This window comes from Aythya marila (genome assembly GCF_965140915.1).
Source record: "Aythya marila genome assembly, chromosome: 2".
Lineage (NCBI taxonomy): Eukaryota > Metazoa > Chordata > Aves > Anseriformes > Anatidae > Aythya > Aythya marila.
In genome coordinates this window covers 2,838,701-2,909,718 of record NC_139043.1, presented here as the reverse complement: position 1 = coordinate 2,909,718, position 71,018 = coordinate 2,838,701, and the positions used below count along the sequence as shown (strand labels likewise).

Below are 71,018 nucleotides of genomic sequence, written 5' to 3'. Positions count from 1 at the left end.
TTTCATGTGAATCAGTGTCTGTTCATACACACATTGCTGCATGTGCAAAAACATGTTTTTGTATGGACACACCTATGTATTCATGTGCTATTGCTCCAGATGTTTCCACTAAGCTGGAATCAGAGCCCCACAGCCCCACATTTCTCCTCTCTCCCATTCTCCCAGTGTTGAATACTTTCCCTGCTCACAGCTGGGAAGTTGGCCTGTCGCATGCGCTGGAGGCAAGGAGCACTATCTGCGCGGGTTTACTCGTTGAACAATGTGAGTAGATGATTAACCATTAAAGCAACAGAGTTTGCTGACCCATTAACCACATAGGAAGGCCCTCTGATTTGCCAAACAATGGGTCCCATACAGAAAGCACCCCGACTTGCCCATCTTGCCAGCACCACTGCTGACAGAGCCATGAGGATATTGCCATGTAATGGCTCGTTTTGGGCTCCCACGCAACAAATCATGTGCCACAGGCTGGTGCTCCCCACGTTTTCATGGGCACTATGTTGACCTTGGAAATTAATCCTGCCAGAATCCATGCTCTGTATGTAAGCCCCAGGAGGCTTAGTAGCTGCCGTTTGTTTTGCACCTTCACTTCTGTTGCTTTGCTGGGGATGCAGAAATGCTGTGGCTGAGGTCAGCAGCATTGTAGCACAAGGTTTACTCATCAGGTTCATCACAGGTGAAACACAATCAGTTCTTGCATGGGGCAGAATTAATCACTCCTTTCTAACTTATCATTAATAATTAATCCCCGCATTGTGTGCCATCATTGCCATATTTTTAGATGCATCTCCAGTCCAACTGTCCCATCTGTATTTTTGCTCTATGAATGCTCAGTTATCCAGTACTAATTACCTGTCATTCTTCTTGGTGTGTGCTGCTGGAAATTCAGGGAATTGAATTTTCCACCTCTCTAATTTCTAATGAGAAGGAAAATTTGTGATGTAATAATATGATGGGAGAATCTGTTTGATCAGGATGTTATCAAAGTCATGATGAGACAAAACACCTGATACTGTCACAGAAAGATACCTTTTTCTCTTCAGGCTTGTACATGAATGTAGACTGGGTGTTCTGCAAGCTGTAAGTCTGTTATATGGGATACTGGGTTCCTGGGAATAGTGAAAGAGGAAGTTCCCCAAATACAGAACTAAGTCTGGGATCATCAAAAGTGTCTGAGAGCTGGATTGCTAAGGTTGTTTAGTATAATAAAGGAGAAAACAAAAGACAGAAGACAAAAGATCTGTTTTAAGACAAGGAAGAAAGAGAAAAAACATGGAAGTCCAACATTTGAACAGAAATTTCAAAATAAAACAGATATTTGAAACAAATAAGGGGAAACACTTCAACCTATTGAGCTTAAATTCTACTTCCTTTTTCCCCAAAATGGCTTTATAAATAAAACAAAACCTTCGTTTCCAGAAACCCCTAGAAACCTTGCCCAGCTGTTTCAAACTGATGCACCTATACTTTTCAAAGGCATGGACAGTTAGAGTTAAGCACATCTTCAGCTCAGCTCAGGCAGCAGATGCTCTGCATGCACACAATATTACATCTTTGGATGCTAAAGGAACATTTTGCAAGATACTTTAAATCCCCAGTGTGCTCAATATGCCAGTGTCAGGCAGGGTGTGGGTTATTTTGCTTTCTCATGTGCTCCTGGGTCTACTTGCCAATACTCTGCCTGGGTTGCTCAGTAAGAGACTCAGTGTATTTTGGCTCTCGAGCCCTAGTCTTCAGGGCTATGGCTCTGGAGATGTTGTCTCAGTCAGTCTTGCGTGGACTACAACTGCTGATCCAGGAGGGCCTGAGTCATATCTGCCAGCTACATGCTGGTGTCTTGGATATCCTAGGTTCTCTCACATGGCCTAAGATGCTTGTATTAAGACAACTGATTGCCACGAATGGATTGTACTGACTAGAATGAGGCCTTAGGTGCTTAAAGGGAGAAGAATTACCATCTAGGTCCCATGACACATATTATGTAGATCTCCAATAGCTATAGTGGAAGCCTGCCGTGGGTGTCTAACTCAGATGGAGTCATCTACATGCAACTCAGTGAACCTCATGTAAGGATTGGGTGGAAGTTGGATTACCCAGACATATACCGACTGCTGGATTTTGGGATAGATCTGGAGAGACCCAGCTGGTACCTCCAGGATGAGGATTCTACCCTATAGACTGCACTCAGATGGCAATGAGCTGTGGAGAGGGAAGACAACATAAGGAAACAGTGAGATGAGATTGCTCAGCAAGCACTGGATCAAGCAGTATGTGCTATTATCATCCTTGTTCATTGCGATGGTCTCCCACCATCAGTGATATCCGAGTGCCTAAATATGAAGGCATCACTCTCAATTCAGCCCTGAGTCATTGCAATGGCTGTATTTGGAGACCACCCCAGCTGCACCAGCTAGCTCAGCAGTGATATTCAGATTTTCCCCAGAAATGAGTTCCCTATTGAGATCTGCATTTTTATTCTGCCTCTTAGGTGGAAAGAAGTGGTAAAGGATTTCAGTGGTGGGCTGGGATAAGGTTTGCAAGAGCCTGAGCAGCAGCTGGCACATTGCAAAATGATTATTTCATCACCCTGGCTGTGCAGGGAGGAATTAAACACTGAACAAGCAGGCAGAGAACAGGACTAGCAGCTGACAGGTAGCATAGCACACATGATCCTGTACTCTCTGCTCAGGCAGTCATAACCCTAAAAACATTTAAGTCTTTACAAGCAACCTGGGTGTCCAAGCTCCATTTACAGCCAATGGAGACACTAAGTGTAGCCAATGAGGTGGGATTCAAGGGTCCAGACATGGTCATCTGGTATTGTTTGAGATGCCCCAGAGTGTCTTGGTGTCCTTCAGCTGCTGCTGCAGGAGACAGATGGATCTGGGTCCCACTGATGGTTCTGTGTTTTGCCCAATATCCATCCAAGAGTATCACTGCTGACCAACCCAATGACTGTGATGCTGACTTCTGAGCTTGAGGGCTTTATTTTATTTTATTTTATTTTATTTTATTTTATTTTATTTTATTTTATTTTATTTTATTTTATTTTATTTTATTTTATTTTATTTTATTTTATTTTATTTTATTTTATTATTTTATTTTATTTTATTTTATTTTATTTTATTTTATTTTATTTTATTTCATATCATTTCATATCATTTCATTTCATTTCATTTTATTTTATTTTATTTTATTTTATTTTATTTTATTTTATTTTATTTTATTTTATTTTATTTTATTTTATTTTATTTTATTTTCAAAAAGCTCACTTTGCTCATGGGAGTTGAGACTCTCTCATGGGAAACTTCTGCCCTCTGGGAGCTCATGAGCCAAGATCTGTCAGCCTACTCACACCTTAACACAGGTAAAAACACCCAACTCCTAGACTCTCTGGCCAAAGACCAGAGAGAGGGCAACCTTTAAGACAATGACATTGGAGTTGCAGCCATAAATCCTAAACCTGCTTTACTAGACTTTAAAAAGAAAACTAAACACCATGAAATAAAACCCTTTTATTTGCAAGAAATTCCCCCCCCCAAAAAAAAAAAAAAAAAAAAAAAAAAAAAAAAAAACATGACCAAAAGCACCCTTAGTCTAAAAATAAAAGCTAAGAGAGAGAGTTTCAGTGGTGCTGGAAAATACCTGATGCACGGTCAATGGGTGGGCTTGATATTGTGACTACAAAAATATTTTCCCTCAGCTTGTTTCTGGCTGTTTTGCAGCTGATGGTTTGCCAGATCTCTTGGCTGGATCCAGTCTGCTTCAGCATTCAATAAGATGGGTTTGCTAGCTAACCTGCCTGGCGTGAACAGACAGTGGCGTGGCAGGACTTGGGAAATGACTCCCTGGTATATATCCTAGAAATATTGCCCCGTTCTGAGCCCCCACAACTGCCAACAGTTTGAGAGAAACTGCCCAGAGCTGCTTGAAAGACAACCCATGGCTTCTTGGTCCTGCTTCAATATTGCAAACGGGGCATAGCAGGACTAAGGAGCAACAGGTTTTTCCCTTGGTTTAAGTGTGCCTGCTTGCAGGATGGAGCAAGGCAGGAGAAGTCTCTGGGAACACGCCTGCCATCCATGCACCGGTAGTGAAAAGGTTTGGATCCTGTTTTTGCCTCATCTCTGCAAAACTCTAGCAGCCCCAGCATAGGTGAAGAGAGCTGGTTCTGAGTGAGAGCCAAAGGGAGGCTGAGCCCCAAATGGGGCTGGAAAGTGGGGACAGAAACAAACACAGCTAGATTGGAAAGACCAGAGGTGTTTTATATTTTATTTTTTCTCCCCAGGTTTTTCAGAAAGAAAAGTGAAATTGGAGAACAACAAAAGTCCTTTTGGCTCAGTTCGTAACTGTGCTTTTGAGCTCAGTTACTGATTTTGTTTCTTTCTGAGGGCATTTTGCTCCTTCCTTTGCTGCCTTTGGTTTGCATATAGGGATTTTTTTATTTTATATTTTATTTTATTTTATTATTATTTTTTAAGACAGTGTATCATTTAAAAAAAAAGGTCACATTTGGAAATATCCCAGGAAATCTGTTGGCATTTTGGACCTGCCTTGAGACCATGGCAAGGAATTTTTTTTTTCCCCAGAAAATTTCTTCCACCTTTTCTCCAGCCCAAACCATTTCAACAGGAATTTGTATCTTCTGTCACTTCCAAATGTCCATTTCCAGAAAACTCACTATCCAAATAGAATACACTATCCAAATCTGCTCCTCATCCCCTGTTATTATGTCTTGTTCTTTGCCATGTTCAGAGTTGACCAAACATCCCATATCCTTTTACAGTGAAACCAGTGGAAGGAACTGGATCCAAGATGAGCTTCTCCAGCCCCATGCACCCACACTTTTTCCTTCCTTCCTTCCCCTGACCACTCATTGACATTCAACACACACCAGCCCATCTCAGCCTCATCTGGCCTCATGCTGCAAACCACGTGCACAAAGACACTTTGGGAAAAGCTGATGCCATGACTTGTCCATTACCAGCAAGGAGAAACCTGAAATTGATAGTGGCAAGAAACTAGGAGTCAGTAAAAGGATGGTGATGGTTTTTATTTTTAAATGAGAGCAGCAGTTCTTCAGAGGAACTTAAAAAAACTTGTGCATGGCCACATCTGGAGACAGGGATGGCTAGAAAATCACAATCAACTTAAGATTTATTTCCATGAATTTGATGGGATTTCTTCTTGGGAGGGCTTGCACATTTCTGTGCACTTCCCTCTGAGGGGACAGCAGCGATCACAGCCAGGGCACACAAACAGAGTCCTGCTGGGCTGCAGAAATCAGCCTCTTCTACCTGCTCTCTATCTCTCTCTCTCTCTGTCTGCTCCTTTCCCCTTTTTCCCACATTATCGTATCTCCCCTTTTCCCTCCCTGGGCCCTTGCACGGTTAATATATGTTCAAGGTCAAAGACCCTTGACTTGGGCATATTCCTGGTCATTGCCATCCATCCCTAAGATACAGAGGCAAGGTGTGTGACCTTAAAGATAGAGGAATAGGTTACCCCAGGGCACCTGTCACCCTAAGGATGAGGTAAACAAGAGGTTTTATGAGAACAGAGCTAATGAGGTCTCCTATGGATCTGCAGGCAGTGTCCTGATATCTGTCCGTGCAGTAACCCTGACTTTCAGCTCCCCTAAAGCCTCCCACACACATGTACTACTTCAGTTTCCCGATTTCCCCATCTCTGCTTGTTTCCCTACCACCTGCAGCATCCCCCAGCAGCACAGCCAGGGGCTGGCACCACACTCGTGGCATTATCAGCAAGCTAAAAAGAGCTTCTGAGCTCACCCAGGGCCTCACAGTGCACAGATCCAGGTCTCTCTCTTCTATCTGGCTGCTGATTTTCCCAAGGAAGCAAACTATCAGTAAACACCCTCAAATACTGGCTGGTCAATCACTGCATTTTACAGCACAGGCTCAGGCAGATTGTGAAAAGAGTCCAAGCTTGCTTGGCACTATTCCTTCAGACCTAAAAAACACCTCCTGCAGCTCTGTCTAACAAAAACATATTCATTCCTAACATGCCTGATTGTCATAAAGACAATAAGGACCTTATTTTGTACTGGGACTAGTTACATTAAAAAAGTCACTTTGGTCCATGCTATGAAGTCCCTGATTCTCCATGAAATCATGAGAGGTGTCCATGCTAAGGACAACCTGTCTAGGTTTACTTGAAGGGGCTATTTTGATGGTACTTAAGCAGAAAAACCTTTGAAAGTGCGGAGCACAACTCAGGAATGATACAAGTGGAAGCAGGAAGAAAAAAAAATCCCATTTTTAGGTTGTTTTAAAGTCATTTTGCCAGCTCTTAGGAAGATCAGCAAACAGAGATGCTCTTTGTTGCCAGAGAGGAATGCCTGGACCTTCAGAAAAACATAAAAACATCAAAAACATTTGCTGGGCTTTCCAAGAAGATGAGATAATTTATGGTTCTTTTTTTTTTTTTTTTTTTTTTTTTTTTTTTTTTTTTTTAAATGATGAAGAAAAAATTAAAAGTAAAACAATTGAAAACAGCTTGGTTAACACACATACATATAATATTAGCAAGCCCTGAGACTTGGGGCACCCCTGTGGGGGTGCTTTTCTGTGGCTCAGGTCCATCAAAGCTATTTGGGGAATACCCACCAAGTCATCCTATTTTCTCCATATCACTGAAAGTCCCTGTTGCCCACATGAATGAATCTCATCAATGGATAAAGAGTCCTGCCAAAGCATCATTCTTCACCCCCATGGGGACCTTGAAGCCTAGCTGATACTTTTTTTTTTTAAAGAAAATAAATAAAGGAGCTGCTCCTGCTGGGGAGCAGGGCCTGGACCAGATGACCTCCTGAGGCCCCTTGTAAACATATTTTATGAGATTGCCTGATTATACCAAGAGCTGGCAATGCTGAGAAAGGATCTGCATGAGCCTGTTACCGCAGGCCAGGAGTAAGGTGCTTGCTAAAGCTTAATAAGATTTAGCTGCTGCTGTGTAACAGATGCCTATTGGGACCTGTTGGGTAAGTCTCTTTCAAAGTATTTTAATATGGGTCCTGTAATTAGTTAAGAGAGGGGACTTCTGATGTCAGGGAGGGTTAGAGAAACCCACTGCTTGTAGGGATTTGGTGCGAGGGGCCCTGCCAGGGGGCTGGCCCAAGGCAGCCCTGTGCCCTGGCCTGGTTCTGATTGTTTTCATCAGATCAACTCATTCTGGAGTAGAATCACAGAGGAAAAAACAAAAACTTAGTAGGCATAGCCCTATGGGCTATGGTTCAGTCTGGTAATCCTCTATCTTCTGTAATTGGGGTGGGCACCCAACACGCCCATGTCCCTGCATCTCTGTCCTTGATGGAAGGGGAAATGTGGTGGATATCTACACACAGACCATCGTGACATGACAGGCTCTCCTTTTTGCCTTGAATAGCCCCAAATAACAGACTGGTGAAGGTTTTGGGGCCTCTTCTTCATTTGGAGAGGTGGGAACACACGGGATGGGGGCAATCAGGGCCAGGATGCTCCTCGCTTGCAGTGATTTGCCCTCCCCAGAGCCTTGGGAAAAGGGGGATGCTCTCAGGCTGGTTTCCAGCAGCCCAGCTGGAAGCAATGGACATATTTTGGGCACATCTTTGCCCCCAGAAATGTTGGTCCTGGAGGGCTGGGCACCAGCAGGTCCAACACAACACAACTCAACACAACACAACTCAATACAACATAACACCACGGTCCTGAATTTCAGAGCTGTCCCCAGGGTGACTCTGGCTGCCTGCTGGAAAAGAAGCACGAAGCTGGCTCTGAGCCCATGTGTGATCACTGGGAGGGAGGGAACACCCTGGAAGTCCCCGTGACGGCAAAAAAAGAGTAACTGGAAACGAAGGCGGTGGCGGCTGGTGGAACTTGCACGGTGTGGTCCCTGAGATGGTGGAATAACCAACCACCCGTGGGCAGGCAGCGCTCCTGGGTCTTGTCTGTTATTTCAGACCGTATCCGGAGGGCAGATAAATGCCAGGCCCACTTCTAATTAAGGAAACTGAGGAAAGGAAATGTGAATGGCTCGTCTCGGAGGTGATCCGCCGGGAGGAAACGCAGCTGGAGGCTTCTCACCGAGGTCCCCACCTCTCGCTGCCTTGCCGGAGTTACTCCCATCTGGGGAGCAAGTGCCAAGGATCTGGTGGGGAGCCCATGCAGAACTGGCAGCCAGGGATGAGCCAGATGACTTCATGGGTATTTTCCTTCCCTCTTGCACTCCCGTGACTCAGCTGCCCCGTTGAGCTGGCGAGCTTTGGGTCGTGCAGCGAGACCTGGGTGAGCTTGGAGGGCAGATGGCTCTGCGGGGAAAAAGAAGCAGAACAGAGGCATAACGAGGGAAGGGGAGCCCCAAGGGAAAATAAAAATAAAAAATCCAAGCTTCCTTCTAAAATCCTAGCAAGGATGGTGGCAAAGTCTCCTCTGGGGCAGGGAAGCCTCTGGAGCACTGGGCACAGGCTGAGCACTGGGAACCACTTGAGAGCCAAGTCACAGAACAGGAAAACTTGAAGCCACCTTCCAGATTACCCTGTGCCCTAACGTGCCCGGGGAGGCTGGTGGGGTGGCCACGGTTGGATTTACTGCCTGAGGATGTCCTGGTGGCTGTCAGGGGTCAGAGTCACCCCTAGGGCAAGGCAGGCAGTGGGTGCGAGATGCTGGGGCCCTTTGCAGGACCCCAGGTTTGCTGCTGCTCCCCAAGCTCCCCAACCTCCTGGATCCTCATTCGCATTGTGACCTGATGTCTTGCTTCTGTCCTGAAGAAGACCTTGCCATGCTGGCAGCAACACTGTTTTCTGATGTGACATTGCCACTGAAAACCCTAAATTTGGTTGTTTCCCTTCATCCTGTAAATAAAACGCCTGCTTAAAGCGCCGAGCGCTTCCACGCCTGTGCCGATGTGCCACTGCCCTCTGCTGTCGGTGGTTCCAGGGACACCGGCCAAGGCCACCTTGCTGAGCAGAAACACCCGGCTTCTGTGTCACCCCAGCAACTGCTGAAGGACCTGGAAAGCCTCAAAGCTGCCTGGGGAGGATGCTACATCCAGGACCGGTGCACAGTCCCCCAGCACCACAAGCAGCATCAACGGTGAAGTCAGCATCTGCTTAGGCTTCCCCTTCCCCCTGACCAAAAGCAGAAGCGCTGACTATTTTCAGTGCTGTCTCACTTTGGAAAGAGTCACGCACACCCCAGCACATCTCCCTATCTGTGGCACCCTGCTGCAGGCAGAGGAAATGAGTAAGGGTGAGGGCTGTGCTGCCTTCCCAGGAACCAGCCTCACACCTCTGCACAGGGATGCTTGGAGCAAGCCGGGTTTCCTTCTACTCTCCTCTTGCTAAGCACACCGGCTTCTTGGAGATGTGCACGAAGGATGATTCTTGCATTTTTCCGGCAGGGAAACATGCAGACAAAGCCTCCTGTTGAGATATATTTACCTCTGCTTGTCCTCCCCTTCATTCGCAGTCCGGTGTTGTTTTTATTTAAGCTGGAGGAGCTCAGGTGGGAGCATGAGGACACCCAACGTGACCCCAGAGCCGGTCCCTGCCTCCCAAAGTCTCCTCGGTGAAAGGCCTCTAGATGGGGCTTTAATGCAACGTTGCTGCCGGCTGCCCGCGGAGCCCAGGAGCCGGTCACCTTCCAGCACCCCACGAAGACGCTGGGATGGAGCTGTGTTGCTTTGACCTGACCATCAAAATAAAGGGACTGAAATACTGCAGGGCCCTGGGGGGTCATGTCTGTCTGATTAATTTATTTATCTCATTGAAATTGATCCACTGACCCCCCCCCATGTTTTGCACCCACTGATGCTGAGTGTCCTTGGGACCACCCCGTGCACGGATGCTCAAAGTTTGGCAGGGTGCAAACCAGGGTGCCATTCTATGGGGCCACTTGGCAAAGGTTGGGGCCAGGAATGGCTGAGATGTTTTATGGGATCCTGGAAATTTAAACAGCCTTCCCTCTCCCTCTCTTTTCCCCCTCCCCATAATTTTATTCTGAAAATAAGCAAAACCCAAATAGTTTGCGCAGTGTCAGTAAGGCTGGAAATGGCACAGTGCATGGTGAGCAGAGAGAATAAATTCTTGATGCTGTTCCAGAGCCTGTTCTGAGGGTTATCTGAGGGTCCTGCTGCCTCATCCTGCACCCCTTGGGCACAGCTCTGCAGAGATGAGAGTTTTAAAGCTCTGGGGATGCTGGCTGACAGTTGAGGGGCCGGTGCCAAGTACCCACGCCCCCTCCTGTGCCAGTCCCCGTGGGACATGCGGCCATTGCCACAGCGTGACACATGCACACACGCCCGGGAGGAAAACCTTTTTGTTCTCGGCCCATGGCAGGTGCAGAAGTTGCTTTGAGCGTGACGGCGAGAGTGACGTGGGGAGCAACGCTGCCACCAAGCGCGGATCCAAAGGCTGACATTTAGGGCATTAACTGCTTCCCAGCCACGTCCTGGTCCTCCTGCCCGTGCACCGGGTGCTCTGCGCTCCCCTCTGCTGCACACCACCTTGCACACTGGATCAGCCCCCGTCCCTCTTGCCTTTACAGGGCTGAATAGGCTGTACATAACTTAGTTCTTGTACGAGGGACCAGCGCTTGCCTGGTGTGCCTTGCCCAGCCTTTGCACACCAGAGCTTGTGTGCAGCCATGGGCACCCGCACGCCTGGTCTGTGCACGGCTGGCCAGCCCTCGCACAGCTCCTCACCCTTGGCATGCCCCTTAACCCTGGTGCGTGGACAATCCTCGCAGGGTTGCCTAGCCCTTGTATTTATAGCTCCTGCATGCCTTGCCCGTGTAAGCCTGCTTAGCCCTTACACAAGTGTCCAGAGCTTGCAAGAGCATCTGGCCTTTGCACGGCTGGCCAGCCTTGCACGCTTACCCCTTGCACAGCCTTTTGGTGTTTGCATGACAACCTAGCCCTTGCACAGCTGGTCAGCCCTTGCACGTCTAGCCTTTGTGACACTGCTGCTCCTCGTGATGCTCTCTGATCGCAGCACATTCTGTGCTTGCACACCAATGCACTCCTTGCACCACCGTCTGGCTGTGGCATGTCCAAACCTTGCCCTGCCACATCCAGCCTTCAAACACCTAACCCTTGCACAAATGCCCAGCCCTTGCACACCTGTCCAGCCCTGATGTATTTGATTCTTGCACAGCCAGCTCTGGCCTGCCTGCCTGTGTCCCAGCTCTGAGTGACCCGTCCTTGTCCATCTCCCTGTCACATCCCTGACCTGTCCCCATTCCCATCCTGTGCCCATCTTGTCCCTGTCTCCTTTCTGTCCCCAGCCCTGTCTCATCCATGTCCCCATCCCTGCCCTGTCCCCATCCCTGTCCCCATCCTGTCTCCATCCCATCCCTGTCACTTTCCCTGTCCTGTCCTGGTCCCCGTTCCCACCCCCATCCCTGTCCTCATCCCCATTCCATCCCCGTCCCTTTCCCATCCCTGTACCTGTCCTATCCCCATCCATGTCCCGTCCATATCTCCGTCCCATCCCTGTCCCCGTTCCATCCCCATCCCTTTCCCTGTCCCTTTCCCATATCATCCCATCCCTGCCCCTGTCCCCATCCCGCCCCTGTCCCCATCCCCATCCCCGTCCTGTCCTTATCCCCTTCCCCGTCCTATCCCTGTCCCCATCCAGTCCCTGCCCCTGTCCAGTCCCAGTTCCTGTCCCTGTCTCTATCCTTATCCCTGTCCCCGTTCCTGTCTCTGTCCTGTCCCTGTCCGGTCCCCATCCCTGTGCCCATCCCATCCTTGTCCCCGTCCCGACCTTGTCCCCTTCCCTGTCCCCTTCCCCGTCCCCATCTCCATCCCCGTCCCGTCCCCGTCCCTGTCCTGTTCCCATTCTTGTCCTTGTCCCTATCCCGTCCCCATCCCGTCCCCGTCCCCGTCCCGTCCCGTCCCGTCCCTCCCCGCCCTTCCCCTCTCCGCCCGCCTCCCGGAGGAGGGGGAGGACGGACCTCAGGGCGTGCCCACCCCTCCCCTTCCCCTCCCCTCCCTTTCACCCCTCCCCTCCCCTCCTCGTAACCCCTCCCCCGGCCCCGTGGCCCCTCCCCGGGCCGGCCGGGCGCTATAAGAGGCGGCGCGGGGCGGTCGGGGCGCAGCGGGCGCGGCGGGGGAACGAGATGAGCAGCGCCGGCGCCGCTGCAAGATGCTGGATGGACACGTCCTGCTGGGATGGCTCTCCTCCTGCGCGCTCCTAGGGCTGCTCGCCTGCGCCCCGCGGCCCTCCGCCGCCTACTTTGGGTAGGTGCCGGCTCCTCCGCTTTTTCCCTTTTCTTTTTTTTTTTTTTTTTTTTTTTTAATTTTTTTATATTTTTTATTTTTTGGGGAAAAATGAGGTTTTGCGCCTCGCTCGCCCCGAGGAAGGGATGCTGTGCATGCCTGCTGTCTCCTCTTGCTGGAAGGTGCTGGGCATCCCCTGCTGACAGCCGGCACTCGCTCTGTGCTGTCCCGGAGCCGGATCCCCCTATCCTACCCTCGGCTTGCAGGGAAGGGTTTGGGTCCGTCCTGCCCCGACAGGACGGGTGGCTCTGCCCTGCACAGAAGGAACCGGGGCATTTTTTAGGGGTGCTGCCAGCACGGGGCACCCCAAACCCTCTCCTTCCCCCTACTTTACGCACAGGTGCTGTCAGCATCCCCACAGCGGGATTATTTCCCATAGCAGGGAGTGCATCCCACTGTCCCCAGCCTGAGCAGGGCTTGCACCCCAAAAAGCCGAGGGTCTCCCTGTCCCCTCCCGGGGCTGCCCCGCATCCCGGTGCCCCCGGTGCTCACCTGAGCGCTGCGCAGCGGCCGGCAGGGGGCGGCACCGGCCCGCGCCCGCTCCGCACCCCGCAGGTGGATCCGAGCCCCCTGCCCATGTCCCGGCGGAGAGCAGAGCCCCACGAACCCACCCGACCCTCTTAAACCCACCCCATAACCGCAGCCCCTTTGCAAAACCCTTTCCCGCACGGAGAGTCCGCTGATTTTTCTTCGCTTGCTGTCCCTGCTTTGATTTTTTGGGGGCTCGCGTTTTGTTGTCGGGAAGACCCTACCCAAATAATAGGGTCGGGAGTGGGGTGTGAGCACCTGGCTCAGCTGGAGGAGCGGTAGTTCTCGCTTAGCTTTGGGCTGGTGTGCTCTGGCCGCTGGTAGGAGCCACTGGACCGGCCCCGAGGAAGCCGGAGCGGAGTTGAGGTTTCCCCCCCCTCTTTCCAGTAAAACAAATCCCGGTGTCGAGGCTTGTCCATTGCCTGTGGTCTGGCAAAGCTCTCCGAGCAGCGCTACTTACATCTTCTCTTTCCAACTCGAGAGCTGTTTAACTTCCTGCTGCTGGGGCTGCTTTAGCGAGGAAACCGCCTGTCCTGTGCGTGCAGGTTTGGGGGAAAAAAAATCCTTTTTCTCCTGCCGCAGCTGCACTGAGCCCAGGAGCTCGTGTATCCGCTGAAGACCACCGGCACTGAGCAGTTGTAGTGTGCCTGGGGGACTGATGGGGCTTGTAAGGAGCTTGGCTGTAATTTTGCTGTTAATCCATGTGGTGCTGGTATCTGCAGCAGAGCAGCAGGTAACTCCTTCTCCTCTCTGGCTTCTGGGATTTTGCTTCTGGCCTCATGGGGCTGGTGTAGGCTTAAATTCAGGGTGAAGGTGTTGAGCTGAGGGCAGTGTGCTGATGGTCTGGTGTCCTGACCGTCCTGGGTGCCTCGGGACAGCTGCTGCTTCTGATTTGAGGCTCCCTCCCTGGCAAGGAGAGGGGAGAGGAGATGCTGCCAGATGTGTGCCCGCTCCGATGTGCTCTCCAGCGCTCTGAGGCTGCTGCGGTACGCAGGGAAGTTTGCTTATGCAAAGCATCCTGCTCGCCCCTTAGCAGCATCTGCTGCTAATCTCCTCTTTGTTCTTCCCAGGGGCCTGCAGCGGAGCCTGCACTTGCTGGGCTGCTGGGGACTGGGGGAATAGTCAGTATGGAGGTCCTTGGTCTCCACTGATCCCACTGATGTGTGATCCCACGAGGGTGTGGGAGAGGTGAGCCCTGCTCACTGCTGGCTTCCTTACCCCTGATAAAGGAGCTTGCTCTTCCTGGAGGTCTCACCTGGAAAAACCTGTGTTCCTGTAGGGCTCTTGATGCTTCAGGTACCCTGTGATGGCTGGTGTTGATCCTTCTTGCTATGCTGCTGCTTATAAAGGTAGCTGTGTGCCTGGGGGATCTGCCCCAAGTATTATTTGAATGTGAATCCATCCCCCCAAAAATGTGATTCTTTACCCCCTGCTTTGGGACAGAGCTGAAATGCCAAAGTGGGCTCAGCTAATGTGACACCTTGTCTAGGCAGGGGAAGGGATGCTCCTTCCTGCTCCAAGGTGCCATCAGAGCCACCGTGACACCTTCGGTGGCCTGCTAGCACCTCTGCTCCAGGTGCTGACATCCCTGCTGGAGTGGGTGCACAAAGCAGATGTCGTGCTGCAGCTTTGCTGCTCCCTTCTGCAGGCTGCTGGGGGATAGGGACAGCTGTGGGTGATCCCTTCCCTCCCCCCCATCCCCAAAGTCTTATTTCAGGGAAAGAATTTGGTGTCTCCAAATGTGTGGCCTGCCAGGGAATTAGTGCGGGGGGGTACAGAAATGGGGCATGGTTACACGATAACGAGATTGTGTCAGCATGTAGTTATGTCTGTGCCTGCCCCGTGGGGCGGGGGTGATGCTGGGCTAAGGAGGCCACAGCTGGAGGCTGCTGCCTTCTCCATCCCCGGGCTGCCTGGTTAGGATATGGGCTGAAAGTGACAGGGAGGGGTTTTGTCCTTTGCTTGGGGTTACGCTGGCAGCCTCAGCGCTGCTCGCTGGGTGTTGCTGACCTCCTCCCTGGTGCAGGAGGGGAGAAGCTGCCAGCTTGACCTGGCCCAGCAAAGGCAGGGGCTGCAGGGATGCTGGTGCTTTCCCTAGTGAGCAGGGCTGTGTCCCTGTAGACCTATAGGGTCAGAAGGGGCTTGTTGGTCCTAGTCACAGATAGCAGCTGGTGGAGGCTGGCCTTGGGGATGCGGTGATGGAGCATCTCCCCAGCCCTGTCTGATGGGATTTCCTGATATTATGGAGGGGACAGCGTGCTTGTGACACTGCCCAGGAGCTGGTGGCTTATGGCAGGTTCAACGTCACCCGTTGGGATGCCTGCTGGTGAGGGTGCATGTTAGGATAGGGGTATGTTTGGGAGATGTGACCACAGAAGGGGACGCATTGCCCTGCAATAAGCCTGGTGAGATGCATGGGCTGTGCCCCAAGCCAGCCTGCTTTTAAGTTCAGCCCTCTCCTTTGCAACTGGGCTGTCTTAAAACTAATTTTCACTGTATTAGAGCTGGCTGATGGGGGATTGCTTGGAGCAGCCCCAGGCTGCTGGGATCCCTGAGAAGGCATTGCGTTTCACTTGCCTCCCCTTCCTGCTTCTCTTGTGCTTTTCAGCCTTGGGTGTGGGCACCTCCCCTCCCTCCCTTTCCTCCCACAAAATTAGGGGTGGTGGAAATGCCGCAGCAGCATCTGGGAGCTGTGTTGGGCCCTGCACGGCTGGGCTTTGGAGGTGGCAGATGACAAGATCAGCTGTGCTGGGGTGATTAACTCCAGCCCTGCAGTGCCCTAGGATGGGGAGCTGGCCCACAGGAGCTTGCTCCTTTCCTGAGCTGCCTGCTCTGAGCTCGCATCATGTCAGGGCCATAAATCAAAACCCCTCTGTTTCTTTCTGGGTGCTCTGATTTATGGCCTGACTCTGTTTTGATACACCCCTAACTTTTTGCCGAGGGAAGTGTTCCTCTCTGTGGCTCAGCGTTTGCTCTGCTCTCCTCCCTCTGCAGAAGGAGCTGAGGAGCCGAGCAGCTCTGCCCCCCTCTGCAAACACTTGTCAAGACAGTAGTAATGTTACAAGTGGCTCATGCTCACATAGTGTTTATATTGACAGATTGCAATGTTCTTCGTAAATGTAACCGATCCGTACCCTGCACGCAGGCAACAGGAACCCTGAAATGCTTGCGTGGGGGAGAGGGAGGGAAGGGAGCATAGCTTACCCTAATTTACCAACATGCTGCTACTGGGAGCAGGTGCTGGATTGCACGGCGGGGTTTTTGGTGCAGGAAGTGCAGAATGGCTTTGCTGCCCATGGCAGGTGCAGGATAGGTGCCTGAGCTATGCTTCGAGTGCTGCTGGGGTGGAAGTGCAATGTGCCCTGCATTCTGGGGGATTTTTGGCAAAACAATGCTGTGAACACTGGACTGGTGTGGATGTCCAGGTGCTGGTGACCACCCAGATGGGGTGGGTTTGTGGGGGGAGTCTGAGTTAACATGACCTTCCGGATGGAGTTGCTACAAGCGCAGTACCAGCTTGAACATCCCTTCCAATAAAAGCAAACCCCATGGGTGCTGGCCCTCTGCTGACCACCTCTTGCAGCCTGTGGACGTGCTAGGTGCTCACCCAGCTGCTGCACATCCAAGCTCTCTGTACCTGTCACTTGATGGTGGTGTGGGGCCATGCACCCGACTGGCGGCTCCCACCCGCCGCCTGTGAACTCCCCGCAGCCAGGCCGCCCTGGGTTTGCTTTCCAGACACGCTGGCCGTCCCCGGCGTGTGTGTGAGATGGAGCAGCTGGTTCTCGGCACAACCCGAAAACAAAACCTGGGCTCGGGTGGTGAGGGAGGAATGCAGTGCACAGTTGAGCGCAGCTGGAGTGCCGGGAGGTGGCTCTGCCATCCTGCCCCGCTGCCGGGAGCTTCTCTGTCTTTCCCCCAGATGGTGAGGCTGGAGTTTAAGGTGCTGGATTTCTGGGTTTGCTTGGAATAGAAAGGGTGGGCCTGGCTGCTTTCCCTGCTCCTTTTCAGCTGGGTGAGTTGTCACGTAGAGGCTCTGCCTGCTTTGATGGGCTGCTCTCCCTTGCTTAGCCTCTCTGGGCCAGCTGAAAGCAGCATTTAACCCCTGTTCTTTTGCAAAGGGGACCCCCATGTCCAGATAATGCACTTGCTTTGTGGTTGATTGAAGGTGGTACTGGAACTGATGAAGTGCCCTAAGGATCATGACAAACCTGGGAGCATTGGAGAAGTAGCTCTGGGTGTGCATGAGATCCCCCAGACCTGCGTTGTCAGGCTGGGGGGTGCCTGGCAGCTCCCTCCACCTGTGGTGTGGTGTTGGAGCAGAGCTTCATTCATGCAGGTTTGTGTATTAGACTCATGCCCTGGACTGACTGCATTGCTTGGGACCTGAGGACAGTTGCCTCGTGCCTCAGTTTCCCTTAGCTGCCAGCTCAGCAGCGAAACTGAGCTTGTTAATGGGGAGTGCTGTGCATACCCTATGTCCAAATACTGTTCCCTTTTTTTGGGATGGACACCAATGCTACAGATGACTCCTGGGGGAGAGGGTGGCTCGTTATGAGACCATTAAGTGAATACTTGGCAAAGCAGGAGGCAGCCAGTGACTTCCTTTAATGTGACTGGTGATGCAGAACTGGAGGCCGGGGATCTATAGGACTCTGGTCTCCTGGTGAAAGGCTTGGTCAATGATTAACTTGCTTTCTGGAAGCTGCTAACAACAATAAAAGGGAGTCCAGCCCCACAACCCCAACACAAAAAGCCCATGAGTGTTTAATAATTAAAGGCCTTGTGCTTTATCGAAGGGCAATGAGAATTGCCTTAAGGCTTATTCAGTGGTGGGTAATTGAATTAGGCTGTGGGATTTTAAGGGGGGAAGGTCTGGGAGGCTGCATGGAGAATCCAGAGTGATGCTCTTTGGTCTGAATCATCCCAACTGGACTAGGTTTTGTCAGTCTTTTGCTTTTTTTTGTTTGCTTAATGCTCTCTGCTGGTGGTGTAATTGCTTCTTGGAAATGTTCCTGCCCCAAGGATGCTCCCTTCATCTTGTTTAGGTGGATACTGACAACTTTCATTCCTGGTGTCTTCCTTTGAAATGTTGATATTTATTTATTCCTTGAGATTTTTTTGGTGGGAGAGCCAAGCCAGAAGACACTCAACTAAGCCATCTGTATTCATGGAGCAGTCAGAGAGACAGAGGTGGTACAGAACTGGTGGGCATCCCCTTTGTTTCCAGTGCATGAGGTGGTTTCTGCTGCAGAGTTGCATGGGGCCTAGAAAGCTCAGAAGAGGTGAAGACATCTGTCTGTGCTGTCTTCTGCTCATGTCCCTGTTCATCCCTCTTAATTCAAGAGAGGGATTTGGGTTGGATGGAAGTTTTACAGCTTTTTTTTTTTTTTTTTTTTTGGAGGCTGTTGAGCTTTCCTGTTGGAATATGAGGGAAGCATTTTGAACACTGACCCTTAGGTCAGGTTATCAGAGGTGTAAAGACTTCTACTGCCAGAAGCTCCACATAGATCCTCAGCTCCAGTTACATGGAGCAGTGACATCTTCAGCATGTGGCTGAATCTCTGGTCACTTGGTCTGTGGTACTGATGGACAAGTCCATCCCAGATTTCAGCAGAGGTATTTAAGCAGAGAGGGCTCAAAGCATTAAAACTGTTTTGCTCTGCTGTATGTTAAAGCTCTGATTTTTGTCTATGTAGCTACAGCTGTGTCCTGTGGACAGTACTCCTGAGTGGGATGGCAGTTTCTATACTAAAGCATATGTTAAAATTCATCCCAAGCTCCCTGACCCTCCAGGTAGGAACCTGCCAGGTTCCCAGTGTTTTCCTGAGGGGGTGTGGTGTTGAAGCAATCCCAAAAGTTTTGCATACCTGGCTCTCTGGACTGCAACCACACGGAGCCCCTGGCTTCTCTCCATAAGGAAGCAGCCTTGCTCTGTGCAGACAGAAAAGCGCTCTAGTGGCTTGTGGCGTGTTAATGCAGCTGGTTCCTCAGTCTGAGCAGCCCTCAGCCACCGGGTCCGGGGGGAACGCTGTCCCTCCTGCAGGATGTGGTTGCGTGAGGCTGCTGCAGGTCCTGGAGCAGCACGCCAGGCAGGGCACATGTTCCTGAAAGACTGGACCCAGAGCTGGGAATAGGAGCTAGAAGTTATGATGCTGGATGGGAAGGGTTAACCCTTTTGGAACTAGATGTCAAAAATCCTAGTTTTTCTTTTCTTCCCCCCCCCCCCCCCCCCCCACTGTTTAACTGTGCTTTTTAAGGTTCCCTTGGATCATGGCTGTAAGTGCTAATGAGCCTTATCTCTCGAGATACGGTCATAAAATACACTTATGAAGTTTATCAGCTCGGTAAGCTTTACATTTCATTGTAATGTGTGTTTGCAGTGCGCTAAGTGGAACAGGGAGTATTTTGTGACTACATGGATAAACACAGCAGGTATGGGATTTGCTTTAGCTGATAGAGTTCTTTGCAACAGCTACGGGGAGAAAAACATCAGAATAGATTTTTCTATTTCCAATGGATCAAACAGCTCCCGTATGTGCCGCATGGTCTTCCAGTCTGCTTGTGACCTGAAATCCTCCTCCTGCAAGGTGGGAGGGGAATATTTTGTTGGTTCAGTTGCTGAAGGGCTTCTTTTGGGGGAAGGGGAAATGACAGGTTAAAAAAACTTGAACTCTTCCTTTGGAAAGAACATGGAGCAGAACAGCGCTCCTATACACCCGCTGCAGAACATGCAAACTCAACAGTATCTGACATTAATGCTGAGTCTGTGCTGGCTTGGAAGGTAGCATGGAGCGTGCAGTTCATGTTGATGGGATGCCATGAAGTATGGGAGTTGGCAGGCGTTTTATGAGCATATTCATTTGGCCTAGCTCATTAAAATAGCATTAATTGGATAGCCAGACGCTTGTGGAGCTTGGGAGGAAAAAAATAGGTTGCTCTAACTTCTGCATTTTTCTTACACTAGGTGGACATGTTTCACAACAGCAGCAAGAGTTTCCTTTCTTGGAAAAACTGTTCAGAGTGCTCCAGAGACTGAAGGAGCACAACTGGTCCTTTAATGTGCATGGTAGGAGGTAGCTGCTTGCGCTCTGGAGCAACAAGTGGTTTTGTCTGGAGGTGAATAATGAAGTACTGAGATGCACATAGGAATATCTGAGCTTAAAAACATGTCGACTGGCTGTCTTCTGGCTATGGAGGCACTGGGAGGAATGGGCAGAAGTTTAGCCAAGGCCTTGGTCTACTGTTGAGAAAACTCTGTGGGACCAAACTGTAGAGCAGCTTCCCAAAGTAAGCTAGGGTCTAACAAACTCTGGATTCTAGACAAAGTCCTTCTGGAAGAAGCCCAGGAGTAAAAGAACAAGCTTCCATATCCTCTTGGTCTATTTTCAATCTTCTTTCATACTCACAGTACAATGAAATTGAATTTGAGATATGAGGATGTGTCCTGAGTGACCTCTGGGTGGTGCATTCATACCTAACAGGTAATTAGGTGGGACAGGTTGCCAAGATGAATTATTTTGGTGCACAGAGCCTGTGGTTTGACACTGGATTTCCAGCTTTTGTATCTTTTGTACTCTTCAACATGTCAACATAAGCTGGTCACAGCTTTGCTCCGAAAGGATCAGCATTACCAGGTGAGCACTGATAGAGGTGGGTTCTCCCACACCTTCAATAAAGCCTCTTCTAAACCCCAGTCAGAGCAAGTTATTACCCTTTATATTCCACCTCCAAGTGCTCTATTTCTGTTCCCTGCTGCCACCACTCAGCTGTAGGTGCCAGCTCCCCCAGCCCTGCATGTGGGCACGAGCTTGTGCTGCTGACCCCCTATGGGCTCAGCTGTGGGATCACCAAGGGCTTGTGTTAGAGGAGTGCCCACTTCCAGGCTCTAATATGTGTGGCCTGGCAGGTTGCTCTCATGACATGCTTGCTTCAATCTTTGTAGCCTCCTCACCTTGTTACTGGACAGGGATGGTGCAGAAGACCTGCCTGTGGCTAATTCCCAGTGTAGACCTTGCTCTGTGAACTCCTCCTGAGCTGAGTGCATTGACAGGCTGTCAATGCTATGGTGAGGTCAGACCTTTAGATATCAGCATTGAAATGTTTTCTCTCTGCAGGTTGATTTTTTTATTTTTTTTGACTTGATATTGTGCTTGGTGTTGCAATAAAACAAAACTTACACTGGGCTGCCTACAACACTTACTAGAGATTGTAGGTGGAGCTGGTTCTGCTGTGCAGGTGGACCTGTTGCAGAGGACTTCTTGCGGAGCTTTCCAGCTCTGTCTTCAAGGATTACTGCTGGCAAACACCTTGGTCTGAACTCTGAAGCTGCCAAGTGTTCACTCTTCTGCATGCTCAAATAGTGCTCCTGGGCTGTGCTGTAGCTGAGCTTAGAGGGTCTGCATTTTAGCCTGGTAAGCAACATGAGTGCTTCATTTTGGATCTGTGCTAAGACTTCTGTCAGCAACCCCTGGCAGGATGTGTGTTTTGGGGATCAGTTCTCTGCCCAACCCTACCACTGAAGCTCCCCAATACCTGCAGGAGGTCTGCCACATCCTTTTCCTAGTTGCTTTCCCGTCAAAACCTGCTTTCAATGGAATCATGAGACACAAATTGAAAGACAGTGGGAAGCACCAGTCCTGCCTCTTATGGACCTCAGCCTCTTCCAGGGTAGTGCCTTTCAGTGCTGGGGAGCTTGTCATGTTATGCCATTTAGGATGAGGACCCAACCTTTTGCACTGGCTCCATTGGTATTGGTTTTGGGGACCTCTTTCAGAGAAGCTGGCTTCAGCTGGGCTTGTCCAGCTTAGCTCAGCTTGCAGGCTGCTGTGAGCCCTGCAGTGCCACAGCTCCTGGGGGCTGCCCATCTCCTCTGATCAGAAACCCTACCCTGGAGCCCAAACCCCTCTGGGGACAGTTCACCACAACTGATACTTTATTTAACAGAACTGGCTTGTTTTGCTTAATCTTGACAAAATTCTTTCCTAGCCCTAATCCTCTTCCAGTGTAAGGTGAGATCCTGAAATACCTGGCAAACTAATAGCACAGCTCTTTCTGCATCTCTGGGCCTCTCTGTAATCAAAAGTGGGAGGGGGGGCAGGGGTGTTTTCAGCCCCTGCCAAAGATAAATCTCCTGCTGGGAGCTAGCAGGGAGTTATTTCCCAGTCTGTGGTTAGCAAGCTGATCTGACAGGCCAGAGGTGAAACAGCCACTTGAGCTGAATTACAGGGTCTAACCAAAGATCCAACACTTCCTTTGGCTCATTAGTGCTCTGTGTTGCATCCCTGGTGACTATTTCTATCTTCTGGCTTGTCCCATGTTGACTCTGGAAAATCCAGAGGCTTAGCATGAGTTTGAAGAGAAGACCAAAGAGCTGCTCTCGGGAGAGAGAAAACTGGACGAAATGAGGCTTTGAGCAGTCCCTGCTGTCAGTGTTACATGCCTTTTTTTCCTCCTGTTTTGCGTATTTGAAGCCAAAACCTCCATGCTGGCTTCTGTAGCTGATGCAAGGTGTTTATATACAGATGTGTCTATGCAAGATGTAGGACTGACATTGCTTTGAAGAGCTGGCATCAGGAGGGGAGTGGAACCATGTATAGCCTTGCATTTGTTTCCTGGGCTTACAAAAGGATCGGGAGCTGTGCAGAAACAAATCTCACTTGAGGTAGTGGCGATGCCTTCAAATGAACTGCATTTTGGCTGTGGTGAGCTTGTGATGGGTTAGGTTCCCTGTGTGCTGTCCCAGAGGCTGCCTTGCAGATGTAGTGGGGAAGAGAAGGACATCTTTGCTCAGCATTGTATCCCCTGCAGCATTGTTTGGATTGCTGCAAGGCTTATGGAAAGCCTGAGCTGGAGTTGGGAGAGGGGAGCTTAAAGGCTTGGCCTTCTCTCTCATCAGAATTTGAGACTGCCCCAGGCTTGATGGCCTCATGCAGTGACACTGGCACTGTTTTACCATGTCCCTAAGCAGCTGGCAGTGGCTGAGCCTCCTCCCTCGCAGACCAAGCTGTAGGTAGGGGAGCACCTTGTGGTGGGGAGCCGGGTGCTGACCCTGTCTGCTGGCAGGGGCTGATGGCTCCTGTGGTGGGTGCCATATGAGGCTGGTGGGTCCCTTCCAACTCAGGATATTCTATGATTCTATGCTGTACTTCACCTGCTGTTGGACAGCTCAGCAGTACGGGGACAGAGGTGGGGAGCAGAGGGACTGCCACGGCTATCCGCATGGGTTTGAGCTTGGGCATAAGCCTCAGGGTGCCTCAGCTTGTAAAACCAGTCTGTTACTGGGGGAGCAGGCTGTGAGCAGAGTGGGGGACTCAGTTCATGTCTGTTAGGCGGCTGGGATTTTCTCAGGAGCCTTCTGATGAGACAGGAGTTACTGCTCCTCTTGCATCAATAAAGGGGGTGTCAGGACAAATTTATGCACTGATTGCTTTAACTCTGAAATGCCCAGTAAGGAGGAATCCCTGGCTTCACCCTGCAAAGTCTGCTGGTGAAGCTAGCCATGTAGTGGGAGCTTTTACTTTAGGGGTGCGGTGTTGCACCACTATCTTCCTCCAGAGCCCTGCTGGGGAAGTATGGCTGGATTTTCAGTGCAGCTGCTGCTCTTGCATAGAGCACTGGCCATGCATTGCTCTTGCTACTGTCAGCTGCCTGAGCGCCTCTGTTTATGTATCTAAAGCTTGAAGGCTGGAGAAGGAAGAAATCTGACCAGTGCAATGGAAACCTTCAATTCCCTGCAGTCCCAGGAGGAGACGAGTAGCTTCAGGCTGAGGCTAGGAATGAACTCCATTTGTACACTGCCTCGCCTCTCCAGGAGGAGCAGCCAGGAAAAATATCAACAGTTCCATTAAAAAGTCTGCTGGTTTGCTAAAGTAGTGAAATAAACATACCTGGAGGCATAACAGCCTGAACCACACAGGAAACATTAACTAGAACGAACACACGCAGGCTTGCTCCCTCTCCCCCTGTATATGTACCAGATAAAAACACTCTGCGTCCATGGTAATGTGGAAATCAAACAGCAGCTGGGGGGATTATTCTTAGCTGGGGAAGAACAGCCTGGGATCAAACAGGGGCTCGGTGCTTTCCTAGAAAGGCAAAACCTGTGCGGAGCCTGCTCTGTGCTGCTGCCAGCTTGGTCTGGGGGGGACCTGCTGTAGGAGCTGGGGTGAGCTGGGGATGCTTGTCCTCCCCTTGATATGTTGCCCATTCTTTGCTTCCCCTTCCCTAGTTCTGTGGGAACTGGCTGGGGCTGGACTGTTTTTCTCCAACCAGTTGAAAATCTGGGGTGGGAACCAGTGGGAAGCGTTTAGCACCTGGGAGCACAGAGGAGTGGGGTGGATATTATAGCACTGAATAATAAATGAATAAATTAATGCCAGGTGGAGACGGGCCCTTCAGTCCTCCCCTAAAGCATCTCTGTGGCAGGGAGAGGGCAGACCAGTGAACTTCTTGGTGGCATTTAAGTATGGCCTGAAGGAGAGATGGTGCCAATACTTTTTGGAGCAGTGACCCTGGTCCCTTAGCTGCCCATAAAAACAGCATCCCCTTGGCCATAGCCAGTGTATGTGGCACGTAGAGAAAATACATGTGGAAAATGCCTTTGCTTGCAACCAGATGGCACCTGTCAAGCACAAGTAGACATTTCTATTACAGTAGTCTTATTTGAGTGTCTTGGACCACTCCCAGCTTTGCAAAGCAAAATAGCCCTGCTCTAGCTGTCCTCCCAAAGCAGCCCCGGAGGCAGATTGATGTGATCCTTGCATGCTAGAGACAGTCCCTGTGCTCCCGGGCCTCATCTGCACAGCCACTTAGCACGACTAATCTGAGCTGACTTTTAAAGTGGATTAGTTCAATTACTCTTAACTAGCCCTGGTGGAAACGCTCTCCCTGGGGATTAAAGAGCCTTAATTCACTTCAACATACTTGATTTCAGTGCAAATCAGGCTAAACTGAATTAAGAACACTTTAGAGCCCTGTGTGAAGGCAGCCCTTCAAACTGATGTGGTTTAACCAACCCACTTTGCATTCCTGTGCTCGATTCATTCCTGTTAGCATTGCTGGAGTGTCTTCTTACAGATGGCTAATATAAGCAGCCTCTCAGATATAAAGCTGCAAACACGTTACCAGGCTAATGTGTGAACCAGCTCCTGTGCAGAGCTGCATCTGATGATTCAATGCTCAAAAGCGCCTGGCCTGGGTGTTTTAGAGGTGTTTGCTGTCCTTTTCCTCTGTATTTCTTACTCTGCATTTTCTTTTCCAGATTTTGCTTTTTTTTTTTTTTTTTTTTTTAACTGAACTCTTTGCTTTTTCACTTAAAGTCAGGACAGTGAGTCACACGCTAGTTTTTCTCTGCTGTCTTTAACCCCCTGGATAAAATGACAGTACTTCACTAATAGCATGTTTCCAGTTGAAGAGGAGCTGTGGTTGTAAAAGAGCTTGGCCTCTGTTTCCCTGAAGCTTGACTGAAAAATTGTCTTTACGCCTGTGATGTGTGAAGCAAGATAATTCTTGCTTTGGAGACAGCTGGGCAGGACAGGGGGTTTCTCAGGGGTTTTACACATCAGGTGATGTGCTGGGGAGAAGAGGGGAATCCTACCAGTACCAAGTGGGGAGAAGATTCCTGAACAGGGGGGAAAAATGTTGTCACAATTTTTTTCCCCTTTATTCTGACGCTAGATGTCTTGTCTCTGCTTTTCTAAGGGAGAGGGATGCTGCAACCCCCCTTGCAGCTGAAGCTTTCCATCTTTCTAGTCCATTAACCCATTTAATACCATTCTGGCCCCCTCAGGCTTCACTTGGGACCATGGTTTTGCTGCTCTGCGCCCTAATTTATCACCTGTTGAGTGAGTCCAAGAAGGCTGGGGTGGAATAGTTATGTGGTACAGATTTGCCATCTTTCACAGGGAAGGGAGAAGGAAGGGTTAAACCCCATAACTGTGCTGAGCATCAACACTGTTCCTGGTCCTGCTGCTTCAGCCTGCCAGGGTGAAAGTTTCTTTTGCTAATCACCCTGTGTAATTTCTCTCCTTCTCTTTGTGATATTTCAGCTCCTCTACTTAGTTCAGCATCGTTTAAGAAATAGGTGAGCAGTTTGGGTGGTCAAAAGGAGCATCTGGGCAGCTATGTGGGCTTTTTTTTTTTTTGGGGGGGGGGGGGGGCGGGAACAAACCTGGGTTTCTTTAGCTTGTGTGTTTTTTTTGTTTTGTTTTGTTTTGTAATGTTTTGTTTTGTTTCTGCTCTTCTGAAGAGTCCCTATGCTGCACGCTGCACAGGAGATGAGTGCATACAAGTAGGGCATGGATGCTGCTGCCCTGCTGTGAGCCTACTCTGTGCTGTGAGGCAGCGGCAGTGAACCTGTTCCAAAATCCCTCAAAGGACATGCTATGCAGCCCTGCAAGGCCTACGTCTCACTTACAGCCTTGGAGAGGCATGCACGAAGCTCCCAGCTTCCCTTCTAACCAGGCAGCTGGAGGTGTTCTGGGCCTGCTGAATTTTATTTGGGAGAGCAGAGGTGGAAGGATAAAGCAGGCCACCACGGCTTGATTGTAAAATGGGTCAGGAAAGCCCCTGTGTGGAAGCATCTGAATGGTCCCTGGCAGACGCTTTTCCACACCAGCCTTTCAAATATTCAGTGAAACGTGGTCCACAGTGAAACCAGCCACTTTCATTGGTGCTTCACCTCCCAGCAATTAAGGCTTTCCTCTAATTGGTGATGGCAGTTCCTCTGGCTGAACCATAAGCTGATTATTTTCATGCTGTTGAGGAACTCCTCCTTCCCACCCTTGTAGCAGCATGTGCATTGCTGAACACCATTGCTGTGGGCTCCTCAGTCCTCTGCCTCCTGCAGGCATGGTCACAAGATAAGCACAAATGATGATGTGTATATTTACTAATATAATCAGGTGTTAAACTCGATTTCTCTGGTTAATTTCCTGTAGCAGAATTGTAAATCTGGTCCTCTGTCTTGCTAGATTTTGGTGGCAAGCTCTGATGCAGTCAGCAGCACAAAGCGTTGATGTTTGTTTTTTTTTTTTTGTTGTTGTTTAAGATACAAGGCCATTTACCTCACTTAGGAGGCTATTCCTCTGGGCAGTACTGAAGAAAATGACTACCGGGTAGCCATCACATTTCGTGTGAGCAGCAAACTTGTTAACCTCACTCCTGAGAAAATGCCAAGGCCTTGCTGAATGGGGATGCTAATTTTTTACTTGGGGATGGTGCAGCCTTCCAGCATTATGATCCACAAAGAGGCATATCAAACATCCTGCCATGCTGTGTCATCTGCAAAACCTCCTCCTCATCTCCTAGGGATGCTGGGCCAGGCTGGGGCAGTCTGGGGGGATCTTTGAGGTAGCTCTTTGAAGGCCTCTCTGATGAAGCAATGCTTTTAAGAAGTAGGCTTTTCAGCAGAAGGCAATAAATAGGGTTGCAGGTGCTGGGAAAAATAGTATCGCATTAGACAAGGGGCCGGATCCCCTGAGGCACTGCTGTCCTTCCGTGCAGCAAGTTGGAGATGAAGATCTGCACTGGCTAATTAGTCTCGGGCCTCTATCTCAGGGGCATCACCCTTATGCAGAGCTTGCAGCCAAAAGGCCTCGGACTCCAGTGGCTGAAGGCAGCTGGCCTTTAATTGAGTTTGTAACCACCATCTAAAGGAGGGAGGCTAATGAGCTGCTTTTGTGAAGTGGAAGCTGATCACATCAAAGAGCAGCCCTATATTGTGCCCTCCCCTGGGGTCTCCCAGGATGGTGGTGGGGAGCTCCAGGGCTGCTCTTGTGTTGAGGAGTGCTGGAAACCTAAATGTGAGACCCTTGGAGACTTGTGAGTGGCATTTTGGCCCCAAGTTAAATGATTCTGCTTGAGATATGACTTCCACTGTGTATTGCTACCACCACTGGGCAAATGTCTAAGTAGCTGCAGGAACTGGCCCTTAAAATTGGTTTTCAGTAGGCAGAAGAAATCTGACAAGGCCTGAACTGAAGTCTCCCTTCTATCAGCCTGTAGTCTGAGGGATACTGCTCTGTGGTATTTGTGGGGTCTGAGGGGTTTCCATGCTTTGGTTGCAGGCTGTGGGAATGGACCACTTTTTTATACTGCGACTTGTCAAAAGTAACTGCTGTAGAAAATGCCCAACTTCAGACAAGAGGTAAATGGTGTCAGAACTGGGAGCAGTGCTCGAGTGAGTTGTTGGTGAGAGGGTTTTGTGGCTTTTTGTGGTTTCATGTTGTTAAGTATGAGCTTCAGAAGCTGAGTTCTTGCTGTGATCAAGTGAGGAGGTGAAGGAGTGGATGGAGGAGCTGAACAACAGATCCAAATCTAATGTAGCGTTTAGGCTGCTGTCAGGTCCTGTTGCTGGCTACAGGGACTGGTTTATAGGATACCAAAAAGACAATTATTTGTAGACTAAGCTGATTAATCTCTAGTCCAGTTAGACAACGAGGGCAGCATCTTCTTGAGTACTTGTATGTATATGCTTAGCAGAAAGATGGTGCTCTCTAGAAGTCCCTAAAAATTGCTGTCCCCTGTTGTGGGATTTTTGTACGTCCTGCTTAATGGATTTGGACTGGAACATCTCCTGATCTCTTGCTGCCCTGTTTTCAGTAGCCTCTGGATGCCCTGGGGGCTGTTGCATTTAGATGCTGGTATAATTTTGTAAGGATTTGCCCTTTCTAATGGTTTCTTTCCCACCTCACTTTTTAAAGCTGTTCTAATTCCAAATTGCCCTAATTGTGATATGCAAATTTTAAAAGGAAAACCGCAGCCAATGTATTTTAAGATTCTTATGGGCCAGCAGCCCCCTGCTTAACATGATAAGTTCGGATAGCTTTTCTCAGTAAGGAAAATAAAAAGCCTTCCAAATCAAGAAAATTATGTAAGCAAATCCGATAAGCGTGCTCTAAAATTAAACCTGCCTTGCAAGCTCTGAGGCCTTCAGTGTGAAACCAACAAAGACTATTTTGGGGAGGCTGTAAAACCTTGTCTGGGGCACGTCCAATGATGTCCTGAAATTCTCCCTCTCCATTGATCCTCTCTGATGTAACCAGATGTGTAGGAACCTGAAACCGATAGGAACCATCCTTGTCCTGTGACCACCTCCCCAGCTGCTCCTGCTGTGCAGCATCCCACTCTGAGGTGTGACGTTGAGTGCAGTTGTAGGTTGGGGTGGCTGTGCTGTGGTGGAGCAAAGCAACGTCTCACTTGTGATGCCTTGCATGAGCTTCCTATGCTTGGAGTTTGCAAGCTGTTATATGCACTCTGCAAATGATAATTATTTTAAGATGAAGTTGGCAAATGGCATTAGAGAGGTTTTTACTTGTATTTTTGCCATACACCAATGTCCTTCCACCACTTCCCACACCTCTATGTGCATTGTGAGGATCCCTCTTGTCTTACTGCTGTTTTCACCCTCCCTCTTGTTGTATTTTTTTTTTTCCTTTTCTCCTTTTTTTGCAGTCTCATAAAGCATCCTGTTAGTATTGTCCTCCAGGGATTTGTGTCTCCATGAAGTTTCCCCATGGGCATTCTGGTACCAAATTCCCTTCCAGCTTGGAGCAGGAGAAGGGGAGACCTTTGTCTTTGCATGCAGTTGCTAGCACAGTAACTCCAGCCACAGCAGGAGCTATTTGACCTCCTTTTGAGCATTTGTGCTGAGATAGCATTGAGCTTTTGATAGGCTGGGGTGATCTCAAGAGGTTCATGGCACTTCTAGCTGAAGCCAGATATAAACACCTGGAAAGTTTTAGCAGGGAGCAACCCTCACGTTATGCTTAGTTCTCGTTACGCCCAATAGATCTGTCAACTCAGCCGCAAAAGGTATTTCCATCTGGGGAAAAATCTCCCCTAATTTTGTTTTACTCTCTTATTTGCAGACTGATGACAGGTTTCTAGCAAACACACAAAGCACTTGTTAACGTTGCTCTCCTTCCCCTTTTGCCTGAGTCATTCTCTTTCTTTCTTGGCCTGTGGTCCCCCTGAGTTCTTGCAGCCAGGAGACACTGAAATCATAAATGTGCAAAATACAAGATGGATAAACATCTTAATCTCACGGATACTTCAATCTAAATGTTTTCCGAGGCCCTCCTTCAAGAGGGATTAGCCAGTAACCACGTCTGAAAGGTCTCAGCCTTGCTTCTTGCTCTGCTGCTCAGGATGCTAAATGCGTATGAGAGCTTCAGCAAAAGGCTTGAGATGCCATCACCATTCTCTAAGGCTACATGGAGCATCTGTGTGTCCTCTTAGGCTTTGGACATTCATCTTGGAGCTCTGCCTGCCTCTATTAGCCATTGTGATAGCGTTGCCTGGAGCACCCAAATGTGACATGTATCAACTGGCATTTTGGCTGCACTAAGTGTAAGATTTTTCCAGTGTTGGTTTATATCTTTTTTTTTTTTTTTTTCCCCTCAAGTGTGTGCATATTACTGTTATGATTTATTTTCAGGCTATAACTTTGATTTTATCGCTTGAAATACTTTGGAAACTTGGAGGGCCTTTTTAATTAGTTGCAAACCCTCTTTTAACGTGGAGGAAAATTCCAATGTGAAGAATGCTTTTGATTCACAAAGAAATTAAGTTGCAGAGCTCAGGTCGAAAGGTTTCCTATCATCTCTGCATTATTTGGGCCTAACTTTCCTCCCTAAAGCTGCTGTTTGCATTGATAAACTTGTCTTTGCTTCTTGCTAGCTCCAGATTAGATCAGAGTTTGTTACTGAAATGTCACTATCCATGTGGATGACCTTTGGAGAATAGCTGGGTTGGAAGTCATGAGCATACAAAACTGATGTCTACTTAAACTCTCAGAGGATGGATGAAAGGAATTGGTATAAGCTTACAAAAATAGTGGTTTTGATGTGGTAGTGATCATTTTGTGCTAGGACAGGTTACACCTTCTCCCTTCTGCTTTGAAACCTGTTGGTAGCCTGTAATGCAAAAAAAAAGTGACTGTCTTCTGATGATTCCTTTGCTGTAAAATAAAATGTCTGTCCCTGATTTTAGTTTCAGTATTTTTTGTTGCTCCAGCTGCGTAAGCAATATGCTGTTGGGGCACTTTCAACCACTGCTATTTTGGGGCTGGAGAGGGGTAAACTGGAGGGATTCCCTTCTCCACCACTCAGAAAACAAATGTCACTCAGGGGCTCGTGGTGGAGTGAAAGCTGGCAAAGCAAGCGGGATCCTGCCACTCTTGTTCCTGTGGTTCAGCCTGCAGATCTGCAAGTGCAACCCACCCTCGTGGGGCTGCAAGGAAGTGAGGTGTGAGACTTGTGGGTTTGTGTCCCTTGGGGTTGGGGAGCAGGTGTGGGAATGCTGGATGCTTCCATAATCTTAGGGAGGGCAGGGGAAGGCTTGGCACAAGACGTGTGCTCTTGCGGGGATGAGGGATGAAGGCTGGGGGTTGGGATGGTTTTCTTGATAATGGGCCAACTGGAAAGTCTTAAGTGCAAATGAAGAAAAGGGAAGGGGAATCTGATACTGTCTACCAAGGCAGGATGTACAATCTGGGAGAAGGATGTAGCCACGTTTCATCACAGTGCTATGGTGTTTCAGTTTGGGATTAAATAGCAGTGCTGTTTCCCAGTGATTTGCTTAAATTTGCTAGGAAATCTTCATGTTTGTAGAGAAGACCAAAGGCATGTCTTGTCTTGGTGCTTGCACCTTTTCAAGATGAAATATCCTTGAGTCTCCTAAGTATCAGCTTGCATTCATAGCCCTCCTTTCAAGTGTGCTTTGCCACAGGTTTTGAAGGCAAACATAACTCACTCTCTAAACTGGAGTGCAAAGCATTGCTGGTGGTTCAGCTGGCTTTGGATTTCTTTTGTCCTGACTTTCATCTTCTATGTGTTACCTAGTATTGAGTGGACAGCTCACATCTTGCTTTCCCTGTGCTTTAAGAAAGCTTGGTGGGGAGACTCCTTCATAGGGAAATTGTTTATTTTCATGAACAAACATCAGAATTTGCTCATGCTTCGGGAACACTCTTTAGTTTTTGAGTTTTGGCTGTATAGCTGCGTGCCTTTACAACACTTGGAAATTAAGTTAGATTCTACCAGCCTGACTTTTTTTTTTTTTTTTTTTTTTTTTTTTTTTTTCAGCTCATTGGCTCTAATTCTGATAGGTTCTGTGTAGTAATGTCCTGTATCATCCCGGGGACAACGCTTCAGTCTCCAGACTGAGTGAGGTGGCATGTGGGAATTGTAAAGTGAGCCCACGTGCATTTTGAAGACAGATGGGATCTCCATTTCAGGCTGGAGTTGCTCTGGTTGAGAGTGGCTCTAATGAATATTTGTTGATGGAATAGTGCAGGGAGGGGGTTCTCAGGGTTCATTGCTACAATCACCATAAGATATAAGGGCTTAAACTTGTTCAGCCTGGAGAAAAGGAGGTTCGGGGCGACCTTATCATTCTTTATTAGTACATTAAAGGAGGGTGTAGAGAGGTGGGGGTTGGTCTATTCTCCCATGTGCCTGGTGACAGAATGAGGGGGAACGGGCTAAAGTTGCTCCAGGGGTGTTTTAGGTTGGATATTAGGAAGAACTTCTTTACTGAGAGGGTTGTGAGGCATTGGAATGGGCTGCCCAGGGAAGTGGTGGAGTCACCATCCCTGGAGGTCTTTAAAAGGCGTTTAGATGTTGAACTTAGCAATATGGTTTAGTGGAGGACTTGTTAGTGTTGGGTCAGAGGTTGGACTTGATGATCTTGACGTCTCTTCCAACCTAGACAATTCTGTGATTCTGTGAAAAATGCATTTTGTTCATTGTGGGTGTTTTAAAGATGTTGAGACAGAGCTCAGACAATGCTATCGAGAATCCACATAAGCATGCTGTCAGATTCTTAAAGTCAGCTTTTATTTCATTATTGCTGATTAGTTAAAATTTTTATTATAGTTTATTCCACGATTAGTTGCTGTCATTAGAGTAACCCAAAACCTCAGTACTCAGGAAAATAAGGTGTGCTAACGACTTGTGAAAGGCTATAGAAACTGACTGAATTTGCCTTGTGTAGTTCCTTGCTTGAATGGGTTTTAACTTTTCAGCATGTTACTCGTCACAGTTGGCGCTTCCCTGCCTTCTTTCTGGAGAGAACGAAGACCAGACAGGAATGTGGAAGAGAATATCTATCTAACACAGTGCTCCTTTGTAGGATGTTTTCACATGGCCTTTTGAGATAGAAACTGATTTCCTAAGGTGTGAACATAGCTATGCTGATGTTTCCTGACCCTTGAATAGATGAATTACAAGTGACCACATAAAATTTTCTTCATTTCTACTTCTAGTTCTCAAAACAGTTCACAAGGAATAATTTAAATGCAAGACTTTCAAATCTCCATCTCTGTTTCACAGATGAACTCAAAAGCATACTGAATTCAAGAGAAGTTTAGGATTATAAATCATAGTTACTTTAAATGAGACGTTAGCTAAATGTCTTTGTGAATGTGGGCAAAACCAATCATCCAGTTTTAGGTTTAGATCCATCACATGAGATGGATCATGTGATTTCAGAACTTAAACAATTTTTTCTGTAAGATGGAGTATCAACCTAGGTCATTTTAGTAGAGGTGACTGCAGAAAGTGCACTGGTTGGATTTTGTTATTCCCTGTTGGATATTTCCCTGATGTGTAGATTCATGGAGCATCTCTCAGAGCTGCTGACCTTACTACAGTTTCTCATAGTCAGCTGAAATCTCATGCCATTCATTCAGATGGATCTTGATAAACTTCCTATGGGAAAAGGTTCAAATCCTGCTCTGTAGGCTTGTGGAAGAGAGTGGATCCAAAGAACTTTGGGGGGTTTAAGGAGTATAGCTATTAAGACAAAGGGAAATGGGCTGTACTTCCTTTCTACCCCAAGCACACTGGGGCTGTGTGCTGCATCAGGTTTGCATGCTGGGATAATTCCAAGTGTGTGGATCACCTTCCCAGGAGAAATGTTGTGTTTCTTCTTCTCCTTGAGATGCTTTCTAGCTGCTTGTCTTGCACTTTTTACTTCAGTATTGAAAACGTTTCTACCTTCAGATGCCTGCAGGCAATGGGAAGTAGTGGGGTACCGTAGCTCTGCATTTGCTGGGACTTCTGTGTCAAGCATGCTCAACTTGCAAATCAAGTTACTTCCTCTCCTGGTTTGCTGTTCCTGAAGTCATCTTTTGCAGGCAGTGATTATACCTCAAGGCCTGCTCTGAGCTGCTTCTTGGGAGAGAGATGGAACAGTCCCAGCTTCATGAAACATGCGTCTCACGGAGCTGGGAAACAGTTCTCTGCAACACGAGCTAAATGAATATGAATGCGGCTGTGGCATCCCACAGTGCTGTGACTTTATGTCCAGTCTTAAAGTGAGGCTCTATTCCCCCCCCTAAATTTGCTTGAAATCTGTCAAAATGCGGTGAAGAACAGCTTTCATGTTTGGTGAGGATTGGGTGGCGAGGCGCAGTGTGACATAATGTGTCTTTGCCCTCTGTAATCTTTTACCCCTTCCAACATGCAGGAACACAAGAGCCGATTCAATTCTTAATCTTGGTGTAACGAAACCACCTCGTGGTTTCTGTATTTGGGTTGATCTAAATTGGGATGGCAGCAGTTCCTGAATCCAACAGCTTTGGGCTATTTTAGGTGGTGAAAATCTGCCATTGGCACTATGTAAGGCATTTATAATTAACAAGCTAATTATGTAAAATGCACACTGTCCACTTGTTAAGATCTTCTTAAAGTTTCATAATCTAATCAGAGTTTGCTATGTATAACACTTGGCTTGTTGTCCTTCTCCCTGCATTTTCAATGCAACGTGGATGGATGGATGATCAATACAGGAAGGAAATACTTTCCTTAATGCTGGTTCAGGGAGTGTGCCCCACATACTTTTTTAATACAATGGATAAAGGTTTTCTTTTTAATTCTGGAGTGCAAACACATTGCTCTGGTGGACAATATTGTCCCTTCTGCTAAGCAGCAATCATAGAATAAAACTTTGGGCCTCCCTAGGTTTTTTTACTTTGGTTAATTTGACTTCTGTTTGTGTAAATTCTACATAGTGTAACAAAAATGTGCTCACTGCAGTCACCAAGCATCCTGAGGTTAATTACCGGAATTGTTGGCCAATGTAGGTCTGGCTGAGGTTCATGCTGATGTTCAGTAGTTCAAAAGGTGAGGATCCTGCCAGCAGCACAGGTTTGTTAAAGTCATCTTGGCTATTAATTTATTCATCATGTGTGATTGGCCACTGTTGCAGTGTCTGCATCTCTTCCACAAAACTGTGCATGGATTTGAGGAAGGGTTGCAATGTTCCTACAGTCGTGTTGGGCCTGGGTCTTTCTTAGTGGTGGGGGATGGTTGTTAGGAAGTTGATAGCTGGTGTTCACATTGTTGGTTCTTTCCTTTTTCGTCTCATTTGGATAAATTCTGGATTGGATGAGAGGCGTTTTGGGGTGCAGGGGAAATCAAGAGAGGGAGATCAATGTTGTTCAATGGATGGCAGTGAGGGAAGGCCCTCGCATCTGGAGTGGAAGACAACAGGGATTATGGTGTTGGTTGGCTTCAAGGCAACCTGTTCTGCAGCTTGGGACATCTCACAAGAATGCTATCTCCTGCACTGTTGACTTGTCTTTATCTGATTAGTCTGAAACCTTTGCCAGAGCTAGTTCGTTTGGCTGGAGACCTGACCCTTGGAGTTTCATTGGAGCTTGTAAAACCCAAGGATTTCAAAGCTTCTTCAGAAAGATATTCATAGACACCTTTTGTCACAGAATGGCCTTAATATGAGAATCTTTCAATGTGTTCCTGCCTAGTTTTGTAAGGAACCAGCCTCTGCTCACAGTTGATTCCTACAGTCTCTGTTGGGGATGAAAATGAGGATAAACCTATACCATCCCATCAGCATAACATGTCACATGCATCCTGCTCTCTCCAGTGCCCAGAAAGTTTGTTTTTTCACCTGTTTAGTTTTTAAACCTTCCACGAGGATAATGTGACATTAGAGTGGAAAAGCTATCGCTGCTGTGCAGGGGAGGAATTGCAGAGCCGTAAACTGCTCCTAAAATAGATCAGATGATGTGTCAAACCGCCCAACCATCTAAATACTCCACAAGCTGACCTCCGTGTGATATCAAATAGGGGCTGGGCGAAATGTTTTGAGGGGAGGGGGAGGTGAAAACCCCCCTCCAGCCTGAACCTACACACTTGTTGCTAGAAGTTGTCATTAGTCCATGAGTTGATTAGGAAAATGTTGAGCCAGTCTCTGTGGCTGGGACCTTCAGGTCCTGAGAGTTATAGCTGGGGGTAAGGAGGGAGGAGAAAACTTCTCCAGTTGTTTTTCTGTCCTGAGGAGTCCTGCATTCACTTTGCATTCCCCAAAGAGTTAATTTCAGCCTTTTATCCCCCCCAGTTTTTGGGGTTTGTGTTGCCTGTAAACTTTATTTTTGCTGTTACTTCTGTGCTGTTGGAGTGGGTGCGTGCACATAGGGCTATCTGCAGGCAGTGAGGGAAGCTGCTGGGCTGGCTACGAGGAGTTTCTTTCCTTGCTGCCAATCTCTGTGGTCTGGGCAAGGGCAGCTCCATAACTGTGGCATCTGCTGAGAACAGACCGGGCAGTGTTTTGGACGGACAGCACGATTTATATGACAGACGGACCAGGGAGGGGGGGGAAGGAAGAAGCCGAGTCCTGTGGCATGATGCATGCCGTGGAGCTGTTACATTTGGGAGATAAGGCTTAACAAAGGGCTGGCCGAGGTGTTAGGGAGACAAATGGGTGATTCATTACAAAGTCAGATGTGTTCCCTGGCAGGGGTGGGTGGGAGAGACTGACACTGACACATGGCTGGCCGTGCTGGCGCTGGAGCCGTGCGAGGCATGCCCACGTCCCGGTGTGCTGGGGGCTGCCGTGGGTGGGAGGCTTGCTGGGGACGTGGTGGGGTGCTGGAGCTGCAGAGCTGGGGTGGACAAAGCGAGCACAGCAGCAGGAACCACTCCGAGAAAAGAGAGGGGTGCTATGATTGTGTGAATCCATCTGCATGGTGTTGCTGGTGTGTGCTTGAGGTCGCTGGGATGGTTCGTGCTTCCATCCTGAGTGCAGGTGGGTTAAATGCTGCACCCAAGGCAAGGTCCTGCAGCACATCTTGAGCCAGGTTTCTGGCTCAAGTGCTGAGAATGTAATGGAATCACAGGCCAGGTGAGATTGGCAGGACCTCTGGGTCTATCAGGTCCAACCCCTGCTTCAGCAGGGCCACCGAGAGCAGGGTGCCCAGGACCACGGCCAGGCCATCTTTTGAAGGTCCCCAAGGAGCTTTCAAGGAGACGTAATTCTGCCATACAGGGCCAAACTGAAGGTGTCTTCACCCAGACATAGACATCTAAGGACTCCAAGGAGAAATGGGAATAATGACGTGTCTCATGGCTTATCCTGCCTGCTTCAGGCAGTCAGTGCTGTCCTGCACCTAATATTATTATTATTTTTTTTAATGTTGCACCTCACCAGAGTGAGCAGGTCTGATCCCTGAATTACCCTGAGCAAAACTGTCCAGCCCTGGGCAGGTCTGCAGGGCTTTGGTGGGCTTCATGCAGAAGCTTGAGTGGTAGAGAGCCAGAAGCATGGACAGAAATTGCTTTGGGCACCTTGTGAAGGAGTGCCCTTACCCCACGTGGGATGCTTTCCTTTGCCTTCTTTGTGAACTTAATGGAACTCCAGTACAAAAAGCACAGTTAGCAGACATCTACAGGGTTTATTTTTAGTCTTCACTGTTTATGTTTCAAATTCTAAATATCCTTTGCTTAAAGGCAACTCTTCCCAGACAAGGGCATGTACCAAGAAAGACCATGAACTTGGATTTCCTTTGCTTAGAACAGGAAAGCAAAGCTGTTGCTGTAGGTTTATATCACAGATGACTTTCTGCCTTTTGGGAATTTGGTCTTCATTGTAGGAGCAGACATAACAATTTGATGTGGCTTAACCCTTTGTTGCAAGAAAATTGTGCAACTGCTGTGTTCCCTTGGGTGATCTGTTACATATGTGGTCTTCTGGTCCTCAGCATCACCAGAAGTGATTCAAAAACAAAGGGAGGGATGGTTATGTAAATTACTGTAAAGGTGATCTAGAAATGTTCCTTGTTTTTATGTTGTGGAGAGCTGTTAGGCCCGTTTCTGGATTAAAGTGAGCTGCTGTAATCCCCCTGTCAGGGAGGGAGCAGAGTTGCTGTGTGTTTTTTTAACTGCAGCAGGGATCTGAGGTCCTGGGATGGGGGGGATGTCTGCCAGTGTAAACAACAAAAAAATTGCCCCTTCCTTCCAACAAACAAACAAAAAACAAGCCAAAAAAAAGCCACCACAAGGTGGTTATTTTCCTGCAAGGAGGGGAAGTTTGGTGTTACTACGGGACATAAACGTGTGTACGATCATCTTGCACCATTTCATCCCATCACAGAAAATATTCTGAAAACCTCTTTCCTCCTTCCACCCCACGTAGCACTAAAAGGGTTAAAACAAACCTTTTATTCTCTTTTCCAGGCTCATTCCTTCATCTTCTCCCATCGCATTGCTCCCCTCTTTCCCTTTCCCTGCACCAAAACTCCCAGCTATGGGTTGCCTACGGTCTAGTAGGACACGTGCCAACTAACTTTTTTTTTTTTTTTTTAAGCCAAAAAAAAAAAAAAAAGAAAAAGCAAGCAGTGGCCAGAACAGCAGGCAGGCGGGGGGCCAGGAGCTGTCCAGCTGGGGAGTGGGCACTGGCGGGGGGCTGATTCCTGGCACCGGCTGAGGAGGGTGAAGCTTAAAGCTGTCTTAAATCGGGAGCGAAAGCCCCTGCTGCTGCCTAGCCCATGCATTCCACTGGCACCGCAGTTCACCGGCTGGTTTTAAGTTGGGTTAAAAATCCCCCATAAATCTGGCTGATTGTTGCTTCATTCTTGAGAGGATGAAGGGGAGAGGAAACAACTTTCCCCTCCTCTTCTCCCCCCGCCTCCCTCCTCCAGCTCTGCCCACTTGCAGGCACAGGCAGCTCTTGGGCTTGAGGGACCTGGGAGCTCCCAGCTGATGGCCACCGGGTTGCAAAAACACCACCTGAAGGTGTTTAGTTTAGTGACACTTCTGAAGGTCATTTGGGAGCTGTTCATTCCCTTCTGGCATGAGCCATGCAAATTACAGGGGAATATTGCAAAGGCTCTCAGAGATGGTCCTATATCTGCCCTTGCCCCGTGCCATTTCCATGCCGGTGAATCTCAGCTCTGCCACTTGCCGAAAATAAGATGCCCCTTGCTCTCGTGGACTGGAAACTTGCTGAATACGGTTAGTTGTAAGGAGAGGGAGGAAGGGGGAGCAGTAGCTTAGCCTTGTGGTTTGGACACAACCCATGGGCTGAAAGACCAGAGCTTGGTTCCTTCCTCTGCTGTCAGGTTTCTCTGATTGCTCATGTCCTCCTCACTGGGGAAGGGGAGGGAGAAGGGAAGGCACACTTCCTTCAGGGAGTGCTGTCATTCATAACCTGCACGGCTCTCCTGCCCTGCATGGGTGGGAAATGCTGCAGCCAAAGTATTTGCTTGTGGTGTTTCTGGTTGCCACAGGGCAAAAATAGCTGTTGCTCATGGCACCTTGGTCCCATAGGTTGTACACAGGAATGTGCCTTCCCAAGAACTTCTCCATATCTGAACAGAGTCACGTATTCCCTGCTCTGTCTTTGAACTATTTTGCCTTCAGTAGCTAAACCTTCATATGCTGTGTGCCAATTTTTTATTATTTTTTTTGGGTAATTTGTGCAGAAGTTAAGGGCATGCTTTGGCATGAGGTTATATGGAAGCTTATTTATACATGCAGCAAGCATTTTGTATCTGGGAGGCAACCCTCCCTGTCTTGCCCCATTCACAGAAAAATCCCTTCTTATCTGCTGTGTTAACTTCTCTGTCGGTCTGGTGGGGCCAGGTCTCTTCTCGGGTAGGACAGCTGGCCTGGGGAGTGGATTTCTCTTGCTTGGACCACTGCATTCAGCAGCCTGGGAGAAGTCCTCTGACTCCTGGGTGAACTTCAGCTAAGGCTAAAGTGGGAAACTTGGACGTAAATGACTTCTGTGGTAACACCTGGGTCTGAAAAGAGCTTAGTAATTTGGGATCAAAGAGTGGTGAATGCTAGAAGCATTGCTCCAACATTGCCCGTGTGAGTGTGAGAAGTATTCAGGGGAGCTGTGTGGGACAGGAAAAGCTAGAGACTTGCAGCAAAAAAAAAATATCTTACTTCCAGATGCAGGCATTCTCTCTACTTTCCCTGGATGCTAGAAATGACTCTTTCTATGCAAGAGAGCCTGGCAGGGTTGTGTGGCAGCTCCTTCCAGGCCCGCTCCTCTATCACCTTAGCCAGGATGATGAGAGCCTGGAGGGAACTGCTCTGTAGGTCTATCTAGGAAGAGGAGTGATTCATGACAGGTTAAATGACCAAAGCTTACCAGAATCTATACCTTTCATCTCCTTAAAAAGAAAATCTGAGCATACTTGCTGAGTCTGATGGGGACCGATGCTTTCTTCAGTAAGTGAGGTCTATTGGTTTGGAAATTCCCCCAGGCTGTAGTTTGTCTCCTCTTTATCCTCCTGATTCCCACATTCATAAGCAGAACCAGGACACTGAAGACATTTCCCATCCTTTATTTGCAAGGATCATGAGCATAGGGTATGGCTTCTTTCCATCTGCTCCTGCCATGTGCTGCTGGAAGCGTGTCACGTTGTAGTGGTCTACCTGGTGGGGGCTGCTGCTTGCTTCTTTGCAACCAGAAGCTGCAGCTGAGTTGTGTGTGCTCTTGGCTAAAGAGGAGGCCCATGTCTGAGGGGTTTCCATCTAGAGAAAAGCTCTGGGGTTGTGCACCATGGTACTGAGGAGGAGATAAGGATCAAAATAGCAGTTGGGACATAGGTGTCTTGAGAATCACAGCATGTGTAACTTGGGTTTCCAAATGTTTGTTTGTTTTGTTTAAAGTTTCCAACATCAAGGCACTATTGTTTGTGGAGAATGTCATAGAGAGCAAAAACAGGTGTGCACAAAACAGCAAGGTGGTTAGGATTGACCTTAAATGACATACACAAAGGGCAGTGCTCTATGGGTGATGGCAAGAAGAAGAAACCAAATACCCCAGAGTTATCTTCATGGAGGAACTTAATTTATGCTGAGATTGCAGGATATTGTAGAAGCTCAAAAATCTTTGCTGAGGCTTAGAGAATACCTTGCATTATTTTATTTTTTTTAAAGGGTATTCCATTGGACATGGGATATTTATTTATTTATTTATTTATTTATTTAGGCATATGTGTTCATTAGCCAAGGTAGGAAATTTTTGATTTTGTTGCTTGGAGGATTGCAATGGATTTTGAAACCATTATGTGACACTGGGTTTTGTTATCTTAGTGAGGCGGCAATAGATGCCAATATCTGAATGCTGGGGGTGAGCACTGTGCGTTGGAGCAAAAATGCTTAGCTCTGACTTTGAGGTACTGAAAGAAAACTAGGGAACTATGTTTTAGTATCACAGGGGAAAAAGCGTTCTCTGACTTTAAATGCTTTGAGGCCCACTTGTGCTTTGCAAGCTCTGGCAAGAACAGAGCTGAGTTTTTGGTGGGTGATCTCCTGATAGCTTTGTCCAAAGGATGTTGAGTTACCGTGTGGGCACAATGGTGGCATCTGTATCTGTGAATGAGATGGTTGGCTATTGAAGAATCTACTCTTATACCAAATATCTATTCCTAGTTTTCTTGGACTTTTGACCTTTTATACTTCAAATAGCAATTACCTTTTTTGGGATGGGGAGGGAGCATGGTAGATCAATGTAGGAAAGCCTCTTTGTAACACTGCAGTGGGGGAGAGGGAGAGCAGCTGTAGGTTGTTGGATGCAAGAAGCAATATGTATGTCTGGTGGTCCAGCATAACTCTGGTTCTTGAGTTATGGAGTCATTAGTGTAGGTATCACAGTGACAAGGATTAGTGTGTACTGCTTGTCAACTTCTCAAAACCTTTTTTTTATTATTATTAGAAGAAAAGAAAAGTGCTGGCAAGAGAAGAACAAGGATTGGAAAAGTGGCGATACCACAGGAAAAGCATTCAAGTAAAAAGTGAAAATGCAATCATCTGGGGCCTTGTACAGATGTACCAAAGATAAGACTCCCTGCAGAGGAGGAAGCTCTGGGATAGAAACGTAGTACTTCAGCAGGCTGGCCTTTGGGGGTGCATATAGCAGAGGTGTTTCCTCACAGGAAAGCATCTCACCTTGACTCGTGTCTCAGGTGGCACTTGCAGAGGAAACTCTTGAGCATCTCAAAAATGAGAATGCACTCACAGATCTGTGTCATCCTTCTGTCTTGTCCCCATCAAATTCCTATTTGATGAAAATCCCCAGTTAAATACAGGGATGCTCAGGAAAGAATGAACTGATAAGGCAATAAAAACCCTTGACTTCCAAAATGAGATGAAAATGGGATCCACTTGAAATCACCTCTCTGGAAGGACAATGAGACCATGTTGCTACAGGCACCTCTTGGTGTGGGATGTGCAACATGGGATTTTGCAGTGCACAACCAAGGCAGTTGAATGCCATCAGCAGTGCTTGTGCAAACCTAACAGTTCTTGCTGCTCATGACCAGTGATGATAAACCACCTGGCCTCAAACCAGTGAGGGATTGAACTGGAAGGAGATTTGGAAGGCGAGCAATGCATGTGATGTTGCAAAATTCCTCTGAGCTAGGCGATACGGCACTGAGCAACCAGGTCCTCCCTGAGGGCTGGATCGTGCAAGCATGCTGCTCAGAGCAGAAGTCAGGTGAGGGGCACAGAGAAAGATCCGGACAAGGTCTGAAGCACAGGTTGATTCCCTTGGCTGTGTAGCCCTCAGATTGCCCTCAGTTAAATTTCACAGTTAGAGATTCCTGGGTGGAGTGAAACAAGCTATTTGCTCTCTGTCCAGTTTCCTAGAGGACAATCATCTTTGTCTGAAGTTCAGCCCCACCAATCTGAAATAATACAATAACATGGAGTGCTGGCTGGCACTTTAATCATAATTATGGACTGGATGAACATAAAAAAATATATTAAAAATAGCCAGCCTTCCTTTTCTCCTGTCATGAAAGATTTTTATGGAAGAAACAGCTTGGTCTTTGTGAGGAGCTGAGAAAGCATCCGACTCTGACACCGTTGCCTTACGGGACCTCACTCAGCCTAGGTTGCATAAAAGGGCTTTATGGGATTACAAAGGTTCCACGCAGTGGCAGCTCTGAGGCAGCATTTCAGGTGGGGGCACTGGCTCTCCCTTCCTCTGCCTGTGTGTGCTGGCCCAGTATGTGCACCTTGCTGTGGCATTGTCTAACACACGTTGATAACTGTGTGCCCCAGCTATCAGAGCTGGTGAACGTCTGCCTGAGCCTTTGAAAATGGACATTGATAATTAGCCTATTTAATGCCTCAGTTTCCTATTGTTTCCCAGGGCTTTCCATCTGCTCATCATAAGCAGGTGCTGTAAGCCTGTCCTCTGGTTCTGTGCAGCAACTACATGAACCTGTTTTTCTACCTTCTCCTTGGCCCAGGTTCCTTATTTTGTTTTTATTTAGGAGATTCTTACTAGGATCCCCTTAGAGCTGTGTGCAGTTGAGCTGTGCTCTCAGCAAGTTTTTCCAGGCTGCTCTATGAGAAACCACACACTGAAAAATCTGGAAGCCAAGCGTCCAAGGGGGAGGGTGAGGAAGGGGCTCTAAAGTGCTAAATGCTCCGCAGAAATCGTGGCCATGCGATCAATTCCTGTACTGCTGCTCCCTGCAGTAGCTGATCTGCTACGTGATACTCAGAGCTTCTGTTTTCCAGAGCACGCAGCTGACTGGTACCAGCTCAGCTGGAAAGGTAAACTGGACGAGGGGGAGTTGTGGGAAATGCTCCTACGCTTCCTCCCTCTCCTTTGCCAGCCGAGGGTATCCCTTGCACCAGCTATGGTGCCTGCAGGAATGAACCCTCTGAGAAAAAGTATTGACGAGGGCCAGGAATGAATGTCCTCGAGATTTTGTTACAGGTCATCCCTACTACGAAGCTTGGACCAAGCCACCTTTCTCATAAACAAGCCACAGGGACTGGGTGATGTCCCGTCTCCCTGGGCAGCAGTCGAGCCCGAGGGTTAATATTTGCCCATGTTTCAGGTGAAGTTTACTGCTTGGATGTATTTATCTGTTTTAGGAGCAGAATTTTTTTTTTTTGGAAATAAAACTATTCTGGGAAATTTACATCGGTCACGCTAGTTTTCCATGTTTCCCACAAATCATTTTGACTCTTCATTTTTTACCATTGCAGCTTTTTTTTTTTTTTTCCTTGAAATCCGTGTACTTTTAAAAGTAACAGAAGGAGAACATTTCCGTGACCATGTCTTTATGAAAAACAAAAACACAAATAACAAAACCCACAAATTTTACTTTTTTTTTGGTATTTGTTTTTTGGCTCCTTTCTTTTGACCTCAGATGTTAAATCACCTCATTAAACGATTAGTAACAATTGTAGTCTGTCCTGGATGTTGCTTGGCCATGGCTCATGTCAGGATTGTGTACGTGTTGTACATGGGGGTTTGGGAATTCAAGCACCCTAGCTGCATGCCCAGAGGGACCACACTCCTGGCAGGATGTGTCCCATTGATTGCAGCGAAATCCTCATTTAAAAAAAAGGACAACAAAGTGCTGTTCCTGGGATTTTTTTTTTTATGTTTTTTTAAGGGTTTCCAGGCTTGCTCTGTGTTCAGTGAAGTGGGTGAGCTTGTGCTCCACTCCTGTGCCCGCTGCCCCAGTATCTTGGTGACCCTGCAGTGGTGGAGGCTGTGTAATCCTGGCGCATGTCTGCCTGTGCAGGGCTGCGATGTTCCAGAGCATTCTCAATTCCGGCTTTCAGCAATTCTTCCTTTTTGGCTGGGGAAACGTGTCTTTGGGACCTTCGAAACCCTACATAGTGATTCCCATTGACTGCGTGGACTGGCACCTGGCCGGAAGAGGGCAGAGCCAGGAGAGTGGGGTGCGGGCAGCCCGGCCAACAAACCGCTCATGAGCCCAGCAGATGTTCCTGCAGCCTCTCTGCTCCCCGGGGCCGATGCCAGCCTGGTCCTTTTCCAGCAGCTCGTCACTTGACACCGGGAACAGTCCGCTGGCTGCTTTTGTTGCACATTGGAGTCAAGGACCTTGTGCTCGGAGGAGGCAGGGGAGGGGAGAAGGCAGCGGGACACGTATTTCTTCAGGTCGTTTTTTAGTCATTCCTCATTAAAAAGCTTTTGGCAGCATTGCCTCTGAAAGCATATCCAGCTCGCGAGCCTCAGGCTGTGGCTTGCTGGGTTTTACGTTCAGATCTCTTCTGCTGAGGGCAGAGTGGCTGTGCGTGCTTTCTTGGCGTGTCCCTTGGGGTCTGGTGGGACAAGTCACCCTCTCCCCGTTCCCAAGCCAGTTCTGGCTCTGCCTGATGCCCTAAAATGATTTGTGGAGGGCACAGGAGAGTGGCTGCAGTGTTCTTGTCTTGCTGGTTTCCTGAGTTTCTGTGCTTATGTACCTTCTGTCATTTTTTCCCTATTTCAGTTTTAAATGAACTGTCCTGTGGCAGTTTTGAGTTTGGCAGGGAGGTGGCAATTGCCAAGCTCTTACATCCAAGCAAGCTCTGTGAGAGCTGGTGGAGAAAATTAATCCAAATATTGCTTCTTACCCTTCTCCTGCTCCCGCCCTGTGCACACACTGCGGAGAACCTCGCTGCAAAAAACACTTCTCACTCTGGTGCTGGTGAAGCCAGATGGGTGCTCAGATGGGCAGAGTCTGTTCTCATTTCTGCTGCACGCTGTATTTGTCTCCTCACCACCGTGCCCCTCTGTTCCTCCGCAGGCTGACGGGGAACGAACCCCTGACCATCCTCCCTCTGACCTCAGAAATGGAGGAAGCCGCCGTCAAAGCCCACTACAAAGTCTGTGACCGCCTGAAGCTGGAGAAGAAGCAGCGCAGGATGTGCCGGCGGGACCCCGGCGTGGCTGAGACCCTGATGGAGGCCATCAGCATGAGCGCGCTCGAGTGCCAGTACCAGTTCCGCTTTGAGCGCTGGAACTGCACCCTCGAAGGCCGATACCGGGCCAGCTTGCTAAAGAGAGGTGAGTGGGACAGGGGGCTTGTTGGTCTTGCTGGCACCTCCTGCACCAAATATTTCCCACTGTGGTGTCTGTTGGTACATCCTGTGCCACTGGTGGGTGGTCACCTCCCCAGAGGTCCAACAAAAGTTTGTAGAAGGTAAAGACCGGGATAAAGTCAGGCTCAGCTCTTCTATGAAAGCACATAAGAGACAAAGTGTGAACCGTGTGGCTGCAATTTGTGTGTTTGCCGTGGCAGAGCAACCCCTGTCTGTTTCCCACCTCTGGCACATTGTTAATCTTTCAAGAAAGAAATTGAGAAAAAAGCTTGGTAAGGGAATGAAGAGAAAATGGACCGTTCTGTGCTGGTTTACTGGTGTAATTAGGGGAAACCCAATCATTATACACAGCAAAAACTCTGAATGCTTCTGTGCTCTGCTGCTTTGCCTGGGGAAAAGCTCCCTGGACATGCACGGGGGCAGTTCCCACAGCCCGTCCCAGCTGCACAGGTGGAGGTGACCAGAAGCTGAGGGGCAACAGGTGGTATTTTCCATGTCCTTCCTTGGCACCACCTCATATAGTCCAGTTTTCCTGCAGCCTCCCAATTAAATCCAGTTCTCATTTCTATCCTGAAGCTAATGATGCAGCAGGCCCATGTCACAGGTGGCTTTCCTGTGATTCAGGGGCTTCAGTGACTCCCAGAAAGTCCCAGGCTCAGTGATGGAGCTGGACCTAGAAATCCAGAGTGTGACGTGCTCTAAGATAAGGGTGGAGGTCTGCAGTGCCCCCTCTCTTGCTAATAAATGGGAATAAATTCAGAAGCGCTGGGGCTTAACTCATGCACTGTCACTGACGGCGGTGGAAACAAGGAAAGTCCTTATGAAACCCAAGAGGTCCAGCCAGAGCTGCAAGACATTTAAAAATATCTCTGCATGCCAGAGGAGTCCCTGGATTAGTGGCGCCTAGGGAAACCCAAGCACTTTCTCATGCTGACACCTGGAGGCCACAGCTTGTTCCTTCAGACGTGCCTGCCCCCGTGGACAGCCCTCGGCAAGGGGAGAGGGTATTTCAAAGCAGCCTGAAGGCTTTCTACTGGAAAACACCAGCAAGAACCATCCCCCCCCCCCTTGTCAGGACCCTGTGTAATGAATGGCAGTGCTGAGGGTTGCAGGGCTCTGTCTGCTGTCTCATTCTTCCGTGTTTTATGCCCCTGCAACATCTCAGCCCTCCACTGATGCTGTAAATCCTTCAGCCGTTGTTCCCGCGGCATAGCACGCTGTCCTGTAAATCTTTCTCCTCCTCTCCAGGAGCTGCTGGTTCCTGGTTCAGCATTGCAACGAGTGATACCCCAGGGCAAAGGGGTGTGTGTGCAGCCCACTAAGGCACAACTATTCAAATAGATCAGTGTGGGCTTGTTTTCTCTCCTCCAGGACAGGACTATTGCAACTTTTTAAAGAGAGGAAAATAAAGGGAGGGGGAAAAATCACTTAAAGTTTCCCCCTCTATTGTTCCACTTGGTCACCTGAACAGCCTGGCTGCTGGTTTGCAGTTTGGGCTGATGTGGTCTGTTTCTTAAAATAACAGGGGATTGTTTAAGGGACTTGTTATCCTCTTCAGATACTCACAAACAATTTTGGAAATGGCTGAAATGGGATAGCCACGGATGGCAGGCTGTCGATGCACTGGGGGTTAGAATGCCTGCATTGATTTAAAGCTCATTATCTTGTTACAAAATATCTCGGTGCAATCAAATAGTGCATGGCAGAGATGGCTTTAAATCTGGCCAGAGCCAAATGTCACATGGACTAGCTTGGAAGCTGCCTGTGGGTGAGATGATACCTGTGCTGATGGGCACCGGGAATCTGTGGGGCTTTTGGTGATGGAGAACGGGAGGAGGAGAGCTGAAGCTGATGCAGGGATTGACAGGGGAAAGCCTGGTGAATGAGACATTCCTCCTGGCTTTGTGTCAAACCTGGTATGCAGGGTGGTGGCAGGGCACCGACGTCCCTCGGTGATTTCACATTTTCAGTGCCTCAAACCAAGAGACCTTCCCACAGATTGTAAATTTGTGGTGGCCGCTAAACTGTGCCAAGTCCCAGCTGGCTGCTGCTAATTGCAGTGTCTCAAGCTCTCAGGGGAGAGTGTGCATGCCCTGCTCCATCGTGGACTTTGTTAGCATGCTGGTACCTCTCCATGTCATAGCACAAGTAGTTGTGGTGGCAAGAGGCCAGTTCTACAACTTGGGAGCATGGAGGCTCAGGAGAATCTCTTTAGCATCCCTTACAGTGTGGTGTAGAAAAAAAGTTGAATCAGCCTACAAAAGATGAGAACTGCTAAGAAGGTGTTTAGTGGTCAACGTATCCATGAGTTTTTGTTGTTATGAATTAAATAAATCTGCTCTTCTTCAGGTGAGCAGGAATGGTTGGACAACTCCCAACAATTTGGTTTGAGACAGGCCCAGTGGGAGGACCAAGCCTCTGTCTCCTGGACTGGATTTTCACCTTTTTTTCTGCTGAATTTCTGCACTGTGCACCTGGCAGTGCTATGCGAAGGCAGGCTCTGGGGATGGGCCAGGCTAGCGCCCCATGAGCTCGCTTGGACTACCGTGAACCTCCCAAGGACCAGTTCCAAAAATGACCTGGCAGTGTCTCTGCCTGTCCTTGGTTGACACACCAGTTTACAGATATATCCACTACTGTCACCATCCACTTGTGTTATTTTTGAGTGGGGGATTTCTTGAGTCGCATCCAAAGCTGTTCTGGAATTGCATCTCAAATATGCAGTCGTTTACTGCTTCCATAGCCAGAGAATGGGGAGCTATAAATACTGGCATGTTTGCTTTTTATTTTTGTCTTTTATCATTTGTATTGAAATCATGAATCTCTCTGGGCCTCAGTTTACCTGGGGAGGTGGATGCTGTTGCAACACTGCAGATGCTCATAGAGGAGTTTAACAGTAACAACAGAAAAAAGGGTTGTGCACGGAAGGTTTGAGCTGTAAACAACCTCTTCAGGTATTTGAGGTACTGTCTTGGGTGACAGGCTGGCTATGAAGGGCTTCCAGCCCTCAGGTGCATTTGTTGACAATTTTGTTGGACTATATTAGGTCCTGGTGATTTTTATTTTTTGGTGTGGGAGAAGGTATCACTCATGGTTTCTACCTCAATCACCTGACTGGAAATTGGTGCTGGGCTTTTATTATTTGGTGGCCCCTTGGCAGGAGCAATGTTGTACCGTGATGCTGGTACCTTCACAGCCTGCCCAGATCTTGCTCACCTTTTTCTATTCTCAGGCAGAGACTGCAGAATGGCAGCCACAAAGCTGTTTATTCAATTTGGTTTTGTTTCAATCCTGGTTTATGCCACCTCGATCCATCATCCCGTGTTCTCTACCACATCCTCTCCTGCACCATTGGTGTCAGTAGAGCTTGGCGCACTTTGTTGCTCAAACCTTCCCATTATGTTTTCTTTACCTCAGTCTTTATTCGTTTTAAGACTGCTCCACCTGCAATACAAGCTGCTTCCTCTCTCCCTCAGGCTTTAAGGAGACGGCCTTCCTGTACGCCATTTCCTCGGCGGGGCTGACGCACGCCATGGCCAAGGCGTGCAGTGCGGGACGGATGGAGCGCTGCACCTGCGACGAGGCCCCCGACCTGGAGAACCGCGAAGCCTGGCAGTGGGGTGGCTGCGGTGACAACCTGAAATACAGCAACAAGTTTGTCAAGGAGTTCCTGGGGAGGAAGCCCAACAAGGACCTGCGAGCCAGGGTGGACTTCCACAACAACCTCGTGGGCATGAAGGTGAGCGGGGGGTGGGTGCAAGGCCTGTAAAGAGGGGAGCTGAGGGTTTCTTGGTGGTGATGGGGTTTGTGAGGGAAATAAATAAGGTTGTGAGGAAAATAAGGTGCTGTTCTGCTTGGAAATGGGATGCAAAATGTGTGGAGTCATCCTTTTTTTTTTTTTTTTTTTTTTTTTTTTTTTTTTTTTTTTTTTTTTTTTTTTCCTGGAGGGGTGAATTCTTATTAGGGACCATGTTATGGTCACCGTACTCTAAGAATTGTACAAAGCCACTGGAGAGAAACCACAGGGAAAGAAAAAGGACTCTCCAGAAAACACGAGCTGTGTGAAAGGTCCCTGGCTTTTCCCAAGGAGGAGAGGGTCTTACACTGCAAAGGGACAGCAAGACAGGGTATCCAGTCTTACATGAGTTACAACAAGGAGGAAAGGATTTGCTCTGGAGCATCACAGGTTGAGGTTGAAGGATGCTCTTCTTGAAGCAACTCTGCAGAGCGTGGGCAGCGTAGCATCTCTGTAGCCAAGTTACTTTAAAACTGGCTGGCCAAATATTTGGAGGGGAACGAGGACAGACCTATTCCTCTTTGACTGCACTTAATCCTAAAAGTCCCTAAAAAACCTTCCACCCTTACCAGAGTTGTTGTGTTCACAGCTAAGAGTGTGTGGGTATGCAGACCCTCATTATTTTTTTTATTTTTATTTTTTCATTTTTTCTTCTCCCACTCTCCTCCTGGAGGACTTGGAGGGCTTCTAGCACCTTAATCCATGCTCCTCCCTATGAGGCTTTACTCTCCCACCTGGGACCTCCACCAGGAGTGTGTAAAGAACAAATTGCACCTGCTGGCTCATCCCAGCAAGAGATGGGAAAGGAAAGGGCTTTCCACCTTCTCCCATCAACTGCTGGGATGTACCTACCCTAGAGCTGCTCGATCACTAAAATCCCCCAGATTGGCCAGCACAGGTGCCTAGGATCAGTGTTTCATTGCGCCAACCTCGAAGGGGGACATACTGTAAGGCTATAAATAGCCTTTGAGCCTTGTTATTGTCCTTGTGATTGGATGGAGGGTTGGGGCAGGGATGGGGACCTGGGTCTCCAGTTTCCCAGGCAAATGCTGCTGAGCCAGTTGTGCATTCTAGGAATCACCACCCCAGCTCAGTTGTTCCTGTGCGTATGCATAAAATGTCATTCCTCGCAACAGAGCTGGGGCATCAGAGAAAGCCACCAGTGAGTGCTGGCCAGAAGAAAGTTTCCCCCTCTCCCCACCACCAGATGCTCCTCGACAGCACTGAGATCAGGATTAGAAATATCCTGGATTTAGCTGGTGTCTAGCTTTGGCTGACAGCTTTTCTGCCTCTGGATTAAAAGGCTCAGTGCCTCTGAACTCCTGTTGCAACTCTCTGGCGTGTGAAACAGGCTCTGCAGAGTGATGAAATCTGTTTTAATCCTTGTGGTTGATTGTTCCCGAGGGCCTGTCCTATAGTTCTTTGGAGCTGGCTGTGTAGCAAATGGAACAGAAAATGGGAAAGGTGGTCCATGAAGGCTGTTTTTTCATGCTGTAGAGAGCTGTGAGATGTCCCTGCTGTACTCCTTTTCCAGAGTTACATAATGCAGTCTTCTCAGAACCCAGATGGCTGTGGCTTTAGGTGTCATTGACATGTTCTTGTAAATCCATATACATCTCCCCTCCAGCACTGATGGGGCTAAAACACTTGCCCAAGAGATTTGACCTAATTCCCATTGCTTTCCATCCCAGTAGCTGCAGGCAGGATGCCCATATGGCTGAGAGCCAGTCCCATATGGCTGAGACCCAGTCTTGGATTTTGGTTAGGTGGCCTTATTTGTCAGCTCTGCTCTCCACTGTCTGTGTGGTTTTGAGCTAAATGAACTTCAAGGATAAATTGGAGGGAGTGAATCTCTCCATTCTGTCTGCGCTTTCTTGTCCTGATCCTACTGTGAGTTAGGTCCTGGGGCAATGGGAGATCTCATGGACTCTCTTGCACCCTCTGCCTCCACTTTACTTGGCACAATCAGGCCCTGGTCATTGGCAGTGGTTTCTGAGTGCTAGTGTAATATCTGCAGCTAAACAGCTGAGTAACAGTTGTGACGGTTGTCCAGACACCGAGAGCCCTCATGGCAATCCAAGTCAGAGACCTTTGCTGCAGGTCAGTGAGCCGGTGTTCCTATTTTTGTCCACCCACGCCGTGCCTGTCGAGTTGGTATTGCTGTCTGACAGCTTTGCCTTGGCTGTTTGCGGCAGCGGTTGAAATGATTTCTCTGTTTATGCTCCTAGAATAATTGTACCTTACTGTTGTTGAAAGGCAAGCCAGGCAGCCCACCAGATTCACAGCAGCACCACAAAGCTAGGCAGCGAACAAGAGAGCTGCATGTTAAGAGGAAGCTTTTATGAGGATGGTGGTTAATAATAAGGGGAACATATATCTATGTAGTCAGGATGCGTGGATCTAATCCATTGGCACAATATTGTGTCATTAAGATGACGATTAGAGATTTTTGAGTCAGAGATGAGGATCCAGGTTGGCTTTGTAACTGCAAGGTCAAAACCTGCAACACTTGCTTCAGGCTTCAAAACGTTGAAACTGATTTGAAGCCTGAGCCTTCTTGGTGGGGTGGTTGGATTGTCTCGGGCACTGCTTATGCTTGGGTCTAGAGTACTAGTATCAGGTTTAATCTGCTTGCTTCCTGCCAGCCCTGATCTTCACCTATGCTGCTAGTGCAGCATTGGTGGGGGATGAGAGTAGTCCAGCATATAGTACCAGGCTCCCTCACTGAGTTACAAATATCTTCCTTGACAAAGGCAGTGGGTGAAATATGAAATGATTCTATGGAACTCGATGTGCATCCTTTACTTTTTTTTTTTCTCCTCTGGCTAGCTTCCCATCAACTAACTGATGTCTTATAGACTTTCCAACCATTGCATAGCAGGAGATACTAACCTGGTGGCCGTGAAGATCTAAAACTGCTTTGAATTAACCTAGTTTGTTTGTTTGGATAAATTTATTTTGGATCACATATTTGATGTGAATGAAAAGTCATATAGAATGAGTTCAGATAGCCTTGATTTGTGACGTTTTGGAACAGAGCAATTTTGAAATGGTTTCTTAAATAACTAAGTTGCTCTTACAGACCCTAATGCATGAAATATCCCCATGAGCTACATAAGGATGATTTTGGTGATTTTTGAGCAGGACCTGAGATGCAAACTGAGTGCCTTTCCCGAGGTTATGCAGCTTTCTGAGGATGGAGCAGGAGACTGAGGCCAGTTCTCCCGAATTCCTGCTCAGCACCCGTTGTTTTTCCTCTAACCAAACCACAGATTTTATGTCTATTAGTGAAGCCATACAGGCATGAACCGAAACCCTAGCTGTGCTACAGACTGTTTTGGACTGTGCTGGGAATGGACAAGGAGACTTTCTTTTCCAGTACTTCGCTTTGCTGCAGGAGCTTGCTGCAGTGCCTGCCCACGTTGGTGTAGGTACAGCCTATGTGTGGAGGTGTGTGTGTTCACTGGGGAGTGGAGGAATATCTATCAAAGATATAGCACAAGCTTGGTGGTCTCTCACTGATTCTTAGCAACATATAATCCTTCCCGTCTAATTACTCCCAACCATGGCTAAATGTATAAATAGTACCTTGAGACCCAGCAAAAATAGGACCTGTGCTTAATTGACTGAATTGGCAACAAACACTATTCCCTCCTGGTCGGCACGGCAGTTTCTCCATGGTGTCATGCTAGCAAACAATCCACATATTTCTGGGAGAGTGACATTATCCTATCCCACCTAGTTTTAGTGTCTCTTGGTAGAAGTTCTCGTTTAATTATTATTTTGCTTCTGCTTTTTACAACCTTGATGGGCCGACTATAATTTTGCCGCCACCAATGAAATAATCACTGAGCATGTTGTGCCCGTGATGGCTCACAAAGTTATATGATATGACCTCAATCGCTAATGAAAGGGTGAGCTTGTCTAGCGTGAGGATGAGGTAATTAGACCAGGACTTCTCCAGCCTTCTCTTTATTGAGAAGCAGGAGCTCTGAATAGACCACTTATTAAAAAAGCAATTTCCCTTCCTTTGCCAAATCTACTCTCACTCATTCAGCTATTCTTTCAGAGAGGTCTTGGGTGGAGAGGGTGTGTGATGGGGGGAGCTGCCTACGTGTCAAGGGGATGGGGGGTGGCGGTGGTGAGAGAAGTCAACTGTATTAAAGCTCTGTTACCAGCAGTGAAGTTTCTTGGTTATATTAAATGAAGTACACGCAGCCTTGCTAAGGCTCTCTTCTTCTTTATATCCTCCCCCTTTTCCCCCGCTTGTACACACAAGTGCAGCCCTCTTTTGTAACCCATTAATGAAAAGTCGGAATATTAGAGCACTCAATTAGTTCCACTGGGCTTGAGTAAGTGATGTTTTAATTAAATTTGCCCGGTTTCTCAGTAAAGTATCATTAAACATGACTTTCCAACTCTCTCTCTGGAGCGTTGCTAAGTTTCTTAATCCCAGGAGTGCTGACCTCTTCCAGAGGTATGTCTGGTCAAGCATGTCTTGCAGATCCAAGGGGCACTATTAAAGGGGGCTGCTATTACCCAAGGAAAAAAAAGAAAAAAAAAAGTCATGTTCTCATTCCCTTTTTCCTTTATACTTCCAGAAGGAGGGACACAAGCAAGCCTTTGCCTTCAGGACCCTGAAGTCAGGGGTTTAACCACAGGCTGCCTGAGATCCAACAGTGCAAAAATCTGGGAAGACAGTAAAGGAGAACAAGAAAATTCTCCTCTAAAAAATTCTCATCAGGCAGTATTCCCCTTTGAAATGGGTTCTTTTCACGAGGGAACCATTCTTTAATTATTTTCACACAATATCATCCCATGTATTTTGGTCTGTGCAGGCTATCTGCACACTTCTGAAGGATCCTTGTTACCTTGTTGCTGCAGGGTTCAAGTCTAGACCTACCCCAAGACACGGTACGCCTGCATCCCTGAGACTGTTTGGGATGCTCTGAAGGTCTGTGGGAGGTGCGTGGACTTTTTCTGCTGCTGGCTTGCTTGTTTTGGAAGTCCATGCAAGGATTGGCTTTTCCCCTTAGGCGGTCCTGGCAGGGATCTCAAGGGCTGAGCCTGCTGCCTGCTCTGGAGATGGCCTCTCCATATCAGGTAGATGTTTGCCCAGCTATCATCTGTCTGAGAAACTTCACGAGGTATCACGTAACGTGTTTTCAGAGCACGCCACCCTCTTCGTTGCTGTATCTCCATTTTACAGAGGCGAAATTGAGACCCAGAAAGATTAAGTGACTTGCTAAAGGTCACACACCAGCGCCGCAAAGCAGAGACTTGCACCCTGGTCTCCTGTTGCAGAGTCGGTGTTTGCAAGTACTGCCAATCCCATCTCATGTGGTTCCCACTAGAAAACATGCCACCAGCCAACCTCCAGAGTTTGTTGAACAGGCACCTTTAGTATGAATCTCTGTTTCTTCAAGACCCCCCAAAAAATGTCTAATAATTGCTTATTTCGATAAGGCAAATCCATATGAACTTACTGATTCATTTGGTGCGTTTAAAAAAAGGACACAAAACGCATCCTTTATGTGGTTTCTTCAGAGGTTCATCTGCAGTGTGAAATCTAGCATCACTCTTTAATTGAGGTACAAATCAAACCTAGCAAATAGCCTCTCTGAGACCAGCTCCTGACTTTGTACATACAGATCAGTTTGCAGGGCCAGCACTAGTATTAATTGCTCCAGGTTATGACAGGTAGGAATGCACAGGCATGCTGTCTGGATTTTCCCCTCCTTCCTTCAGGCTGAGATTGGCTCAGCCAAAGTCTTTCTAAGGCCTGGAAGTCAACATGATGGAGGAAAGTGTTTGCTCTGTCCCATAAGTAATTGCAGTTAGTTGTTTTTGCAGAACTTTCTCAGCATGTGAAGCGCACTAGGAATACAGAAGGGGAGAAAATTACTTTAATGTTCTCAACTTAAAGTAGGGTTATGATATTCTATGTTTCTTAAGTGTTTGTATTTTAAAGCATATTTTGCTAAAATAGTTGCAGTGGTTGTGGTAAGGGAAAAGTGAAAAAAAGTTTGAGAAAGGCTCAAAAGAAGAGCTTTTTAGAACAAGATAAAGAGAAAGGAAGAGAAGAAAACAGAAAGGAAAAGAAAATTTCTAGCAATCTGTGAAGCTCTTATACTTCAGCCAATGGCAGTGGCCAGTGTTAAGGCACAAGCCTTCGAGTGGTTTGGGCACTGTGAAGAAATGGCTGTTGTCCAAACCAAACATTAATATTTGAGCTGAGACAATATCTAAGCCTACTTAAATTGAAGGAGGATCTATATGCCGAGGATGGAAGCATCTCAAAGCCCTGTCTGAAGCCAGGCTAGGCAAGGGCAGGCTTTTCCTGGATGCACTAAGGTTCATCTGCTCCCTCCTCTCCCCTGAACCATGGCGAATGGTTTGAAGCCTTGGAGCCGCAGACCAGCCATGACGACAGCGGAGCTCAAACCGAGGAATTCCCACGGCTGCGTCCCCGCTTCGGACTGCTGCTGCCCAGACGAGAGTTGTCTGAAAACCACCGCCGGAGCCCCGTGACCCAGCTGGGAATGAATGGGAATCTGTCCTCAGCGTTTCAGCTAAAACACTGAGAAATTGTGTGTTGCAGCATGTCTGAGACTGATCATTACGGGGGCACTTAGTCTGAGCTTCGTAGCAAACCATTGTTGTGAGGAAGGATTACATGTTGCATAGCAATGCTCTGCTGTGATCCCTTTTCCCTATGGCTCTTATAAAGCCATTTGGGCAGGCGGTCCTGCAGTGCTATCTAATTTCCTCAGAGCAGCAAGCACCAATAAAGACGGTTCAGTCTTGCTGTATCATAATTGTTTTCCTCGTTGTGCTTTTGTCAGTATTTGCTATTCTCATGACAAGATCAATGGGGGGCTTTGTTCCTAAGTCAAACGAACTAATTTGCTTACAGAGCTTTATTTTCCTCCCAAACTGCTGTCCTATTAGTGAGACTACCAGAGCAGGTGGTTAATCAGAGGGGAGTGGGAGGACGTATTTTCAATGTGTGATGCTCCCCCTGACCCAGTGCTTGTCTTTGTTCAACTTCTCTTTCATGGTTTTCTACAGCATGTAGTGCACTGAGGATTCAAATGCACTGCTCTGTTGGTGCTCCTCTGAGTTACTATCACTCTACTGATGTGTGGTAGCTGCGGTGTTCAAGACACAAGGGAGCATGGAATATTTTGCACTTCAGATTTAAGTTAATACGTACATGTGGCAAGATAAAAGCATACACGTTGCCACTTAGCATGGTGTGGATGAAATATGGTTATTAAGTGATGGTGTGAGCATGCAAGAAGTCTGTGTAGGATGGAGCCAGACCAGGATCTGAGCTGCGTGATGTGCCTCAAACAGAAAGAGGAGCTAGCTGCCTATTGCTCTTGAAATAGCTGCTGTTAAAGTCTTGTTCTGCGTCGTGCATACTAGGTTTTTTTTTTTTTTGTAACAAAAGCTAAGTTATTCTGGCCTGGAAGTCCCTCCAGGTCTAAAAGCATGATGTAGACATCTTCCCATTTGTCCCAGGGCTTGGCCAGGAAAAGGCTTCTCCAAGCAATGTGCTGGCATTTCATTGGGATAAGCCTGAGTATTCTGGAAGGATGAGATGGATTTAAGTGTCTCTGACAGGACCATTCAACAAGAGGAGGAAAGTCTTTGTGGAAGCTGAGGAATGAGACAGGAAACAGAGGCTTTGCCAAGATTCATCTTGGCTGGTGGGTGTTGAGGGGGCCCATAGGCAGCAGTGCTCCATCACACGTCGCCTTGAGTAGCTGCATCATGACTGACAGCGGCAGGGGAGGCTGTCTGGGGAAGAAATTTTTCTAGGATTTTCACCATCGCTGCCTCATAACATTCTTGCGCCCTTCCCTGCCCTTCAAGGAGGTTTATGGGGTGGCAGGGATGCACCGCACTTGCACAGTGGCCATATGAAAATCCACATGCTGGATTTTATGAACTGGTTTGTTCTTAACAATGGAAACTTTTTGTGTTTTGGTTCACCAGTGCACAAGTCCTAAGATCTTCCAGCCACTGGTCAACAAGGAGCTAGAAGTGGGTCAGGAAAAACAAAATGAAAAGCGACAATAACAAAACCACAACAGCAGATTGGGATTAATTAGGGGATTTGTTCTTCACTACCTAAGTCCAGGTAAAGAGAATAGGATTCGTCTTCTTAGGGGCACCTGTACAATTTGAGATGTCCTGGCAGTTAGGACACAGCATGTATGAGAGACCTTTATGCTTCTGGAGAGGCAACTGGTGGCAAAGTGCAATGTTTCAGTTTTACAGTGCCTAAAGTAATGTTAGATGCTAATTTTTAGACACCTGAATTGTGCCCAGAGGGTAGGATTGTGCTCACAGGTTCACCTCTATAAATTTAGGTGTCTCCATGTGAGCAGGGTCCCTAAGCTCCTGTTAGCGAGTGGAGATGTGGCCAGCACAGTCAGGGAAAACTGGCGAGCTGTTCAGCCGAGCCTGTGCAGGTGTCTGCAACGCTGCAGGATCCCCTGCCTGCCTTGGCTCCAGCCAGTCAGATGGGAGTTTAGAGGTGTTTTTCAAATGTAGGCATTTAAAGTCATTTTTAATGTCTGCCTCGGTGAGGTCAGCCCTGGCTGGATAGTGTGCTTCAGGTGCCTAAACCTACATGTCTGTTCCTACTTGAAGGTCTCCTGCCATCTGCTAGCTGCCAATCCATCAGGATGTGGATTTCCAGCACATATTGTGCCGCATGTACCAGCCCCGTGTGGGTGCTTTGGATACACTGCACCTGCAGCGTCAGCCCTCCCCCTGGGCTCTGGAGAGGTGGTTCCTGACAAGAACAACCCCCTGCTGAAGTTCCCTTTCTGCATTTCATGACTGTGCCTTGTTCAACCAGCTCTAAATCCAGCCAAAGCTATGCACGGGAGTGTGTGTACCAGCCGAGCCAACTCCTGCTGGTTGCTTGCTTTCCCATCCTGTACAATGGTGGTTGTCTCCTTTTCCAGGTGGAGCAGATGCAAATGGGTGTTGGGGGAGGTGGAAGGGTTGAGAAAAGCCCAAATGGATGAATGACTGCAGTGTGTAGCCCTTCTGCAAGTATCTCAGCAATTTCGCCCAGTTTGCTGATGGTCTGGGCGTGAAATCAGGTATGGGAGCTTTGTTTCACATGAGCTCAGTTCTCACTTCTAGACAACCAGTGAAATGTGACATTATACGAGGGAGAGCATGGGTGAGTTTTTTTTTGTTTTTTTTTTTTTTCCTCAGTGTTGAAATGTGTTCTGTACGCTCTTGTCTAACATTGTGGGATTTCTTGCAGAGTTGGCTAGACACTTTGGCATGCAAAGCGTGACAGCCCCTAACCAAGCCGGCCCAGCTGAGTACTATAAGCAGTAACACATCTCTCTCTGTAACCCGTCACTTGTTTGAATGCTACTGTGTATTATTGGATTGCATTTGAAAAGGTCTTGGCTGTCACAGGAATGAAGTGTGACCATTGGCCAGGCTTTGCTGAAGGCCGTATTATGCATAGTGCCTTTCTAAAAATGTCTCTGTAATATCAGGATTGGGCCAGACACCAATTCTGAGTCCATGACCTATTGCACATTTGTACATGGTGCTCAGCAGGACTCATGTAGCCAAATAATTAAGAACCGGATGGTCAGGAAATGGATTGGAGCCAGTCCTCTGCTGTCATGAGGCCATAATGTAGGCAGATGCCATAATGGGCAGAAGGGGGAGATTTTTTTTCTTTTTTAGGTACCGTAGATGCCCAAAGGAAGGACACTTCTCAGCAGTACCTTGTCAGGAGGCAGCTCTATAAAACACACTCTGTTCTACCTTGCTATTTTAAGGGGTGGTTATACCTCACCCATTTAAAGTCAAAATGTAAACTATTTTAGGGGGAGGGAGAACTAGAGCTATAAATATCTGTTTATAATCTGTGGGCAAAATGCAGGTTATCTGTCACTGACCAAACAACGTGTCTGCTCTCATGTTGCCCACGGAGGAGTCCCAGTAGTAAACTCCTCTGGAGAAGGTGGGGGAGAACATTCAGATGCCATTTAAAAGAAGATGGATATGCTTTTGTGCCAAGGAGCATCTTTATTGCTACTTCTCTTGAAAAAGATGAGGTCCTTTTTTAGCATCATTCAGCTTATGGGCATGGGGTCTCTTACAGCACCTAGGGCGTTGATACCACCTTTGTCTCTCTCTGAGATGAGTAACTGTTGAATAACTGTGTTTTCATCTCTTCCCTTCCTGGTACTGCATCTACTTCCCATGTTACTTTTTCTGTTTAAAGTAACCTTGTATTTCCATCTTCTCCATCTCCTGTGTGAGCACCATGGTTCCACTGGCTCTGCTCTTCCTTCTGTATTTACACTTTGTGGTTCTCAATCAAACCTTGCCCTTGATATTTGTAGTCAGGAGGTATTGTACTGGGTCTGGCTACCTTGACTTGCTGAACCTTTCACGCAGGTGTCTGTTTTCCATTCCTTCACATCTTAAATTTTTGGGGAAAGAGAAGGCACAGAGGAGACTGAGATAGCCTTGGTTTTCACTCTGTAAGAAAATGTACATTGTTAAGTGCATGTTTGGCCAGTGAGCAATGGCACTCTAAGACATGTGCAGGCTTCTTCAATGCTAGCAGGAAAAAAATTGTCAGCTCCTTTAGGATGTGCTGCCACACTGCAGAGTAGGATCTATAGGTGGATATATAGGATAACAGGTGGAAAACTGTGTGTTTCTGGAGCTGCTGGTTTTGGCGGAGGCAATTCAAGCTCTTGTTCTCGACAGCTTATATGTTTTTCAGCTACATAAATGCTTTTCATCAGATGCAAAGTGAACTGGGGGATGCTATGCCTAGCTGATACTGTTGGAAACAGTACAGCTTTAACTGCATTTCCACTGAGCCTGTGCTATTAATTTGGAGCTACATGCGTTTAAGGTGGCAACCTGTGTATTGGGAAGATGGTTTCTGCTGTTCATGCTCATGTTCTGGAACACGTGCCACCACCTGTTTGTGTGGGTTGCAGCAGCATCTCCTCATTAGCTACACTAACTTTTGTTTGTGTGTTTTCTGTTTTCCAAATGACAGTTTTTGTGTTGTTATCAAATCTGTGATTGAGGAGTGTTCTTCTAGCAAATGCTTTTTTTTTTTTTTTTTTTTTTTTTTTCTATGCCTTGCTTTGTTCCCCCACAACTGATTTTCTTCTGGGGCTGTGTGTGTCCACAGGTCATCAAAGCTGGAGTGGAGACAACCTGTAAGTGCCATGGTGTATCTGGATCCTGCACTGTCCGAACGTGCTGGAGGCAGCTCTCTCCATTCCATGAAATAGGGAAGCAGCTGAAGCAGAAGTATGAGACGTCGCTCAAAGTGGGCAGCACTACCAACGAGGCCACAGGGGAAGGAGACATTTCCCCACCCAAGAAATCCATCCCTGGTCACAGTGATCAAATCCCAAGGACTACGGATCTTGTCTACATTGACGATTCCCCGAGCTTCTGTCTGATGAGCAGATACTCACCTGGGACTTCGGGAAGGAAATGTTACAAAGACAAGAACTGTGACAGCATCTGCTGTGGGAGAGGGCACAACACACAGAGCCGGGTGGTCACCCGCCCGTGCCAGTGCCAGGTCCGTTGGTGCTGCTATGTGGAATGCAAGCAGTGCACCCAGAGAGAAGAGGTTTACACCTGCAAAGACTGACGCGTCTTCTGCCTGATGGCAACCCTCAGTGATGGGCGATGGTGATCTATGAGAACTACATATGGAGACAAACAGGGTTTGATTGACCTTCTGGGATCTGAAAGCTATGTCGAGACATAAGCACTTTGTAGGGTACAGGTGACCCAGCTGTGTTGCTGTTTTGTTTTTTTGTTTTGTTTTGTTTTCCTGTAGACTGAATTTTAATGAGGTCCAACCATGTGGAAATAAGTGCCTGTCACACTGGGGTTAGACACCAGTTGACCTTCAGCTTAGTTGTCCACACAGTTTGACGGATCATTTATCCTCGGAACATCTTGATCGTTTCACCAATCCTCCATGAACTTCTGGGCTAATATATTGTCTGGAATAAATAACCTATATTACTTTATTCCTGAAGCTTACCCAACAACTTAGAGAGCTGAACATATAAGAAAAATATTTCTGCTTTGAAGGCAGTGGTACAGGAAGTGTTCATTTTTCCCTTCTGAAACTGGAGAGAGGTGTGGGGTAAGCAGGAACAGCCCTGATCATTCCTCTAGAGGAATTTCTGCACATCCAGCAAACAAGGCTCTCACAAAGAGACTCACTTGGAGGGTAAGCTTTTTAACGACAGCTCCGTATCCACATGCTTTGATCACCAAATACAGTTCCAAAAATGTCGGGTCCACCATGTTGCGGATGGCAGTATATCCAAGAAAGAGGCTGGGAAGACAGTAGAAAACCAGACGTGCCTGTCCCCTTCAGTTGTGTTATTTTTTTCATACAATTTCTTCAAATACAGTTCCTATAGCACTGTTTTAAATTTTATTTAAAAACAAACAAACCACTAGATACTTTCGTTTTATTTTCAATTTTGTGCATGACATTTTTCTGTCCTCTTCCCACCTCTTGTTGATTGAATTCACCCTGTGGAAACTGCTTCAGAAATCTGAACTGGAACTATTTTGTTTTATGTCAGCTGAATTTGGACATGTGCTTTTGAGGAGGACAAGAGAAATTCCAGTGCATCTTGGAAGGCAGTGATGTCTTGCATTGTATAGCAGCCGTTTTGGACTGGATTGGACCTTTGGAGGATTCAACTTTTCTTTACTAGGTCATCATTCCATTTAGCCTAAACCATGGCAGTGGTACAAGACACAAGCTGTATGTAGTGAACCCAATGACCTTAAGATTTTTTTAACCACTAGATTGAGAACTGTATTTTAAAATTAGAACTGCTAAATGGTAACCAACTATTGGATTTGGAACAGCTAACTGACACAGAGACAAACCATCAAGTGGCCAGAGAAGCCAGAAATCAACTGCAGTGGTAGATATAGCTCTGACGCTGTGAAATAGATGACGATCTTCAGCATTTCTTTTCCCTTTGAAGAGGATACTTGCAATCCAGGACTTGATGTGGCAATACCCTTTAATCATATAAAAGTGCTTCTGGGACTGGAAGCAGCCAGTGAATGCCTCAACGAAGCTTTCTAAGGAGACACTGGAGAGTGGAGGGCATTGTATTTTATTTTTGATAACAGTTTTTGATTGTCCAGTAGTAGCAATTTCCACCAATTTTCTATAAACCATTGATCTGGTTCTTAATGGAGGAAAGCTGGCTGGACTTTTTCAAGTAGTAGTAGATGCTGGCCAAGCAAAAAGAGGAGAGCAGTTTTCCAAAATGGACCATTATTTTTCCTTTTTTTTTTTTTTTTTTAACTTTACTTTTTCTTTCCCCAAATAGTAGCCACTAATATTTAAGCTGTTTATGTGCATCTACTGGGAGGAGAAAATATTTTTTTTTCTTGGTAACAAATAACTGCAGCCCAGCCTGGCTTGTTGGCATCAAATTTGGAGGTAGAGTACTGGGGATGAACTTTTAGGATATTACTTTTAGTAGTGCTATGGTCCTGCAAAGTAAAGCATACTGGCTCTACTCACAGTATTTGTCCCTTTCCATCATGGCGGAAGCATGGTGGAGCATCCGATGCAGAGGGTTTGCAGGAAGGTCTCACGGCTTCTGGGAGATGTGCCGCTTTGAAAGTCACCCACAAGCAGTTTATCTAATGGTTTAAAAAATAAACTGACTAGAAACCTATTATTCAGTGTGTGCATGTGTGTATATATATACACATACGCAGACACATAAATATATATATATATATAAATATTGAACAAACATTTATTTATTGTAAAGCCCTTCAGAAGGACCTTCTTATGGTTTCAATGTGGTATTATGTTAAATTCTTTCTCCCTCTCTTTTTCTCCCACACATGTGTGCAAGCTCACTGTTACATTTGTGTGTGTGTGCTAGAATAGCTCTTCCCCTCCAAAGTAAGGCTGGATCCAAACCTGCTCAAAACATGAGGATTTTTGGGTCTGAATTACTATTTCTGGCCCCATTCTTTTTTTAAATATGTGTTCTTAATTAAAGAATGGGCTGCAATTTATGTGCATTATTATTATTAATTATTATTATTGTTATATTTAAACCATGGGCCTCATTTTCCTTCTTTTCACTGGTGTCTCTGTCTCCGTTGACCTCGCTGGAGTAACTCCACATTGCACTGGTGTGAGAGGAGAATGAGTCCCTAGATGCAGAAGAGAGGGCAGTGCTGGCATGGATATTGTTGCAGAGAAAATGCCTGTGTCGGATGGGATAGGATAGCTTGGTGTGTTTGTGGAGAGAGAGGGGTGGGCAATGAGGCAGATTGTTAAGGCTAGACTAGAAGAGGCAAAGAGTGAATGAACTACTGAGTGAAAGAGCTCTTCTGTGTATTATAACTCACGCACTGAAGCCTGGATGCTTTCTGTAAGTATTTAAACAAAAAAGAAAAAGAAAAAAAAAGACACAAAAAACAAATTGTATTTATGTTAACGTGGATATATTACTTGCCTGTTATATATTGTAAATAGCAAGGTTTATTCTCCTGTGGTTAAAAAAAAAAAATATAAATAACTAAATAGTAGCAAGGCACATGTGTTAAATGTATAGGCAGTGTATAAAATATACTAACACTCTGAAATCAGGAGAACTTGTCTTCTTGGCCTTTAGACCTAAGGTGGTAAAACATATGTGGGTTATTTCTATTCTCCCTCCACCTTGTTGTGTGTGGTTTTTGGGGGGCACAGGGAGATGTTTAGGTCCAGCATTTTCCAATATTTGCCTTATCTTTGAATTAAGAATGGGGAAAAAAAGCCTCATTTTGGAAAAAAAAAAATTGAGCTTGAGTAGTGTGATGCAAGTAGCACCTGGTAGAAATGTTGTTAAACCCTCTCAAAAGTCTTTTGAGTGCTTGATCTGGGTTTTCTGTTTATGAAGGTTGTGTTTTGGAATTTAATTGATCTGTGGAGCTGTACAGGAGCTTTTGCTTGTGCTGTTCCATATGCACCTTCAGAAAACCCTGAGTAAGAAAGTTGAAGTCCTCTGCAGACACTGAGCAGTGTCCCGTAAAACCCTTTTGCTTCCAGCTGCTTGAAATTGGATTTTTCCAGAGAGGCTAATTCTGCTGCCACACCATTGGATCTCCAGTGCAATTGACTGAAATTGCTCATTTTTGTAAAAAAAAAAAAAAAAAAAAAAAAAAAAGAGTTCATTTAGGCTCTGAATCTTTCATGGTGCCATTTCAATAAAAAATAAAAAAAACAATGAAACAAAAACCAAGTGTGAAACAACTTCCCCCCCCCCCCCCCCAACACGCTCACACCCCGAGAAAGTGTTTTTTTTTGTTTTTTTTTTTTTTTTTGTGGCAGATATAACTGGAGAAGGATGGATTGGTGAAGGGGAAGTCTCTGGTTTCTGATTATTCCCTTTTAGCCCCTGTCCCCCCAAAATGTCAAAGTGTTGGTTCTCCTAAGCTGATCCAGCAAGACTTGCAAGATCAGTTTTGGGGTGGAGGGGGTGCAACCATTATTTATATAACTTTTTTTATTAATTTTTTAAAAGAGAAGTTAGCTGATGGAAGAATATTTTTATTGAATAGTGCATTTAGTTATGTCAGAAATATAAAAAAATATATATAATATTTTTGTAAACAAGGCAAACTGAAAATGTTTGCTGTTTTATATTAGAATTTTCTATTAAAAAAAAAAATAAAACCCCACACAAATAATTGTTGCACCCGTCATCTGTTTTTTAACAAGCTTCTATTCTGTGTGACTGACTCATATATACCGGATGTGGAGATGTGCAAAACAAGTCCTAAACGTTACGTTCTCATTGTCTTCCAGCTCACAAATGACTCCAGTTGGTGAAATGTGGGGCTTTTTTTTTTCCCCCTCCAAATTTTATTTTTATTCCTGACACAAAAAATGATTTGTGGAGAGTGACAGGCTTCAAGCTTACACTTCTAGTTTTGTTTACTGGTCCTGGAATGCCTTTGAAGGGAGGAAAACCTAAATCTATTCACAATAACTATAGATACTTGCCATTGATCTCAGTTGGCCTGGGAAAAAGACTCTTAAAAGTTAAAGTTAGCTGGAAAAAAGGAAAATCTGAGTGCGTGGGAAGGTTAAATGAAGAGGACCAAATTCCAGGCTTGATCTAACTGAAGTAATTTTTATCATTTTGAATGGGGCATTGTAAAACTGGGGAGCTGGAACTTGGTTTGCTGCAGTTCAGGAAGGCTGTTGTTCACCTTTGGAAGCTATGATGAGCTATGAACCAACTGTTTTCAAGAGAACTGCTGTGGAGAACTGGGCAGGGGAGAAACAATTTCTGTTGATTTTTCATGGTTGGCCAGCTCATATGCATCTGCCTTCCTTCAGACCAGGTCTTGAATTTCTTTGTTAGTGACTTTTCAGCTGGCCTACTTAAGCCAATATATGAGAAGAAATTAAGTTGCTTTGGCCCATAGTAGGGTTGGATGAGAATCCAGATGAAGGGACAGATTTCTCAAGGGTACTTTCATGGTGTAGATGCTGCTTAAGGTAATTTTCTGGTGGATTATAGTGCCTGTGAAAAATTCCTCAGTTGCTGCTGCAGTAAAATTAGGTCTATACTGTTCTTGCTAAAACAGGTGCAGCAAAGCTCTGCATTCCCAGTCTTTTTGGCTCTGCATGCACATCTGGTGGGGTGAGTCTTGCTTCCATGGTCAGCTTGTCCTGGTCGTCTTTTTTAAGGATGCTAACTAGGTGATGACTTTTGGAGGGCAATATTTTTGTGCAAAATGACCAGTGTGTTTTATGACCATTACTGTCCATGTAACTTAAAGGAGGCTCAGTGTGGCACAGGACCAGCCCTGTTGAAATCTAGTTATTGCTAAAGCAGTCATGCTTATGGCCATGATTATCAATTATGATTATGATTATCAATCTTTTCAATACAGATGTCACTGATAAAACTGGATTTGGCCAAACTATTTTAGAGGTTCCAGAAAACAGAATATGGAATGAATGGAAAAATTCTGAATGGAAAAATATTGAATGGAAAAAAAAATAAAAAAGGAAAAAAAAAAAAAAAAAGATGAATAGTATTTGTGGAAGGGGAAGGAAAGACAATGGATATCTCAAGCACATCTTAGCTCTGGCATCGTGGCAGGCTTCCTGTAACTACATTTCTTCAGGGGCAGGGTACGAGAAGAGTATAAGACCATAAATGATTTAGACACATGAAAGTTCATTAGGGTAGCAGGGGATGTGCCTGAACAACATATTTTTCTCAGTTGTTGCTGAATCTTTTCAGAAATGGGAAATCTGTGCTCAGCAATATTTGACAAGGTGATCCGAAGGGACAGTAGATTCCGCTCCTTCATCCAGTTCTGTCTGCACCGTGGAGTTGCTCAGGAAAGCCAAGAAGTGCTGACATGCTTGGTGTTGTGGGCCATTTGCAATGGGATTGGAGTCATACTCCTTTTATCTAAGGAAAGCATTAAAATCTTGCTTGCCCAGGCTCTTGTCTGCAGTTGGTATAAGCAACTCTACAGGTGTTTCGGTCAATGTGGAGGTGCCAGTTTCTCCTAACTGATAACAATAGGAGATAAAGCTTAGGTGAGAGAGGTGGAGATGCATTGAGGCCTAACCAAGGTCATCGTGGAAACTCTGCCAAGATCCCCTTAGGCATGAACCCATCCCAAAACACAATCATCAAACTAGCATGGGAATTTTTCCTTGTTCCACCCACCCCACTGCAGTCTCTAACAGTGACCTTTGCGACTTGAATGTAAAGTCTAGGATTTGTTTTGCACACTTGGAATGGCATTTCCTTTTAAAGGGAGGTGGGAATACTAACATGAAGGATTAGTGTTTTTCTTTTTTTTTTTTTTTTTTTTTTTCCAATGTCTTATGGGAGCCTAAGTTATTTTTCTCTACCTCATATGTACAGCTTGTAGGTATAAATCTGATTCTGAGTGACTGTTGAGAATGTATTTAAGTTATTTAACATCTTTGTATAACAAAAAAGCCAGAACAAATGAAACAATAAATGTATTTTAAATTATACTTGAAATGTGCTCCTCGTTCTTCACATCTGTTGAAAAAGGTTTAATTTCAATGGTTGTGGGAGCCCCTGCACCTCCTGCAGCATTACTCCTCACCTCTGGTCCTGTAGCCAGCCTGTATCTGTGGCTAATGCAAGCCTTAAAAGGCTGGAAAGGCTATCAAGGAGGCATGCTGCCCTAGATTCCAGTCTGAGGTCCCATATCCTCATTTATTTGGGCTCATTGCAAGCTGCCCCTCTTTAAAAGCTCTCAGGATTTCAGGAGAAGGGGTGCTCATGACCCTCATAGAAGCAAGCATTGCCATTTTCTCTCAGGAAAGAAATCCTTATCAAGCCCAGCCTTGGGGACACTTAACCTATGTCACCTCTGAGGTCTATCCATCGTAGGTCCTTGAGCTTGGCCTCCTAGCATGGCCAACCTAGTGCCTCACAAATCAAAATGTAATTGTCCTCATAATATAACCATCAGTTAAAGAAGTGTCTCTATCCCAATTTTGAATGATGATGGAGTGACCCACAGCTAGGACAAAACTCCATGCTTCCTTCTCTCCCCACTCAGATCTTCTACTCTGCGTGAAACACCACCACACAAAGTATGATCAGGTTCAGGACTGCTACAGGTTGTTCTGGCTGGGGCCAGCTGCTGTCCCAGTGTCTTGACCAATACAGTGTTAAGTGCAGGGGGTTGATGAGCTCTGCCAGCTTTTCATAGGATTGTCTTCTCATCATATTGATCTGGAGAAGCCACGGTACCTTGGCAGAATGTCACTGTCATGCAGTGTCTGCAGTTCCTCTGACTGAGTATCTGACTGGAGCTCCGAATGAGGACACTGCCAAGTGTAACCTGTCTGAATTACAACAATTCTCTAAAATTCATTTCAGTTGGGCTTTAAATATCTAGAGACTGTTGCTGTTCATCTCACAACCTACTGACATGAGCATGGTTTATTTGGCTTTGCAAAGCCTCTCAGAAACAATCCCATGCCTGTATGTATATGCATGCAATGAAATGCTGCCTTCCCTTGCTACAGCTGTGCAGAGGTTCATAGATGTTGCTTTTTCATGAGGATGAGGAGAAAGATGAGAAATCTACCAGTAGCAGCCTGAAGTCTAACTTATCAAGATGTTTAAAAAAATCAACTGGACAAAAACAAACCAAACCAATCCGAAAAAAAACAAAAACAAAGCCCTGGAATAGACGACGTGTGGCTGAGCTGTTGGGAGAATATGTGGTGGGCTGTTAAGAAGCTATTTAGCTTACTGGGCTGCTGTTTTTTGAGTCAGGCAACCAGGCACCAACACCCTTGTTAGCTCATTTCCACTGTGGTGCAGCAGTCACACCCAGGCCTTTAACCAAACCTTTAATAAATGGCTCCTGTGTACTTTTCACACTCAACATTGCCTGTCCTCAGAGATGATGATTCTTTCATTCAGTATTTTGCTCATGTCAGTGCATTATGCACACTATTGCACTCCTTCTCACAGCTTATTATCTACAGCATCCACCTAAGGAAAAGTGCATTAAATTAGTGAGAACTCTGTACAACCAATGAGCCTTCCACTTCTTGTTTGCTTTGTTTTTCTTTTTTAAAGTTTCAGTTGAAAGCTTCCAGTGCATCAACATCTGTAATAAACAACATCTGTAATAAACAAGTCCTGTAGGAAGTGTGATGTCCCCCTCACAGAGCACCAAACTGTGAAATCCTGGTGGTTTTGCATGCATTAGCATCCTAGGGTCCTCACAATTCTATACAATGATTTGGTGAAGGGGCTGCATACACTGAACAATGTTTTCTACTTTAAACCCGATGTCTGAGGGTGAATAGAAGATTCATCTGCTTAAATGCAGGTATTTACACTGCAGATGGATGCACATGAGATGGTCACCTCCTGTGCCTTTTATAGCCAGTGGATAGCCAGTCAATGAAGCTACCGGAGTTGGGACCACAATTCCTCTTTTCATATAAACCATTGGACACCTTGCTTTGATCTTCACCATCTCCACTCATTGATGGAGAGCTGGAGTGTCAAAACTCACGCTTAGCCACATATATCCCTATCCAGAGGAATGCCTTTACAAACACCTGAAAATCCACCCTTGTGAGCAACCTCCACAGATCATCTGAGCTAATGTGGTGCAGGCGAGTTGTACACAGAGCTGTTAGCTCCAGGGAGACCACCTGGAGGGGTTGTATGGTAACAGCATTGAGCAAGGACCGTATCCATGAAGAAAGAGTTGAGGTAGGCAAAGGATAGTTAGTCTACATGAGGTAAGGGACAGAAGGATGGACTTACACTCGATATACTTGCATGAATCAAATCATTTGGTCACAGACAGAAATGAAAGGAGAAGGAGTTTCTAGGACTCACTTTCTGTTGGTCTTACAAAACTTGCACAGTGGGTGTTCCTCAGTTGGCAGTAAACCAAACCCAACAGGCAAGCATGACTCTTGTCATGATGAGAATGATCAGCACGAGGCCCTGAGGAACCTGGCTGATATTTTGTTTGATGTTTGGCCCAGGCAGTTTTAAGCAATAAGAGTGGATGACTGGGGGTGAAAGGGTTGGACATGGGGGATCCGGGGAGCTATGTTTGGTCTACATCCCATCAAACCCTGCAATGTACCTCCCTGGCTTCTTCAGCTTCCCATCTGACCTTGCATTACACTTCCTGCCAGTTGGGTAATGAGAAATCGCAGGCTAGAAACCTCACAGCCAGCCTCCGCCAGACCCTTAAAGAGCTGCTAATGTGAGTCGTAAAGCCGCAGTAGCCTAGGATGTAACAGCGTTTTGACAGCTGTTCCCACAGAGGAAGTGGGTGAAGCTAGAATGCGTATTGTAAGAATATGGGATTAAAAAAAAAAAAAAAAGTATCAAATGAGAGTCTATACCTCCAAAAAAATAAAATGGGTTTTCTTTTGCCTTCTCTCCCATTGCTTTCCTTAAGGCCAATGCTAGGTCTTCGCAAGAAAGTGGTTTCAGCCTGCATCTGTGGATGTGCTGAGCAGCAGGGAAGCATGAGAACAAATTAAATTCATCAAACAACAGAAATGTCTTTAGCTTAGAAAGAAATAAAGACTTGCCTGAGCCTCTTACTAGTACTGAGTGCAGCCTTGCTGAACTGAAAGTAATCCTGGCAAGAAGGGCTTGGGGGTATCGGTGGATGAAAAATTGAGCATGAGCCAGCAATGT

At 47.0% G+C, this 71,018-nt stretch overlaps 1 protein-coding gene across 1 annotated transcript; it reads left to right on the top strand.

The window, feature by feature from the left end:
- Window positions 1-12,094: 12,094 nt before the first annotated feature.
- On the top strand, window positions 12,095-67,828 carry WNT9A (Wnt family member 9A). Its single transcript, XM_082753748.1, has 4 exons — window positions 12,095-12,240; window positions 45,632-45,891; window positions 49,403-49,665; window positions 60,935-67,828. The coding sequence occupies exons 1-4, from the start codon at window positions 12,146-12,148 to the stop codon at window positions 61,406-61,408; spliced, it is 1,092 nt and encodes a 363-aa protein (XP_082609874.1). The 5' UTR covers window positions 12,095-12,145; the 3' UTR covers window positions 61,409-67,828.
- The last annotated feature ends 3,190 nt before the right edge of the window (window positions 67,829-71,018 follow it).

Bases quoted from the DNA above. Each gene is read 5' to 3' on its own strand.
- WNT9A (XM_082753748.1), top strand. From the start codon at position 12,146: ATGCTGGATGGACACGTCCTGCTGGGATGGCTCTCCTCCTGCGCGCTC. The intron at 12,241-45,631 runs GTAGGTGCCGGC...GTTCCTCCGCAG, and splicing joins CCCTCCGCCGCCTACTTTGG to GCTGACGGGGAACGAACCCC. The intron at 45,892-49,402 runs GTGAGTGGGACA...TCTCTCCCTCAG, and splicing joins GGCCAGCTTGCTAAAGAGAG to GCTTTAAGGAGACGGCCTTC.